This window comes from Megascapheus bottae, chromosome 12 (genome assembly GCF_031878675.1).
Source record: "Megascapheus bottae isolate mThoBot1 chromosome 12, mThoBot2.hap1, whole genome shotgun sequence".
NCBI classification, from domain to species: domain Eukaryota; kingdom Metazoa; phylum Chordata; class Mammalia; order Rodentia; family Geomyidae; genus Megascapheus; species Megascapheus bottae.
In genome coordinates, this window is record NC_143520.1 from 54,868,681 (window position 1) to 54,940,769 (window position 72,089).

General features: G+C 46.0%; 1 protein-coding gene across 2 annotated transcripts; it reads left to right on the forward strand.

Moving 5' to 3' along the window:
- Nucleotides 1-9,009: 9,009 nt before the first annotated feature.
- Amer3 (APC membrane recruitment protein 3) lies at nucleotides 9,010-21,451 on the forward strand. Of its 2 annotated transcripts, XM_090342993.1 has the most exons (3): nucleotides 9,010-9,138; nucleotides 14,614-16,850; nucleotides 20,372-21,451. In XM_090342993.1, exons 2-3 carry the CDS (start codon nucleotides 14,633-14,635, stop codon nucleotides 20,386-20,388), a joined length of 2,235 nt encoding a protein of 744 aa, XP_090199119.1. In that variant the 5' UTR covers nucleotides 9,010-9,138; nucleotides 14,614-14,632; the 3' UTR covers nucleotides 20,389-21,451. The 2 variants fall into 2 exon arrangements, with proteins under 2 accessions (XP_090199119.1, XP_090199118.1); XM_090342992.1 differs by lacking the exon at nucleotides 20,372-21,451 and having other exon boundaries at nucleotides 14,614-17,369.
- Nucleotides 21,452-72,089: the final 50,638 nt, after the last annotated feature.

The following is a 72,089-nucleotide window of genomic DNA, read 5'->3' on the forward strand; positions in this document are numbered from 1 at the left end:
GTCTGTCTGTCTTGTCCTCCCTGAAGCCTTGCTTCTCTATGTCCCCACCACAGGGGCATGCCATCTGAAGGCTGTAGCAGACAAAATTTAGATGTAGTCCTTGAGTGCCTCAGCCCAGACCAGGCTGGCAGGAGGAAGTTGTGGCAAGCAGTCCTGAAGGCCAGGCAAACTGTGTTCATCCTGCCTGACAACCTCTTAGCAAAGGACAGGAGCTCTCACTGGCTTCTGAGCAGGCCTCAGGGCCCAGAGAAAAAATTTCTCCTTGCACAGTACAGAAATGGGAGAAAATATCTTCCTTAGCTTGTTTCGGGGACCTAAGCTCTCAGTGTTCCTTGCTTCTTTTTCTGCCAGCATCCAGGACAGTGCCTGCTGCCAAAGCCTTGCAGGGCAGCAGATGGATGGTGAGCTTAAACAAATATAGGTAAAGAGATAAGAGGGGTATCTGGGATTTTCCTGAGGTGCTACAGCAAAAAGGGGTCAGAAGACACTTGAAAACAGTTATCTGCTTCTGTGAGTTTCTGCTCACTGAAATTGACCAAAGGCATATGTTTTATTTTTTTCCGGGCCTATATAGGGAAAGACAATTATTGAATCTTTACTTGGGGAGTTGTGTTTCTCACTCCTTCACCTTTATGAGCTCCTGTTTAGGGCCTAGAAAGGGAACCTTGGAGCCTGGACAGTCCAGCTAGCATTTCTGAAAACTGGAGTTAGGTTAGGAGGGGCCCACAGCCCAGGTTTCTAGCTACAATTCTCCTCACAGCCTGCTACTTGCTTCTCCCCTCTAGTCTTCGCTCTTTGGGGATAAGGGAGTGCACCCCTAAAACCTGTCCACTTGGGTAGGATTGGCTTATCCACAGGATAACCCCAAATCCTTTTTTTTTCTAGGCTGTAGGAGCCACTGTGTCCTGTCAGCCATTTCAGAGAAAGTCACCTCAGTGGACCCAGCCCTGTACCTCTCCATGTGTTCCAGAATAAGCCATGAGGATTGTACATTCAGGATGAGTGTTAATGAAAGCAGCAGATTGAGCACACTTACCTTGGTGCTCACTCAAAGAGTGGGGGATGGGAGTGAGGAAGAGGAGGAGGAGGAGGAGGAGGAGGAGGAGAAGGAGGAGGAGGAGGAAGAGGAGGAGGAAAGAAGGCAGCAACATAGAGAGACCAACTCTGTGCTGGAAAAGAAGCAGGCAGATAAGGGGTAGGGAGTAATTCAGCAGGTCAGGAGGCTAGGTCCAAGTCCATCACAGAAGATAAAGCTTCTGGAGAAAGACAGAAAAGACCCAGAGGTCTGGAGGTGGAAGAGTTACCTGGGCTGTTGGCAACTGCTTATGTGAGGAGCAGCAAAACTCCTAGAAGGAAAAAAATTAAAAAGAAAAATATCAAAAAGAAAGAGAAAAGGAAAATATTACAAAGATTAAAGAAAGCAAAAGAAAAAATGGACAGATTGCATTACATTAGCTTTGCTACTTTAACCTGTAAAAAAAATATATGGAGAGTTTGTTTACATAGTCATTAAAGAGTCTGAATAGCAACCAATTCATGGAACATTCAACAACGACACAACCAAACAAAAACAAGTTCAAAGAATGAGCAATGATTAACTCTAGGGAAAAAAATTTACAAGGAAGGAAAAAATCATAGTACACTATTGGGTAGTAAGTGAATACTGTTTATATAATCCTATTGTGAAGCATTTTATGAATCATAATGTGCAGTATTAAGCTAATAAATTAAAAGCATTCTTATGGCTCAAGACATTGATTTATAGGTAACTTTGTTGAAGCAAAATATAATGACCAGAATCCTCATTCACTACCTCTTCTTCCCAACTGAACCAGCATAGGGCAGTTCTCTTGCCAGAAGAGGCAGCTCAGTCTGGACCTATGAAAAGAAAAAAAAAAAGAAAAGAATTCCTCTGAAGTCTGCAAATATAGTTATCAATCTGACCAGCCACAAGTTCTACATGGCCAAAAACGGTGTCCAGAAAGCACAGCCAGGCGGTCTACACATTCAGCCCAGTTCTCCAGAAGAGCTTTGGAAACGTATAGAGGTGGGGGTGTAGTGATAGATTTTTAGATTCTGCTCTGCCCAGAGCAAGCTGCCCCATTTCCTTCAGGCAAGCCATTCAACTCTGGACCTTGCTTGTTCACCTCATGGATGAAGATGATGACTGAGTTTATGTGAAGGACACTAAGTATCACTTACTAAGCACTTCCTGCTGGCCAGATTTAGTGACATTTGCTTATTTTTTTCCCTTGAAATGTATGTTTTTCTTATCTTTAAGTACTTGTACAAAGGGGTTTCATTCAACATGTGAGCTTATGAGTACAACGTGCCTTGACTACTACCAGTCCATCGATCATTCTCCCTCATCTGTACCAACTCCACTGACCTCTCGAGGTACCCACCCCATTTTCACACATGTACACTGGATAATATGACTGCATTTTCCACCCTTCCTCTTCATTTGTCTGCCCTAGTGACCTCATTTGGTTCTCTCAATGACTGTATAAATATGATTGTTTTCCCCAATCCCCAACTGAGAAAATGGTAAAAATACCTTTAATCAGTTCTCTATAATACTTCTTTCAAACTTTAGCCAGAAAAAAACCATTTGATAGTACACCGGTCTCAGCAGCTATTCACCTGTGCCTCCAAATCCTTTGCAAATCCTCTAAGTCTTAACTTTCAGCATACTTCTACTTCTATTCTGAGCATCCCAAACCAATCAAGAATAAGAGATTCCACAACAGCTAGTAGATCATTAGAGCACATTGTGAGTGGCAGAGCCAGGGAAGCTTGTTAGGGCCACTGACTCTGGATGAAAGTGATGCTTCCTGAGGTTGATTTTGATGCAGAAGAAGGTAATGGGCTGTGTGTAAAATCAAGAACAGAAGGCATATTTCTTAGGAAAAGACTGCCTTATAGGCCAGAAGGAAGCTTACACTCTGAGAAGCCATTGAGTGCAGATCTAAGGCTGAGAAAAACAAGAAGATAAACTTATTCACATATCAAATGGGGAAATTCAGCCAGTCTATATTAGGCCTTTCTTAAGAAGAACCTCCAACAACTAGTCCTGGGAGAATTTGCTCACAAAAAGGCTATCGAAGGAGTAATGTGAAGATGTTACTACAAAGGGAAGAAAGAAGAGACAAGCACTTACTACAGGAAAATAGCATGTAAAGTGATGTCAATGCTAACGAGTTCACCATTTCCAAATGTCTGTATGGTCTTCTCTTGGTAATCATAGAGAGATAGCTTGCATGACTTCCCCAGGAACACCAATCCATGATAAGCAAATCCTTTATATAATTTGTCTACAACTTATGTACACATTCACATAAACTTCAAGTAGTTTCTAGATGACTTACAATAACACATACAATGTCTTACAGGCATGAGCCACCAGTACCTGGCTTTTACTTCATTGATTTTTTTTTTTTTTTGCCAATCCTGGGCTTGCGCTCAGGGCCTGAGCAATGTCCTTGGACTTTCTCAAGGTCAGAGATCTACCACTTGAGCCCCATTACCACTTCCAGCTTTTTTCTGTGTATGTGGTACCGAGGAATTGAACCCTGGTCTTTGTGCATAGTAGGCAAGCACTCTATCACTAGACTAAATTACCGGCCCCACTGACTTCTTTTTGCTGAACTTTGCTAAACACACCCTTTATGAGACATAGGATTTGGAAATATTTTCCCTGTAGCTTTTCATATTTTGAAAAAGTAGTGCCTCTCAAAGAGTAAAAGTATTTAGTTACAATGTGGCCTCATTTATTTTCTGTTACAAATTGTACATTTGTTGTTTTACCTAAAGGTTTTCCTAAAATCCAATATAATATTCTTATGTTGTCTTCTAGAAGCTTTTATAGGTTTTAGCTTTTACTTTTAGGTCTATTATTCAATTGTAGTCAAATCTTGTATGTTTGGTGAGGTAGGCATCAATGGTTTTGGATTTCAGTTGTTTTGCATTATTGGCATATGGATATCCAATTATACCAAAACATGCTGAAAAGAGTATTCTTTATTTTGTACACAATGTAATTCTACTCATACATTGCATCACTTGTAAAGAAATGAAAGGGTCCAGTGATGTGGACTTTAAGTAGGTCTTTAAAGCTATAAAGATACAATGCCAAATGCATCTCAGCATCTTGGCTGGGAATTTCAGCCTTTGGAGCTGAGAGCACGCAAAGCCACCGACAGCTTTGGCTTTTGGATCTCAAAGGCCCAAGACCCTTCCAGGACACCAAAAATCTTTCTCTTCTAAATTAACAATTTGAAAATCACTTATGCATGGGTTATTCCATTGATCTATTTACGTATTCTGGTGTCAGTACAGACCCGTCTTGATTACTGTGGCTTTATATTGAATCTTGATGCCAGATAATGCCACAATTTCACTTTTCTCCTAGGAAAGCATTGGCATTTTTTTTGCCATTTGTGGAGCTTGAACTAGGGCCTGGGCACTGTCCTTGGACACTTTTTGTTCAAGTCTAGCACCTTCCACTTAAGCCACAGCACCATTTCTAGCTTTTTCTATGTATGTGGTACTGAAGAATCAAACCTAGGACTTTGTGTATACAAGGTGAGCACTCTACCACTAGGCTATGCTCCCGGCCCAGCATTGATTTTAAGTCCTTGTCTTTCCATATGAAATTTGAAGTCAACTTGTGTAGTCCAACACCCACCCCCCAAAATTTTTTTTCTATGCTTCTGATTGAAATTGTGTTGTATCTATATGTGGATTAAGGGAGAATTGTCCTCTTTATAAGCATGTGTAAGGAATATCTTTCCATGTGTTTGTTTAGGCTTTTCAAATTTCCTTCAACATACACAATAGTTTTTTTTGTATATGTTTTGAAACTTGCTATGGCATATTTTTGGCAGTGTGTGTGTGTGTGTGTGTGTGTGTGTGTGTGTGTGCACTCTAGGGATTGAACCTAGGGTTTCAGGTGTTCTGAGTATGTGCTCTACAACTTTGGCACATCTTCAGCCTTCATTATTTCTGATTGCTCACTCCTAACATACAGAAATAATCTTTGTAAGCTGGGCACTGTGGCTCATGTCTGTAATCACAGATACTCAGGTGGCTTAGGTCTGAGGACTGAGATTCAAAATCAGTCCGGGCAGAAAAGTCCATAAGATTCCAATTAACCAGCAGAAAGCTAGAAGTGGATCTGTGGCTTCAGTGGTAGATCACCAGTCTGAGTGATAAAGGCCCTGAGTTCAAGATCCAGTACTCACAGATACATGTGCAATTGCTCTCTCTCTCTCTCTCTCTCTCTCTCTCTCTCTCTCTCTCTCTCTCTCTCTCTCTCTCTCTCTCTCTCTCTCTCACACACACACACACACACACACACACACACACACACAGACCAATAATAGTAATAGTAATAATGAATTTAACATAGTACATGGATATAACAAATTCAAGTTGTGTAGTTCAAGATCAGCTGCAGAAGACTTGGCTACACAGGAGGGGACACCATGCTGCCCTGCTGTTCTAACTCCTACCTTCCCTGAAGACTGGCGCACTATGCTCGGCATACTCTGGTGCCTTGTAGGGGCTGTAGTTCTTTAGAGCCCTGCTAGACCACAGGATGGTTTATTGTATCCTTGTAGCTCAGCTGAGCCCATGCCAAAATGTTCTAATAGCCCTGACTAAAGGCCCGAGGATGCCAACGATGGAATGAGCACATAGCCACCACTGGATGTAATACCAGTGTAGCTCACCTTCACTGAGCCTGATGCTCAGAGGATCTCTAGAGAGCCGATGGTGTGGGAAGGGACTCTGAGGTGAGAGAATTAATTTATCCATTTCTGAGAAATAGGGGAGCCAACAGTTTAAGCCATCTTCCTTTTTAAAACAATTTAAATGGAAAGCTCCAATAGTAAGAAGAAACTTGAAATGACCTCAAGAAGGGGTGCCGTTTCTGGGACCTCTGCTGAGGAAGATAGTCATATACAAGTGGAAGCATGACCCAGAACAGCAAGAACTTGCTAGAGCACCAGGATCTGGAACCAGAGGGAAGCCATATGCCTCCTCTTTCCACAGCAGAGTCCATGAGATGGCATGCACAGATCTGTTGCAGGCCTGGAGAAAGTGCATCATCATTTGCTCACGAAGCACAGTTTGTTGAGGGTCCTCTACTTTCAAGACACAGTTGGAAAGAAAGAAAGCAAAGCTGTAAACAGATGGTCATGATAAAGTCTGCAGTTAGTAGTTTAGGGATTAAAAATACAGTTGAATTAAAATTATTCAGGGAATGGACTCGCTAAAGTTAATGTACTCTTCGAAGACTCTTGCTTTTTCAAGAAGGAGAAAGATGGTGAGTAGCTTTAGGTTTTTCTAAGATTATCAGTAATCCAATCAAGATACACTGTTCTCATAAATTGACATGTTGAATTGAAACTTCTTTGCACCACTAGACATAATAAAAATTAAAATATAAAAATTTATGTCTTTAAAAATGAAGGTCAGTAGTAAAGTACTTGAATCTGGAGGGGAAAACTGGGTTCAGCTTGAGTGCAGCCTAAAAGTTTTGCTGGGTGCCAATGGCTTATGGCTAACTACTCAGGAGGCTGAGATCTAAGAACCGCAGTTCAAAGCCAGCCTGGCCAGGAAAGGCCATGAAACTTATTTCCAGTAAACTACCAAAAGGCCAGAAGTGGAGCTGTGGCTCAAGTTGGTAGAGTGCTAGCTGTGAGAAAAAAATGTTTAGAGATAGCACCTAGGCCTTGAGTTCAAGCCCTAGGAATTGTACATCACACAAAAAAGTTAAACTTTTTTTTTAATTGGTCATTAAGACATTCAAGGAAGGAACTGACTAACACAATATTTCTGGTGGAAACTAGGAATGATTATGGAATCTATCATCCCAGTGGAAAACTTAAACAATTTTATAGAACAAAATCTAAAATAAAATTAAATTTATAAAGTGACTATTTCTGGGGTCGGGAGTTTAGCCTAATGGTAGAATGCTTGCTCAGCATGCACGAAGCCCCAGGTTTGATTCTTCGGTACGATATACACAGAAAAATGCCAGAAATGATGCTGTGGTTCAAGTGGCACAGCTCTAGCCTTGAGAAAGCCCAAGGATAGTGCCCAGGCCCTGAGTTCAAGGCCCAGGACTGGCAAAAAATAAAGTGTCTATTTCTTTAAATGGAGTCCATGAAAGTGAGGTCTTCTAAACTGTAAATTTTGTCAATGTCAATGTAAATCCACATGTGTTAGGAAAGTAGAGCCAATACCAGGAAAGAAAAAGGATACAACCACAGTTCAAAATACAGATGAGGAATCTAAGTCAGTATACTTCAAAAATAAATTTATGTTAGAACAGTGTTTTGGAAAAATCATTTTGTAATACCTGCAGTAGGAAATTGGAAAGGTCATTCCAGACAGGGGTCCTTAGAAAAGATCTGATTTACATGTTTGGGGAAAAAGTAGTTTAAATACATATGTTCTTTCCATTCTTTAAAAAATATAGTTTTGTTACTAAAAAAACAAATGAATGTTTTGAGATTCTATGAAAGGACAACACAGATGGATTAGGATAGTTTTCATTGGTTAATACATGACCATGTGAGCAAAGGAAAAGAATAGTTCTCACTTATTGAAAACAGTGAATCCATAGTTAATTACCATCATTATTATTTTATAAGAAATACATCCAGGGACTGATGTCCCATGCCTGTAATTCTAGCTACCCAGGAGGCTGAGACCTGAGGAATGTGATTCAAAGCCAGACCTGTCAGAAAAGTCCTTGAGATTCTTGTTTCCAATTAATCACCAAAAAGACAGAAGCAGAGCTGTAGCTCAACGGGAAGAATGCTACCTTTGACCAGAAATGTTCAGAGATAGCACCCAGGATTTGGGGAGAGGGAGGAAGGGAGAAGGTGGGGGAGAAGGAGAAGGTGGGGGGCGGGAGGAGAGAGGGAGAGAAGAGAGAGACAGAGAGAGGGGGGGATAAAAGCAGGGACACACACAGACAGATTGATCCATTAGGTAGAAGGAAGATTCAACCATAGGAAATGGCAGAATGTAGCTCATTCAGACCTTGGATGAGTTCGAGTTCCTTTTGACCCTGGTGAATGTATAAAGAAGGTTGGTGGGTTGGGATAAACCGGACCAGTGCAAACCAAAAGGAAGAGAATGTGCTTGGAATTTGTTTTTGGACACAGGAGAGGGAGGGAGCCCTCCAGTCCAGGGAAGGGAGAGGCTTTTTGCCCACCCTGGAGCCCTGCCTTGCTTTGAGCGTCCCTGCAAGACAACCCTGGACTCTGAGCCCCTTCCTGCTGCACCCCAGTCCGCCCTGGGAATCAGCCCCACGCCAACCCACACCGCCACGCCCCCGTCCTGAGCCGTGGGCCGACTGTGAGCCCCGTCCTCAGCCTAAGAGGAGGGTCCTCACCACGTCCTCCCCTTCCCCCAAGACTGCGGCAGGCACAGCCCTGGCAGACCCCAGGCGCGAAGAGCGGCGAGCGCGCGCCTCTGTTTCATCTCTATTAATAGTGTAGGCACGGAAAGAAGGCTCTGGAACAGCCTGCCTCGCCTCGCCCAGCGGGGCACTCCCTTCCTCTGGAGCCAGCCCAGAACCCTGAGGACAAGTGGCAAGGCTGGCATGACTTAGCCCCTGGGGATGGACGGGGTGGGCTGGTTCCAGCGATCTGCACCACAGGAGGAGCACCCACACGTGTGGGGACCACATCTGGGGCGCCCTGCTGGCCCAGGCGACGGGGCGCGTGGGGTGGGACCCCGAGGCCTGCGGGGGGCAGAGACGCAGTCGGGCGGAGGGAGACACAAAGCCAGCCGCGGGTGGGCTGGGCGGTGGCTGAGCTGAGGGGGGGGCAGGAGCATCTCCCCGGGCCTGGCGTCACCGCGCCCACCCGCGTGAGGGTCGCCGGCGCTGGCCTCCGCCTCGGCCTGGCCCCGCCCCTCCCGTCGCGGGGACCCTCAGCCCCCGCCCCCCTCCACCCCCGCCCGGTTCGCCCAGGCGCAGCCGCGCTGCGTTCCTGGCCCGGCCGCCCCGGGCCCAGCGGCGCCTGGAGCTGACCGTGGTGCTGAGCGCGCGGTTTCAGCTCGCGCCCGCGCAGGGCTCTGCCTGGGCCGCGCCCTGCGACACTCCGAGAGGGCCTTGCGGTAAGTCACTCACACCCTGAGAGGACGCACTGGCCTCGATCCACAGATGTGGATGCGGGAGAGGGTGGGGGAGGGGTTATGCATTCTCCAGAGAGCGCGGGGTTGGGGGAGGGCTGAGTGTGCAAATGAGGGGGGTGAGCACCGCTCCACACCGCGGTGCCCGAGGCCCGTGGCCAGAGCCTGAGGTCTGAGGGCGGCGACCCATTAGGGCTGAACTGGGGAATGGGCGGTGTGCGGGTTGGGAAGGAGCTCAGGGGGCTGGGAAGGTCCATCTCCCCACTGAGCAGGTGAGGAATGCCCACCGGTCCCTCAGAAGAGACGTGCCAGCACCCAGCACCTATGCGCCCCAAACGGCTCTTTGTCTTCCGAACGTGGGGGTGGGTGTCTTGGGGATGCTTTCCCTCTACCTCACCCCCACTGCAGACACAGGAGCTTTGCCCCTCCACAATGGGATGCACTCCACCCATCCAATTGATTACGCAGCCTGTTACAGAGACAAACTACTGCCCTGAAGCTCCACCCCACTCCCATCTCCATCGATCCCTAAGTGGGGCTTCTCTTCCACACCTACCCTTTCTTATCCCATACCTCCTACCCTTACACATCACCGCTAAAGCTGTCCTGATATTGTGAGCCAAACAAGGGAAGGCATAGCAGATATTAAACATCTTAGTCAAACACTTATCTCAACACATCTGAGTGCATGCATGTTGCTCTAAGGCTTTTTTATTTTGCTCCATAAAATCATTTTTATGCTTAAAGGAGAAAGAGAGGAAACACTGCTTTTACTTTTTCTCTTTCTTTCTTGTCATTATTGGGACTTGAACTCAGCCCCTGGGCACTGTTGCTTAGCTGTTTTGCTCAAGGCTAGGACTCTACCACTTGAACCATGGCTTCACCTCTGGCTTTTTGGTGATTCATAGGATATAAGAGTCTCAGGACTTTCCTGCCTGAGGTGGCTTTGAACCTTGATCCTCAGTTCTCAGCATTGAATATCTAGGATTACAGGCATGAGCCACCAGGCCTTGGCTGCATTACTGTCTTAAAAGGAAAACGAAATCCTAACCAACTGAATTAAATAAAGTTAGTCTCATGTAGAAAAATGGCCAGCAGAATACATACATGTTCTCAGTTTGTGATAAGTCCATATCTGTATGTGTGTTTGTGTGTGTGTGTGTGTGTGTGTGTGTGTGTGTGCTGTGTCAGTCATAGGCATAGGAGTTTCCACTGTCATCTTTTCCAGCATGATTCCTAACTCACTTACTTACCTATTCTTTTGCCCCAGTTTTCAATTTTCACCTGCAGCTAGAGTCACCTTTGAGAGCCAAATGTAGACCATGACACTTGTTGGCTCTAGAGGACAAGTAGCCAAAGCTCCCCCCGCCCCCCACCAGATCATAAGATCTGATGTTGAGTGGCCAGTCTCTTGTTTTCCTCCAACTTATTTGCTGCTCTTGTCACTATAGCTATCACTTTCACATTATTTATCATCATTCTTTTTGCTCATGGGGCCTTTTTGCAGGGTGATGCTGTGCCTGGAATGTTTCTCATGCTTTTTGCTTGATTGTCTTGTGAGTTATTTTAGGCTTCATGTAAAATGTCATGGCTCTGAAATAGAATTAAATAAATACACCATGTGATTCCTGTTGCCATACAAGTTCATCTTAGAAATTACTTAGCCTAATAGAGATTTGGTGTCATTGAGACACAACAGAAAAGGGAGCATATAAATTCGTTCATAGAAATAAAACCTCAGAGCCAGCATTTATTTAGAAAAAGATGTACATATATGGTCAGGGCATTTCAAACACATAAAATACTGCATTTAAATAAGTATAGCTCACAGTCTTCTATAGTTGAAATTTTGAGACTTAAAAGACTTTTCTGTCGGGCTGGGAGTTTGGCCTAGTGGTTAAAGTGCTTGCCTAGCATGCACGAAGACCCGGGTTCGATTCCTCGGTACCACATATATAGAAAAAAGCCAGAAGTGGTGCTGAGGCTCAAGTGGTAGAGCTCTAGCCTTGAGAAAGTCCAAGGACAGTGCTCAGGCCCTGAGCTCAAGCCCAGGACTGGCAAAAAAAAAAAAAGGCTTTTCTGTCTTGTTTAGAGGTAAGATTAAGCAAGTGACTAAGGAGTGGTAGTTGTGTACTGTCCTCCAGTAGAAAGACATCTGTTTCCTTTTGGGAGAAAGATGTGGCACAGTAGAGTAAACCTGTCATGTTACATGTTGACTTTCCACCAATATGCCTTTAGCCATAGGATTATAAACCACAGTGTGCATTTTTGCAACTGAGACTCTAAACGCATTTGGTCTTTGCTCCCAGGCAATGGCAGGGCCAGCATCTGGCTGTCTACACAAATTCCAATGTGCCCCTGAGAACTGTTGTAGGAAGTGACTGCTCGCCTGCCTCCAGCCAAGTGGCAGGCTGTCTGCCCCCTCAGAGAGTTCTCACACATTGTGCAGAACACACATTTCTAAAGATAGCGTCAGTGAAATGTTTTCATAGCCAGGCTTCAGTGGCCCTCACCTGTAATCCTAGCTACTCAGGAGACTGAGATCTGAGGATCATGGTTCAAAGCCAGCTTGGGCATGAAACTCTGTGAGATTCTTGTCTCCGATTAACTGCCAGAAAACCACAAGTGGCTCTGTGGCTCAAGCAGTAGAGGGCTAGCCTTGAGCTAAAGAGCTCAGGGGCAGCACCCAAGCCCAGAGTTCAAGCCCCAGGACTGACCAAAACATTTTCTTTTCATATGGAATTGCATAGTGAACATAGACGTGAGTGCATGTGCTTGCCTTGGTGTCAGCGTCACTCTCTCACTGTCCTGTGCCTCCGAACTTGTCCTGTCATTGTACAGAATGCTAGAGAAACGCAGAAGCGGGACCATTGATAACACTGGCACAAACTCCAATCATTTACCAATGACAGATATTCTGAAGGACCATTTTGCAAGTTTCAACTATTCTAGTTTTTTAATTGATTTAAGAACCAGGAAACGAGTAGTTTTATTTATGGAGAATACTGGCAAATCATTTAGGTCTGACAGCTGCAAATTCTGCACCAATTGAAATAATTATCATTGTAGCATGGCTAAAGTTATTTCTGAGTATATAGAACCCTAAATATTCTTTTAATACATTAAAATGATAAAGCAAAAAGGTGAACTCATAACAAATATCACTAACATTTAACACCTTCCATCAATTTCATTGTTTTCCAAAATTCTACTCCCCCCTACATTCTTTTAGGTTTCTCACAAAAGAAAGTTTGAATTTAAAATAGGGAAGGAAAGGGGGGGGAACAAGTTGATTGGGAGGGGGTGGGGAAGGAAACAGGAACAAAAACATGAGGAGGGGTATCAGTGTGCAAGAAGTAGTGCGCCCACTACCTGACTGTAAAAAAGGAAATCTGAGATAGACTTGATGGCACACACTGTAATTCCAGAATTCAGGAAGCTGAGGAAAAATTTGTGTGTTCTAGACAAATAAGATGCAGTGTGGGGAGGGGTGTTGGAAGAGAGTGCTGTTGTTTCATAGACTGTGATATTACTTCCCTTATAAAGTTATAGGCCAACTTCTCTGCCTATTGAGTTAGGTGTGACCAAGACTCTGGTTTGACCAGAGCCTAGTTAGTAAATAAGCACTACGCTCTATCCAGCAACATCTCGTCTAGCTGAAACAGAATGTGTCAAGTGGAAACGGGATGGACAGGTATAAGGTGGAGGAGGCTTTGGCAATGCCATCTGCTAAGAGGCAGAAAAGCCAACATGACAGCTGGAGGCACTGCTCTTCGTCCAAAGTGCCACCATTAAGAGCTGAGCTGAAATGAGAGCTGGATTCTGCATCTCTTCTGGGCATGGCACCTGCTTCTTCTCTTAATCTCTAGCCAAAAGTCCCAGGTGCACTGCCCACAGGTGGGAGCAGGTGGAGGCCAATAAGCTTGTCCCAGAACCCCTCCAGTGCCAGATTTGCCAATGGGGCTGTGAGGCCACGCAGATCCACCTAGCTGGTTATTCCTGAAGAAGCATTTCAGGGACTGCCTTTGATTCTGTCCACTTGCTGTCCATTAGCTGGTAGAAGCTGCAAGGCAACCTTGGGGATGGGTCTAAAAGATACTCAAGCTGACAAGGCCACTGTTTTCCTGACTGCTGCAATCTTCCTCCAGGCTGGAAACTGGAGCAAGTGAATACAGGGGCTGCCCTCAGGTAGTCCTCCTGGAAAGCCCGAGGAACTGTCCACAACATCTCTCCCCTTGTCTCTCTCTGGACAGATTGACTGAGGCAGACCTTCAGGCTACTCATTACCTAGGAAAAGGAACAAGGAGAGAGTGCCAAGCAGATACTATTTCTGTTTCAGGCAATAGGGAAAACCAGGAGACTCTTAGATTTTGCTCTTTGATATTTTTTCCCTCTTGCTGGGCTCTTGGAGTCTCCAAAAGAATCCAAGCACAGCACGTTTAAAAGTGGACCTTTGCTTCTCTCCCTGAAGCCAAGTCCTGTGTAGGCTCTTCTGGCTTTGCTGAGCTTCAGACCTTCATTTCTTTAGTTTTACTCACTCTGTTCTTTCCCACTCTCTTGGTATGAATTTAGTCCTTCAACGCCCAAGACTCTTTGCCTGGTTCTCTTTCTTCGTGTAGTTGCCAAATCCTAGTTGCCTCTTTCCTTGATAGACCTTATAAGTTCACCTCTAGAATGGCATCCCCTTTATACTCCATCCTCAGCTCATTTGGACTGCCTCTTCCCAGTTCTCTCTGCTCAGTTTTTCCAGACGTCAGCCTCCATAATATCTTTGCTCATCAGAATGGTCTCCCTGTTTCCATGCCAAGCCTATGCTGCCTCATTCCTCTCTACTCTCGGAGTCTGCATACACTGTGAGATGCCTCTTGCCTGGAAGCCTCTGTGTGGATTGAGTCTTGCCTCTCTCAGCAGATGCTTGGAGTTGAAGCGTAATATATATCTCTGCTCCACTCCCCAGAAATGGCCATCTGCCTCAGGCCTGGGAGGAAGGTAGTATAGAGTTCCCTTTTATCTGGGTCATGGTATGTCCCTCCTGAGAAGGTGATAAGTTTGAATTGAAGTGCTATAGACAATTTACTTAGGCCTGAAAATGAGCCATGTAGTGGCCAGATGAGTTGAGAAAAGACTGAACAAGAGCTCATGGATGCAGACCCAGTCCTCTGTCATGATGGCTTTTATGATGTGTCTTTAGTACATGATTTAACTGTTCTGGACATCCACTGTCCATAAAGACAGCATTGGACTCTGTCAGTATACTGCTCAATGGGAGAGCACTGATTTAGTGTGTGTAAGGCCCTGGGTTCTAGCTCAGTGCTGAAAAAGAAAAAGAAAAAAGGCAGATCAGGGTCTCATGGAGAACACTGGGGCGGAGAAGGAGCCATGTGAGTAGCAGTGGGTAAAAATTTTCTAGGGTAAGCCTTCCAATCTTAGATACTAAGTGTTTCCTACTTTCTCCTACAGTGTTCAGAGCACTAATATCATGGAGCTGAAGAGAGGAAAGACCTTCATTAAATCCAGTTTTTCCACAAATCTGCCCATGCACATTTCCCCTGAGAAACCCTCAGACTTGGTAGCCACTGCTCTAGCCAGAGAGGATGCAGATTCCTGGTCCATCTCGCTGGGAGGACAGCAGAGGCCGCACAGTGAGAAGGGCTCCCAGGCTAGCCCTGGCACCCAAGGGTATAGTAGATGCCCCAACAAGGGGGCACAACCTGACTCTGAGGACAGTTCTATAGCCCTGTGTGGAACCACTTTCAAACTGATGAGAAAGAGCAAGACTCATGACAGTGTTCCTGAGGCTGGGAAGGCAGGACAGCTGGTGTGCAGCGTGAGCTTCTCAGGGCCCCCTAGTGGCCAGCGCATGATTGACTACCGCCACTTTGTGCCCCAGATGCCTTTTGTGCCAGCTGTGGCCAAGAGCATCCCAAGGAAGAGGATATCCTTGAAACGACCTAAGAAGTGCTTCCGGAACCTATTCCACATCCGCAGAAGCAAGACAGAGAACCTGGTCTCACTGACAGCCAAGGAGAAGAACCTGTTCCCTCCCGGGGTCTCGTCAGAGGCTCCAGGGCAGCAAGGCAAAGCCTTCCTCTCCCTGGGGGAAGGGCAGGGACTAGATGGTCTGTGCCAGGACCTGTCTGACAGTGAGCTTCTTCCAGACCCATCCTTCGACCTCTGCAGTGCCCTATGTGAGGATGTGGCCTCACTCAAAAGCTTTGACTCACTCACAGGCTGTGGAGAGATCTTTGCAGATGGAAGTTCGGGGCCATCCCTGGAACTAAGTGAAGGTCCTGCTGAGAGCTCAGCCTGGGCATCCCAGGCCCCAGAGTGCAAGACTCCCCGGGGCCCTTTCCAGGGCAGTGTGGAGCAGCTGGCATCCCCTGCCCAGAATGAGGCATCAGACTTTGCCAAGTTTTGGGACAGTGTAAATCGCTCTGTGAGGCGGCAGCAGCGTGCCCTGCTGGGCTCATGGATGGTAGGTCCTCAGGGGCCAGAGAAGGAGCAGCCTAAGCTGGATGTGTCTGGGTTGGCCGAGCTCCCCCTGTTTCCCTGTAGGGGTCCCCCCAACGACTCCAAAGCCAGCTCCATAGACACAGGCACACCCAAAAGCGAGCAGCCAGAATCTGTGTCCACAAGTGATGAGGGCTACTATGATTCCTTTTCACCTGGCCTTGAGGAAGACAAGAAGGAGACACCAAGCTCAGGCACGCCAGCAGCCACCTTCCCTAGGGACAGCTATAGTGGTGATGCTCTCTACGAACTCTTCTCTGATCCCAGCGATGGCCCTGTGGGTCCCAGCCTAGATGATGAGCTGTGTGTATCTGAGAGCCTGTCTGGGCCAGCTGTGGGCACGCCACTGTCCATGTGCAGCTTCCATGTGGGGGCTGAGGAGAACCTGGCCCCCGCCCCAGGTCCTGACCTGCTCAGCCAGAGCTTCCTGCAGAGCTCCTGGAGGGGCAAGGAGTGCCTGCTGAAGCTCTGTGACACAGAGCTCTCCATCACCATGGGCATTGTCAACTGGCTCCGCCGTACCCCGGCTGCCCCTCCCCTGGGGGAAGCTACAGCCCCACCAGGTGCCCACAGGGCTCCCAAGGGTATGGCAGAGAAGCAAGAGAACAGTAAGGATCAGGCCTCAGATGCAAGCAGGGTCACTGTGTGTTCAGCACCCAACAGACAGGAGCCGTGGGCATACCCTGGCAAGAGCCCTAATGGCTCATTTTCTTCTGAGGGGTCTGCAGCCTCTACAACAAATATTTCCAGTAAAAGCAAACTGCAAAGCCCTCATGCCTGGCCTAGCTCTCAAAAGGAGCCTGGGCCAACTGAGAACCTGAGATGTCCTCAAAACCTTCAATGTCCGGGTCATGGGGGAAGCACTCCAGATATGGGACCCACACTAGATGGCTGTGTGGAGCCTGTGGCCGACCTGCAGATCTCTCTAGATGGCCCACCTTCAAGGCAGGGCATGGGCGACAGGCCCTTCAGGCAGCCTCAGTCCTGTGTCCCTGACATTCTGCAACAGAAACAGGGAGCTAATACCTGCGGCCAACCCTCCCTGGACAGCGGACAGGATCAGAGGTATCCAGACCTTTTCCTGGAGCTGAGTCAGCTGAGATTGGAATCCTCCAGGATGGATGCCCCAGATCTTTACCTCAGGGGAGAACTAGCCACTAGAGCTCAGCCCCAGGGCTATGGAGCAGGTAGGACACAGGGGTCAGCTGGATCCTAAGCCTCTCTCAGCCCCTGCTGCTTAGTGGAGCCTCTAGGCTTTCTCCCCAGAAATTCTGGGCCTCACTTTAGGCAGCCCATGGTAGTGAGGCTTCTCTGTGACTTCCCCAAAATGCCACTATAGCCTCAGCCCAAGAGGGACAGCCAAGAGTGTGAGTCTACAGGCCAGCCATGCCTGATTCCTACCTAAGTGACAGGCTTACACTCACCAGGGCCAAAGCAGGGGAAGCTAGGACTCAAATCCATACCTTTTGTGAAGACTGTGTTAGGGAGAAAGGGGACGAGGAAGGGGCCTTTCCATGTGGAAGCACCCTGGTTTGAGCCTAAGGCCAAGGGCAGCTGAAAGCTGCAAACTCCAAGCTGTCCTTCATGCAACATGTCAGAAGAGTTTGAGCTCAAAACTGATGGGAAGGGAATGGGCCACATTTACACAGAGGTTGAGACAGCCTGTGTCTTCTTGGGATGTGTGGTAAGATCAGGACTGAGGCTGGGCGGGGGTGGGGGGATTGGGGAGGGTGGGGGTGGGGGGGAGGGGAAGACAGATATGGAAGCCCCATCCCAGAAGTTTCTTCTGTGTCTCAGACAGTTAGTCACAACACACTGGCACATGGAAAGCAGAACCAGCACCATCTCAACAACAACCTTGAATGAGCCAGCATCGTGTGTTGGTATCCAACCCTGGTCAGAGCCTGCTGACCTTTGTTGGCAGACAATGCTGGATTCTCTGTCACAGATCAACCTGTACAAATAATGATTTCCCTTGACATGTACCATCTTACACCTTTGAATGGCAAAATGAGCTTCAGGAAGAAACTGTACATCAATTCTTCCCAACTCTACCATTCTGCCTTGGAATAGCAAAGTCCTTGAACCTGTCCCCTCCACACTGTCAGCATCCTCATCTCCTTTTCTAGAAATGTCCCCCTTTGAAAAGGGCTGTCCCCCAGAGGGTGGACATAACATCAGAATATCAGGATCAAGAAAGGAGACAGTGGCTAGTGTCTCCAGGCAGGGCAGGTGTGGTTTCTGGCTCAGGGTCAGGACACCAGGTGTGGGCCTAGAGGACCCACCCCCTTTCCCTAAGATTGCAATCTACCTCACCCCTGACAACACAGTGAGAGTTGAAGAACAGGCAGCTCCGAAGTTCATTTCTAGGGGTGATGGGGTAGAAAGGTGGTTCCATGCTGAGTTTCCAAAGCACTAGCTTTGATAGCTGGACAAGACAGGGGAGGAATTGTAGATAAGAGCTTCAGTCCCCTAAAGTGGTGGAGGCTTGGTGGCTTTTCTAGGGGTCTGATATTTGACTTCAGACTAGAAATGCTCTCATGCTTCCCCCTGGTGCAAAGCTACTTGCTAACATCTACAGGGTGTTGGGTGTATGTTGTAAGTTTCAAAGGGTCCTCACTGGGCCCATCCAGATATAGACACAGAGGAGGTTTAGCGATGCCTCCCGCACAGTTATACCCGACACCACCTCCAGGACCTTGTCTGTGTTTGAAGGCTACACTCGGAGCAGCCTACCCCACTCCTGCCCAAGTCTCAGTTCTAACCCAGACACGAGTTGGAGAGTACTGATGTGAATTGCCATGCCACACCCAGGTAGTGTGAAATTGGCAGGGTTTGAATCCCATTTTTTGGATCCAGAGGCTCTGCTCTGCAGCAGACTCTGGAACTTCTGGTTGAGTTCTCTCTCATAGCAGATGCCCTTCTGAGCATTATCTTTCCCTTCATTCAGGGCACAGGTGCCTGAGCACCTGAGAATGCCAGTTATGCGTCTTTTGTAAAGTAGCTGAGATCCCAGGGGCAAGTCACCCTTCCTTTAGTCACAGCCCTGTGGCTTTGTACCGTTCTTGTCAGAGTGTGTGCTCAGTAAATACTTGTTGAAAGAATGAAATGTGAAAGTGTCAAGCGTGTTTTCTGATTTCTTGTTGACCACAAGCCTTGTGTCTGGAGAAAAACGGAGTTGAAGTTTAAATACAGCCCTACTTGAAAACCACACACCCCTGTGGCAGAGGCCAGGATTTCCTCACCATGACTTGGGATGTAGTGGGATACTGAAGAACCAAGCCAGCCTAGAAGCTGCCAGAACCAGCCAGCTCATGTCCTACTTGAGAGACAGGGATGAGGAAATTATGGTTCTGGACTATCCTACATATAAACATTTGTGAGTCTTACCCTAATGGCTGGAAGCAGTAACACGTGCCCGTTATTCCAGCTATGTGGGGGTGGGGAGGATACAATATCACACAAGGAATATATTTATCCCCAGTGACATGGATGTGGAGGAAGCATAAACATGAAGATCACAACCCAGGCTGGCCTAAATATAAAGAGAGATCATACCCTGAAAAGAACTGATAGATAAAGCGGGGAAAGGTGGGGAGCTGGAGGCATGACACCGCTTAAGTGCAGAGCTTGAGCTTAAGGCCCTGAATTCAATTCCCAGTACAGCCAGATAAAAAATGCAAACCCAGACAGGAGGACATGGCATCAGTAGAAAGGACCAAAGAGCACCCGGAACTTGGAGCTTTAGTCGAATGGTCTTCAGTGACCTAGCAGGGCAACAGAACAAACAACCAGGGCCCTGCTTTCTTGAGCATAATTGTGGACCACTGACTTAGCACCTGGGGTGGGTGGACTTTTAAAATAATCTCAGCACTCCTATTCAGAGTCTGGGTAGAGTCCCAGGATGAATGTTCAGGCCTGGGGTAAGTGGAAAGTGGAAGAGGGTGGTGTGAGTTTCCATAGGGTTTCCCTGTCTGCTACCCAATCCTCAAAGTTCCCTTCCATGACACAGCACCAAGTAGTGCCAAGCTTGTCCGCTTAGTAGGCATCAAGGTGATCCAGTGAGAAGAAACTTCATGGCTAATCTAGGTGCCTGGCCTGGCATGGGGATGGAAGAGGAGACCTAGCTTCATCTGCATTCTAATAGTTCTGCTCATTTCTAACCATTTCCCTCACACATGGCTGTGGTATGTGTGTGTGTGTCCTAAGGCTTGATATGGGCACTATCCCTGCGCTTTTTTTGGTTGTTCAAGATTAGTGCTCTATCACTTGAGTCAAACAACTTGTGTGTAGTTGGTTGGGAATAAGTCTCATGGAATTTCCTGCCCTGAGTGGCTCAAACCAGGATCCTCAGACCTCAGCTTCTTGGGTAGTTAGGATTACAGGGCCTAAGCCAGCAAGCAGCTGTAGAAGTTTACCTCTGTGAAATAAAACCCTAAGACTTCGATTCATCCATTCCACAGAGTTTGAGTGACTCACCCACGGTTTCACAGTGCTGGGGTCAGCCGGGGGGGCTACGTGTGTGATGAGAGGGGCTGCTACGAGTTGAGATGAATAACAGTGGAGGTGGAATGAAGTAGATGATAGAGGGATATAAGAAACCTTGAAAACAAAGATTGAAGGCCAGGACAGGGTGGCAGGAGAAAGAAGAACTCGAACTGTATCAGGGAGTATTTCTCATCATCTCTGATTTTCTGTTTTATTTTAGGAATAAATACTAAATAGGAATTAAATATGTAGAATAAAAAGCCAATGTAGAAGGGGAAAAAAAACCTTCAAGAATCAATTTCCACCCTTGCGCCTTTCTTGTTACAAAATTAGTTGACACTACAACCAACCCAAAATATACCCTCAACAGCACTTCTCTCAGTATGAACACACGTGAACTTCATTCACCCTTTGTCACTGTCCTGCTGGTCCTCTTTGGCCCAGAGCTGTCTTTGAAGAGGCACAGGCAGTTTCAGTAGCTAGCAATTAAATATACCCTTAGTCCTTGGACATTCAGATTATTCCTCATGGATTCTCCTACGTATTCTCTGTAAACATCGTCTTCAAAATTCTAAACAAAAAGTTTCTCTCCGTGCTAAAAAGATGGATTTTTGTTGTTGAAAAGGGCCTCTGGAGTCTGTGACCCTGACTCAGTGCTCAGCAGTGCTCAGCTCTGTGGGGCCTGCTCCCACCTGCAGCCCATGTTGCTTCATCATTGGAAGAGAGCAGTTGTTTTTTGTTCTTACACAGAAAAAAAAAATGCCTTGGAAGATATCATCCTACCTTTCCTGGCCCATTAGAGAACTGACAAGGTCACACAGCCACTTTAAAAGCTAGGGAATGGCATGTGTCCGGAGAAATATGGGCACCAAGATGGAGGAGTTGGAGATAAGAATGGGCAGGAACAGCTGGCTACAGATTATGACAAGTTGTTGTAGACTGAGTGGGAAGCTAGGGTCATAGCACTGGGCAATAAAGAGAAGCCTCAGAGCCACCACCCCAAGAACTGAGGCTGAGGACCACAAGCCCCGTGGAGGTCCTGGGAGGTAGCCATTGTGAAGTCCTATGGCTTCTTCCTTATCAGGAGGTGAGCTACCTAGCAAGCTATTCTGAAATCTTTACACTGAGGGAAGGGACTTCATCTCACTCCAGTCCTGTCTAGACTTCCTTTTTTCACCTAAAGAAAAATAAATAAAACACACCAGAAGTGGAGGACTGGCTGTGGATCCAAAAGTAGGAAGATCAAGTATTTGAGGTAAGCTTGGACTGCATGTTTAGTTCCTGAGTCAATTTGGGCTCCATAGTGAGACACTGTCTCACAACAAAAATCGAACAAACAACAGTAAAATGTACAATGGAATACTATTCAGCTTTTAATTGGGATGACATTCTGGCATAAGCTACAGCATAGATGAACCCTGAAAACAATATTAAGTGAAATGGTCCAAACACACAAGACCCTTATATCTTACGTCCAGAATAGACAAGTGTATGGAGATAAAAAGTAGGCTAGAAGTTATAGGGCTGATAGGTTATTTTTAATAGATTCAGTGTTTCTATTTGAGGTGATGGAAAATTCTTAAGGCTAGGCACTAAGATCTAATACCTGTAAACATAGCTACTCAGAAGGCTAAGATCTGAGGATCAAGTTTTGAAGACAGTCAGTCCCGGTGGACAAATCTAAGAGACGGCTGTGTTCAATTAACCAGCGAAAAGGCAGCAGTGGAGTTGTGGTTCAAGTGGTAGAGAATCAGTCTTGAGTGAAAAATTTTAAAATACAGAAGTTGTTGAGGGTGAACACATTGATGCAGAAATTCAATAATTAGAGTGAACTTCTCATAACAAATGATAACACGTATTAAATAAGTTCTTTAGCCACAAAGGAAGTTCAAGATTAAATCCTTGATTTTGTAAACAAAGACAGAGTGTCTAAAAAGAAGAAAAGCAAAGTAACATGAATTATGTTATTCTTACTGTTCTTAATTGATCTACAAGATAATGATCTGCTTAAAGCACTCATGGTAACAATTCTGTGGTACCTATAGCTGTGAATGGTGGAAAGGGTGAGACAAAATCTAGTAGTATGGTTTGATGTGAAGCATTCCCACAGATTCCTTTGTTAAATACCCAGGAAGCTCTGGGAAGTGGTGTAAGTTCTGGGAGATGGTGTGTGTGTGTGTGTGTGTGTGTGTGTGTGTGTGTGTGTGTGTGTGTGTGTTTAATCAAATAGTAGATTTTATCCCAACTATATCAACAATGATTTCAATGTGAATATCAAGGAAGTGATTTCAGAGGTGGATTAAAAATGTGACAACTCATTTACTTGCTGTCTAGAAGGAAACTTTTAATACAATAACACAGATTGAAAGCAAAATGCAGAGGAAGAAATACAAGAACAGTGAAATCACATATTGATTTCAGACAAAGCTGCTTTTATTCCTAAGGGATAAAAAAAACACCCTTGCATGAGCATAAAAGAGTTGATTCTCCAGCAAAATGCAACAATCCTTACAAGCATCTTTCATACATCTCAAAATATGTCAGGCAAGAACTGATAGATTCTAAAGAGGAATTCTGCATACTTACTACTACAGATAAAGATTGCAGCAGTTCTCTGTAAGCGATGGATGAATTCTATAAGCCAAAAAAAACCCATCATTAAGGAGAGAGATGAGATGAACTTCAAGAGAGTTCTATTGAGCACTATCAACCAAACTGACTTTTATGGCACACTCCAAAAACAGCAGAATGCATGAACACACATGGAACCTTGACCAAAAATAGACACCTGGATGGTGAACACATCTTAACAAATAGAAAGAAGAATAATGTAAGGCATGCCATTATTTTACATGGATAGTGGGACTAAAAGGGTGTTGAAAAATGGATTGTAGGAGGCCAGTTTATCATGGTTACAGACAGAAGTTACAGAGAAGAAGGGAAATTTAAAACAGAACCTCGTGGTGGAGTATTCAAAAAGTGCCCTAAGAATTCATGTTTAGCTTGTTCAGCACACATATTGGTGGACCTACAAATAAGAGTCTATAGAAGTTAGTGTACATATATATATTTCTGGTTCTGTCTATTGGAAACCTTGTAGTAATGAGCACACCCAGCCTTCATATCTATATCTATATCTACTTGCATATATAAATAAATAAATTTATTGCCAGTACTGAGGCTTAGATTTAGTATTTTGACCTCTTGCTTGGCTTTTTCACTAAAGATTGTCACTTTATAACTTGAGCCATGTTCCTACTTGCTTTTAATTTTCTTATACTATTCTCTAATGAAAAGGAACCAGCCTTTTCAGAAAAAAAAATACAGTACAACAACAAAAAATGGCTGCTTGGGAGAGATTGATGGAAGAAGTGACGTTGTTTGCAAAGAAATATAATTTTTTTTTTGCCAATCCTGGGTTTGAACTCAGGGCCTGAGCGCTGTCCTTGGACTTTCTCAAGGCTAGAGCTCTACCACTTGAACCTCAGCACCCGTTCTTGTTTTTTTCTTCTAAGTATATAGTGCCAAAGATTTGAATCCGGGTCTTTGTGCATGCTGGGCAAGCACTCTACCACTAGACCAAACTCCTAGCCCCAAGAAATATAATCTTTATCTGACATATAATTGTCAATTCTCTGTATATCACCTTTATCATAAAATATAATATATGCTATATATAATGTATAAACACTTATGAAGACAATGTAAATAATTGTTTCATTTTTTTGGACAAGAATGCCAAATTAATCTCTTTTTATGACAAGCAATTATAATCTGAGGACACTTCCTATTCATCTCTTTTGCCAGCACTGTCAGCTTCATCTGAATCCTTCCCTTTCAGGAGAATGATTCTCTACTATCGCTGTGGCATCAATTATTCATTGAAGCCCCTGGGCTTGTCAGCCTCATCTCTTTTCTTCTTTGATTAGCTATCACTAGATTCACGGTCAGATAAAAGATGTCCTTTTTGTAGCATTCTTTTATTTACCAGCTTTTTGAGAATTAAGAAATACCTGTACTAATTCTAGGCAATCTAAAATTTTCCTCAGGTGCCCAAGTACTTATTATTGACATCCGTGAATCCCTTCCATTTCAGGAAATATTCCCTCCTCCCATTCACTACATGGAAGTGTAATACTTTTTCCAAAATGAATTTCTCAGGCTTTGCATTTCTGACCTTTATACTCTTTCCTTTCTTTCCCATTTTTTTGCAACATAATTTTGTGGGAGGTCATTTTTATCTATGTTTTTTTATTTTACTCTTGAAAAAATTTTACTGTAGAGGAGATGTACAGAGGGGTTAGAGTTACATTAACTCAGGTAATGAGTTATTTCCTTTGGATTAGTGTTATTCCCTCCCTCATTCTCTCCCAGTTCCCCCTCCTGACTCCCCCCCTCCAAAGTTGTATAGTTCATTTCCAACACAGTATCTACCATGTGGGTTTCACTGGTGAATCAAATCACTCTTTGTCTCCATGTTTCTGTGCTTCCCCTTCCCCTCCCCAAATCAGACAAACTTCTATACAAGACAAAGGTACAGAAATATAAAACAGTAACAGAAGAGTATACACAAAAGAAAAAAATAGCAAACAGTACAATAAAAAAACCCCTTGTTTTCATTTCTTTGAGTTTACTTCAATAAGCATCATTTTATATGGTCACATGCACACAGCTACTGAGCCCTTGTGATCCTCTCCCGAGAATATCCTCTCTGTTCTCACTGCGTGAATGTTGAGAGTGCTGTTTAATTAATCGTGTCCAGGTGTAGTTATTTGTCTCAAACTACCTATTGGGTTTACTTGTAGATTTACAGGCACATCCTAGTTATTACAAATGAGGGAAACCATGCAGCCTATGTTTCTTTGGGTCTGGCTTACTTTGCTAGGTATCATGTTTTCCAAGGGATTCAAAGAACTATTATTCAGTCACAGTCACAATCTCATCTGTTGTGATGTGGTGTAGAATGGGTGACGCTGCCCAAACCAGGCAGCCACTAGTGATGGGGCCCTGGGCCCATGTGGGTGGAAGGGACCTTATTGGCCCTTGGAAGTTTGGGGCCCTTCGGGGATCTGAGTGTTGGTGCCTGCCCTGGGAACTGTGATCCAAGGATTCTTTGTGTTGCAGCATCTGCAGCAAAGCTCAAACAAGACTTTCCCCATTCCCTTTCCCGGGGTTGGGAATTAGAAGATGAGAAGGAAGTGGGAGTTCTCTAGGGGTTTACCTTAAAGCCAGTGTGTTCCCCTCTGCTTGAGGAAGGAATAAAAAAAGGAAAAGCCAGATTTTTAAGGTGGGAGAAAGCCAAACAAATATCTATCTATCTATCTATCTATCTATCTATCTATCTATCTATCTATCTATCTATTAAGATAATGTCTCCTTATATTGCCTACATTGGTCTCAAATTCCTAAGCTCAAAAGTAATCCTACATCAGCTTGGATTACAGGTGTGAGCCACTGCACCCACTTTAAAAATGAGAATGCCTGCTGCAGCTGGCCTCTCCTCACTGTGGGCACATGAACCATGCGGTGCTGACACACTGTGGCAGAAGGGACCACAGAGGGACAAGGTGGTGACTGCTGGTAGGTGAAGGTAGGGTCTCCTACAACGTCCATTTGCCCAACTAGCTTGGTCAACAAAGATCCACCAATTTCCTTAAAGACAGTCAGTTGGAGTGTCATTTGTTAAGGGAGTGTTTTTCTTTTGTGATGACCATATTTGCTTCTGAAAGAAACAGTTCATTTCCAATGGCTTCCATGTACTACTTAGTCAAATTTGGGATGATTGTCTCAGCCTGCTCAGGCTGCCATGAACACAATACCACAGATGGCACTTATTTCTCACAGTTCTAGAGGCTGGGACTCTACTAAGTCCAGAGGTTGATTTCTACTGAAGCATTTTTCTTTACTTGCAGGTGATGCATTTCCTGCTGTGTTCTCATGCATCCCAACCCCAAGCCCCAAATATGTGTGGCCCTATCAATCTTTCTGCTCAAATAGTGTATAGAGACATCTGGGATGAGGAGTGGTCATCAAGCACATTGGTCAGTGCTGCTCAGAGTCCCACAGGGAGTTAGTTACAAGTCACAGTGTCAGAAAAGGCGGGCAGGGGGTCCTTACGATGGATGTCAAGGCACAGTAAGCAGAAGCCAAAGGGGGCTGATCTCTGACAGAAGCAAGGCTTTGCAGAGGGCAAGGAAGCAGGTTTGGGCCAGAATGAAGGCCAGCAGAAGGCCCTTGGTCACCATAGGGTGAGGCTGGAGCCACAGTGGGCATGAGTCAGAAGTTGCAGGAAATGAAGGAAGAGCCAAGCTCTAGTACCCTAGTAGAAAGCAGACAGAGGGGCTGGAGATGTAACAATGGGATACTATTTACTTAACACACCCAGACTGAGGCCTGGGTTTAATCCACAGGATTAGAGAGAAAAAGTAGGGAAGAAAGGAGAGAGAAAAGAAGACATGCATCCATGTATATGAATAATAAAGACTGAGAGGGTGTGTTGGATTTTGTTTTCACTATGAGTAACTACAAAGGCCACTTTATTGTCACTTAAGAGAGAGCACCATGGAGAAAAAAACTTTTCCTTGGCAACAAGAGTACTTAGTCTATATTCGGAAGGAATAAATTATAACAAGTATCTGAGGTAATTATCAATAGGTTAATTATATTAGGTTGGTGAGCAAATTCAATTTCCCAGGACAAACAGAGTTGATAATCTGGAGTGAGTAGATACCATTTTCTATAGCAAACATTCTCCAAACACATTTTCCTATAAGGACTGCGTGTGCATTTTCCATATAACAGTCTCAAAAATGCAAGTTCCAAATCATGGGACATGTGTACAAAAGCAACAATGGTCATTATGGTGGACTCCCTCATTCTTTGTAGCAACACAAGCAATCTTATATTGACAAAATGGAAACATAGTAAAATTGATTTCAGATATATCTTTTACTCATGAACTAATTTGTAAATTTCTCGAATTAGTCCTTGAATTATAACTAAAGAGACTGTTAAATAAGAAAACAAGTACAAGGTTTGGAGGATAACCAGACAGCACCTTGTGCCTTCCTAGGCTAGCTGGTATGAGAGAAAGAATTGTGCCAGAGTTCATAGGTTAAAGTTGTCACTGCTTATATAGTTATATTTGGGAATCAGGGTCTTCAGTGAGGTAACTGAGGTTAGTGAGGTCATAGAATGAGCCAAATAAGATGGTGCATTTGTGGGTTCCACTAGCTATCCTAAGCAGTCTCCCTCAATTCTTGGGATCCTCAGTTTTCTAGATGATGCAATGAGGGTGGCTCAGGATTGTGTAACAGCAAAGATACAGGAGTGATTCATTTCATAAGTACCTATCTCCTGTCTACGCAGATCCTTTCAGCTATTTCATCACAGCAAAACAGGATGAATAAAGGATGGTCAGGTCACCTTTTGTGCTAGATGAAGTCTCAGGGCTGTGAAGATAGGTCGGATGCATTGTGGGCAGCCATTGGCCCTGCCAGAAGCACAAAAGCAAGACCCTTCACAGTTTGTGGGACCCAGCAGCCTCTGAAGCTGTGGAGCAGGGCTAGGGTTCTGATTTTCTCCATCCACGGGATGTGGTCCGAGAGCCGAGAAGACTGACCTTAAGAGAAGATGATGAAAAGAGCAAAAAGTCTACATTTTATGGAAATTCCAGTGTAGGAATAATGGCTACTACCTCTTTGAGTGATGCTACCCTTGTATGTAGGCAAGTGTTTGTCCTGTCTTAACAACACCTCTTTAAGGTGGCTGTCTTGTCTCTATTTCAGGCTCAGAGAGGTTGGAGACCCAGGTCAGAGACATGTGTAACTTCTGGCCTTGCCTCCAGCCCAGGAGCACTCCAGCTGGTTGCCAGACACAAAGAACAAACCAGTTCTGCTTGGCACCACAGGAAACAGAAGAAAGCTTGGCTCCAGTAATGACTGTGCTTAGATCACCAAAGAGAAAAAGGTTCACTTTGCTGGGCTCCAGTAGCTCACACGTGTAATCCTAGCTACTCAAGAGCCTGAAATGTGAGGATCCTGGTTCAAAGTCAGCCCTGGCACAAAAGTCTGAGACTCTTGGGCCGGGAGTTTGGCCTAGTGGTAGAGTGCTTGCCTAGCATGCAGGAGGACCTGGGTTCGATTCCTCGGTACCATATATATAGAAAAAAAGCCAGAAGTGGTGCTGAGGCTCGAGTGGTAGAGCTCTAGCCTTGAGAAAGTCCAAGGACAGTGCTTGGGCCCTGAGCTCAAGCCCAGAACTGGAAAAAAAAAGTCTGAGACTCTTATCTCCAATTAATCACCAGAAAACTGGAAGTGATGCTGTGGTTCGAGTGGTAGAGCACTAGCCTTGAGCAGAAGAGCCCAGGAACAGTACCCAGGCCCAGAGTTCAAACCCCACAATGGACCCAAACTAAAAAAAAAAGAGAAACATAAGCTTGCAGTTGTTCCCTTGTGCCATGGTGCCAATTTTCACATATGAATTCCCTTACATATATAATCTCTGTCTCTGTCTCTCTCATGCCAGAACTGGGGCTTGAACTCAGGCCTTTGTTCTTGGCTTTTTTTTTTTTTCTCTCGAGGCTGCCACTCTACCATTTGAGCCATTCCTCTACTTCTCTACAATCTCTCCTGCATCTTGAATCATCCATTTCCTCTGGGATTCAAATGGGAAAGCAACAGGCTTTGTCTGTGCCCAAAGCCATTGCCAGCGTGCCACACACTTCTCAGAAGGTAGATGATGTTTGTCCTTTCTGGTGAAAAGATCAGCAGAGGACACACAGGCTGAAGCTATGGGAAACTAAGACATGGACATGTATTTGCCAACAACATGTTCTATCCAACAATAAAACTGAGAGTAGCTGTTGGGGAATCCCCAGGCTGGACATGGCGTTGACTACTGACACCTGGACTTCTGAGTGCCACGAGCAGCCATCTGGAGCCTGTTTACTAAACAGGGCTGTAAAGCAAAGCAAACAAGCCCTGCTGGTAAAGGGCTGGCATCCTCACCCTATGGCCACACAGGCCTGATATGCAGGCACCTGCTGACTTCTGTGTACCCAGGGAAGGTGTTGGACTCAGCAAGAGGACTGTGGCACCAGCCTCTGCCCCAGAGACTCCAGGGCTGCTGGAGTTAGTTTTATTCAAAACAACTGCATTGACAGGTTATGTCCCTATCATAAAAATCTTTTTTGTAAAAAAAAATTAATGAGCCACCCACACCAGCCTCCTAGCAGAGATTTACAATAGAGCAAAACCTAGATACATAAGGCCATATAGAATGATGCTAAATGAAAGGACCTCCAGGATATAGAGACAAAAGCCATATAATGAGTAATTATTGTCCTTAATGTACTATGTTATCTCTCATCTCTTTTGCTGTACCTTGGTTATCTTATATTGTTACAGTATTTCACCTTGTTATCTGATGTATTGTATATATGTGTATTTGGTTATTTAAAGGGAAGGGGGGAAAACAAGATGAGGGGCGGGCATAGGGGGAGGGAAATGGGGACCAAAATATGAGAAAGGGTATCAATGTATGTGAAGTAATGCACCTTCTATCTGATGAATATAATGTAACCCTTCTATTAATTACAATAAAAATATATGGAAAAATTGATGAGCCACCTGCACTAGCCTATCTTTAAATTAGTATGTAAAATGAATGTTTCTAGGTTAATTTGTGATTTGTTTTTTTGGTCAGTTGTGGGACTTGAACTCTGGACCTGGGCACTGTCCATGAGCTCTTCAGCTCAAGGATACCACCCTCACCATTGAGTTACAGTACCACTTCCAGTTTTCTGGTGATTAATTGGAGGTAAGAGTCTCACAGACTTTAGTGCCAGGGCTGGCTTTGAACCACAATCCTCAGACCTCAGCCTCCTGAGTAGCTAGGATGACAGGCGTGAGCCACTGGCACCCAGCTGGGTCTCTGACTTTCTGATCTCAGTCCCCATATTGCTTGGGATTTCAGGCACATGCCACTGCACCCAACAACAGATTGTGAAAGCATCTCTCAAACAGCGTGCCTGCCAGTCTCAAGCCTCAATCCCCCCATTCTTAGCTTCCCAACTAGTTAGGATTACAAGCATAAGTCACCAACACCCATCTGTTTCTACTTGGTGACCATTATGAATTATGATGTTATGAATATTTATGTATAAGTTTCTATGTGGATGGATGCTTTCAGTTCTTTCAGGTTTTATACTCAGGTATAGAGTTGCTGTTCCAAACAATAATTCTGTATTGTATATTTCAAGGAACAGCCAAACCACATTCAAAAAATAGTAACACCATTGTGCAATCCTACGAATAGGGCAGGTAGGTAGATTCTACTTCTCCATCAATGATACCCTTTACATTTCTTTTTATTTGGTGATATCTAGTTTATTTTTAGTCTTCTGCTTATGCTTTTGGTGTCATGCGTAACATAGCTCTACCCAAGTGACCCTTATACTTTCTGTTCACCATTTTAAAGCATTACCTATAATCCATTTAAAGCTAAAATCCATTTGAATTTAGTTTTTCATATGGTATGAGACAGGAGATGTGGATACCTATTGTCCTGGAACCATTTGTTGTAATAACTACCCCTTCTTCCATTGAATTATTTTGACAAACATATCAAAAATCAATGTCATAAATGTGTTAGTATTTGACTTGATTCTATTTATCTAAAAATCTTTCCTTATACCAGTAGCAGGGTCTTCATTACTGTAGCTTTGCAATAGGTTTTGGAATAAGGCAGAGTAAGAACTCCAAATTTGGTGTTCTCTTTCGAGGATGATGTTTTCACTATTCTAGATCTTCAATTTTATGTGAACTTTAGGATGAGATGGGTTGCTTCTTTCAAAAAAAAAGCTAGATGAGATTTTGATGTGGATTGTGCTGAGTTTGTGAACAGGTTTGTACAATATTTCCCCACTATCCACAAACATGGAATTTTCTCTTTTCATTTAGGTATTAATTTTTTCAACATTACTTCATAGTTGTCACTACAAAAATTTGACACTATAAAAAATTGACTTTTGTTCAATGTATCCATGAGTGTTAATCTGATATACTGAGCAGCAAGTGTTTTGTTTTGTACCTGTTCCGGGCTTGAACTCTGGGTCTGGGCTGTCCCTGAACTCTTTTTCTCAAGGCTAGTGCTCTACCACTTGAGCCACAGCCCCACTTCCAGCTTTTTTGGTAGTTAATGGGAAATAAGAGTCTCACAGATTTTTCCTGCCTGAGTTTGCCCCAAACTGTGATCCTCAAGATCTTAGCCTTTGGAGTAGCTATTATTACAGTTATGTAGGAGCCACCAGCACCCAGCTGAATGGGTGATTTTTTTTTTTTTTGCCAGTCCTGGGTTTGAGCTCAGGGCCTGAGCACTGTCCTTGGACTTTGTCCAGGCTAGAGCTCTACCACTTGAGCCTCAGTACCATTTCCGGCTTTTTTCTCTGTATGTGGTACCGAGGAATCAAACCTGGGTTTTCGTGCATGCTAGGCAAGCACTCTACTACTAGGCCAAACTCCCGGCCTGAGAGGATGATTTTTAAGAAAAGGAAGCTATGTTGGAAATGAGATATACAACTGAGGAGGGAAGGGGATTCGGGAGAGGAAAAATCTGGGAGAAATTGAGGGAAGAGATGACACTATTCAAAAAGAAATGTACTCATTTCCTGACTTGTGTAACTAACTCCTCTGTGTATCACCTTTACAATGAAATTTAAATTAAAAAATTTAAAACGAAAGGAAAAGAAACTGATGGAAACAAAATGATTCTCCAGAATTTAATACATTAAAGATGGGAAGGGGTTCATTTCTGTTCCCATCATTGGAGGTTTACGGTACAGACCAGCAAAAGGCAGGGTTCTGGAATTCAGATTGTCTGTGCCCCTGGGGCTCTTAGTGCTTTCCATGCCAGGAAACTGGGTCAGTTGCCCCCATCTCCTACCACACAGCTCAGCAGTATGGCTCTCCAGTGAGAAGATGAGTAACTCACTCACTCTATAATGTTAACAGTATGGATAATTGTCTTTTAAGGCAAATTTCAAGTCCGGCCTAGGAGTTCTCTTCCTCCGGATGTGATGTGCAGCAAGGAAGGGAACTCAACAGAGAGATCCTGGAGCCCAAAGGGGTAGATGTTCCCAGGATAGCCCTCAAAATAAGAGCATGGACCTCGAGCTGATAGACACCTAGGATGACAACTTGTGGAAAGGGCATGGAGACTGGTGCATCGAATGCAGACCTAACAAGTCACAAGGAGGTCGCTGAAGAGCATAGCTGGCACTGGAGCCTCCTCTTCTATCCTAACTCAGCAAGGGAACTTCTTTTCTTGGAGGTATGGTGCCCGAAGTTCCCTGAAACTCATCTGGATGAAAGATTGTCTAACTGATTATCTATACCTCAGTGGAAAAAAAGAAAAAAGAACCCTGATGCACAGCACATCTAACTTTCTGAACATCCTGCCTAAGCAACCCAGTGTACTGTCAGGTGTTGGCTTTTATATGGAAAATACTGTACCTGAGGGGCCACAGCCTGAACATGTCTTTGCAAAACAACTTTGGTCTGCACAGCTCTCCTGTCTAGGCAAAGAACAGGATGAGGTGGTGTACCATCAAGGAACTGATCGAATACTCTGTCCAGTACAGAGTCCATTGGCCTGGGCTCACAGATTGGGGGAGTCTTGGGGGGAACCAGGAAGTTCCATTCCTACCAGACTTAGACTGAGTGCCCTCTTTCCCCAAATGAGCATAGTTCTGCCCCAAAACTCCAAAAGGAAGTCTTGGGCCCAATGTTACAACGAAAGACACAAGCTCTAAGGTCAGGATGTGGCCCTTAATGGGGCAGTGACTTAGAAGCCTGCCTCAAAACTCTGATCCTTCTGCTGTAGCCTATTAGCATTGTTTCCAATGTTCAGCCTGAATCTTGTGTGGGCAACAAGAGACAGGCAAAGAGGCCCAAACAGCATCCAGGGCCTGATGACCATGGGTTTTAATGGATTAACACGTCTGTTGGGGTTCCTGGGTCGTTTATGTGATTTGCTATCCCCAAGTCAGACTTGTTTGTGTAGTTGCCCACAGGAAAGCTGAATTTTCTGTACGTTTACAATGTGCGGTGGCCAGTCTCACTCCCTCTCCTGCTCTCCGGAAGCACATGCTTTCCATGGCAAGCTTCTGCTTTCTCCCGACCCCCTGCTTTGGCCTGTAAACCAGCGCGCTGCGGGCCCGCAAGCCCCAGCGCCCCACCCGGGTCAATGCTGGGAGACGTGGAGAGAGGCTCTGCGGTCGCCATCACCTGAAATCCGGAGCTCGGGAGCCGCCCCTGGCGGGGGGTGCTCTGGAGAGACCCTGGAGGACCCTCGAGTGTGGGGTGGGAGGGCAAGTGTGCCCGGAGATGCCAGGCCACTGCCCAGTCCGGCCACAACTCTCGATGCCTTTGTTTCCCCAGCTTATTTACTCAGTCCGGGCACCTGCTGCTTTCCTTGATCCGGATACTAGCGGCTTCCAAGGCTTTGATCCCCTTCATGACCAATCCACGGGGCAGTGTGGATTCCTCCGTTTTCAGGAGGAGATACAGTGCACAGCCATGCGAATGGCTATGGGCACCCGGGTGAACCCGGAGCCGCAGCCGCCTCCGATAGCCGCCGGCGATCCGGCCTCTCCGGGCGCCACTGGAGCTCCCGCCCCGCCGTGCGCCCCGGGCGGGCATCGCAGGCTCTCCGCCTCGTCCCGATGGTTCCCCCAAAGACCCCCCCACCTCCCGCGCTGCGGTCACCCCGGAATCTGCCTGTGTTCATCCGAACGCCACGCGAGGGCGCTGCGGCCCAGCGGAGACCGGGCGACGCGCGCTGGGCTCCTGGGGGCGCGTGGGGCGGCATCCGGAGACGCGGGGGCCCGACGCGGCCCCCCGTGTCACCGTGACCCGCCCTGGGCCGTCCCGGGGGAGTAAGTGACACAGCCTGAAGTGAGGCAGTTCCAGAATCCGGCCCCAAACAAGACCTGGGTGTGGGATGGGCGTGGGAAGGCTCGAGGAAGCAGCCTGCCCCCCCCCCCCCCCCCCCGTCAGTGTCACTTGGGCTGGTATGTCTACACACTCCGATGGGGACAGACAGACAGGACAGGGAGATGGCTGGTCCGATTTTTAAACGAAGTGTTGCCCTACCTCAGTCCATCCCTGTCTCCCTTGGACACGTGTCCCACCGTCAGACAAAATCCGGAAGCCACCCTTTGCTGTGGCCAAGGTCACTGTGATTCTCAACCACCTGGCACTGCACACTCAAAGGCTTCCCAACACTGTCTCCAGAGCCCGAGGCAACGTTGCCACTAGCCCAGAACTCTAGTGTGCCCTGTGCCCTCCTCGGAAACTTTATTTGAAACAAAGACCAAAGCACCACCCGCATCCGGGGCATGGGAGCCTGAGCAGAAGCGGATCTGGGAACCTCGCGGCCACCCGTGACCAGTGACCATCCTGGCTGATTAGGACTGAAAACGCACCATTTTTAAAAGCGTGACAGCCTCCTTTCGAGCCCATCTCCAAATCTGTCAGATCCCTTGGCTCCAGCTGGGAGCGGGACTGGGAGATGAACTGTCTCTGGGAACCGGTTCCCAAGGCAGTAGGGGAAGCTGCTGAGCCTCTAGCGCCCCTGTTCACGAATGGCTTCCCTAAGAGGATGCTCCTCAGCTACTAGAGTAGATGAGACAGCATCTCCCAGGAAGCCAGGAAGGGGGCAGAAAGTGCTGGAAGCTGGACAGTGTACGCTGAGGAGACATGGTGTGTGCTATAGGTGGACAGCAAATGTTGAAAACCATGCTGATTTCCAAGAATCAAGTGTGAGTCATTTTCCAGAAGAGTGTTTGAAAAGATGGCCTGCCAAGAGAGTCTCTGGAGGTGTCAGCCAGAAGTGGGGGCCCAGAAGGCTGGCTGGGGAGAGGGGGATTCCTAAAGAAGACTAACCTAGCCTTTGTGTCAGGGTCACCCCAAGAAGCAACGTGGTTAGCCTCAACACAGAAGGGACTGGACTTTTCAGTGTGTTCACAGTTCCTACCTTACCTTACCTATATGATGAGCCTTGCTGAGGTAAAAGATTTATACATGAACAACTACGAAATGGTGCTTCTTTAGATACTCTAAAGAAATGGAAAGATATTCAGAATCAAGGATTGGAAGACTTCCTACTGTTGAGATGTCACTGCTGTCCAAAGTGATTTTTAGAGTTCACACACTCCTGTTGGAATTTGAAAGTCCTCAAACTCTTATGGAATTTCAAGGGCTCTGAATAAGCAATCTTGGCAAAGAACAAAGAGGATTCACAAAATTCAGTCTCAAAATATACCCTACAGAACTTCCATGATTAAACTCTGTGGTTATACTGGGTGCCATGGCTCACATACGTAATCATAGCTTCTCAGGAGGCTGAGATCTGAGGACTGCAGTTCAAGCCAGCCTGGGCAGGAAAGTCTGTGACACTCTTACCTCCAATTAAGCACCAGAAAACTGGAAGTGGTGCTGTAGCTCAAGTGGTGGAGCAATAGCCTTGAGCTGAAGAGCTTGGGGACAGCACCCAAGCCCTAAGTTCAAGCTCCATGACTAACAGGAACAGCAGCAGCAGCAACAACAACAACAAAAAAACCCAATAACCAGGTGATACCAACAGAAAGTAGCCATACAGGCCAACAGAACAGAACTGAAGAGTCCAGAAATAAACTAGTTTTTGGTTTTTTTTTCCCCAGTCCTGGGCCTGAGCTCAGGGCCTGAGCACTGTCCTTGGATTTTTTTCAAGGCTAGAACTTTACCATTTGAGCCTCAGCACCATTTCTGGCTTTTTCTAAGTATGTGGTACCAAGGAATTGAACCCGGGTCTTTGTGCACGCTAGGCAAGCACTCCACCACTAGGCCAAACTCCCGGTCCATAAACTAGTTTTTAACATGGCAAAATGTTTCTCTACCAAATTGAGACAACTGAATTTCTGAATGCAAATTAATGAAGTTCTCTACTTCACAGCATATAATTCTAAGTAGATGGATGACATAAATAAAGACGCTAAAGTAATAAAAGTCTTTGAAGAAAAAATATTATGTGGCAAAGCTCTGGTTTTGGCCTTGGTTTTAGATTTAAATGACACAAAAAAACATGATAAGCAATGGAGAAAAAACAGAGAAGTTGGACTTAATAGAAATGGAAAACTTCCATGTATTAAATAATGTTAATATTAAGCTAAAAGACAGATACCAGAATGTTTAACCTGTGTTTATCAATACAGGAATGAACAAGAAGATATAGTACATACATACATTGGTATATCACTCAACGCTGGAAAAGAAAATTTTGACACATACTATGAGTGAAACTTGATTTGTTACATATGAAAGAGACCTGACAAGTTTTATATATGTGAAATACCTAAATAAGCATTCAGAAGAGCCTAAATCTTAAATGAAAAGAAAACTGAGGAAAATGGTTTCCTACAAAATGAAACAGGAATATGTGGGGAGACACAGATATAGCTAGGAGCCTTGTGCTCCTAATCACTAGTCAGCAAAGAGTCTTCCCAGACCCCAAATTGCCTCCCAAGCCTCTCCACCTAGTGGTCTTGCTGTTTCCACCTCACCTGGGAACACTAGTAGCTACCTTTGATCAGGCAGCTGCCACATCAGGGTATAGTGAAGGCCCCTTAGGCCCCACCCCGACCCTCCTCTCTGCTTCTAGATCTATAGATCAAGAGTCGTAACTCCAGTCATAACTAGATTCAGGTTCTGACAAGCCTGTAAGGGAGAAGTACAAAGTATGACCCATGAGAAGATGTAACCACATTTACACCTGCAGAGATCCAGAGAACACGTGTGAGAATGGGTGTGAGATGATGGTGTAAGATTATATGTCTAAATGTGAAATAGGTAACACAAAACACCTGAAACAGTTATCTTAATGTTTATGTTACACTTAGATATTTAATATATATGTTACAAATTTTACATGTAAGTATTTTACATGTAGAATTCTTCATAACCAGTAGGTCACAAGGCAAAAAAAAAAAAAAACCACAGGCAACAAAAGATGAGGTGGATAAATTAGGCCTCATCAAACTTTAAAATTCATACATCAAAGTACCCTGTCAATAGAGGGGGAAATCTACAGACTAGTAGAAAAGCCTTATAAATCATGTCTCTGATCTGTAGCAAATATCCAGCATACATATTGAGACAGAAAGAGGAACTGTTAGGTGGGGAGGGATAAAAAAAATGGTGGCCATAACATGTGGCAGTAACATGGGTTACTGCCATAGAGGAGCCATCATGGTTCCTATTTTCCCATAGTGCCTCAGGCTCTGCTCAAATGCTTCTTCCCATAATGCCCTGGGTGCAGACTCAACCAATAAGAAGCTCTAGGGTGTTGCATATACTAGTACTGCAGGACACCAAGGAAAAAGCAAACTGGAAAGATGGCTTGGTACCACTTGCAGGTTCAGGCATCCACGAGGGGTTCTCGGGATCTATCCCTCATTGAAAAGGAGGGACTTCAGGAGATGTGACCCTGGGGGAACCAGTCCTTGGCCCAGTACTAGATTTGGCACAGTACTAGATTTGGCACACTGTCTCAGCTCTGTCATATTCATGAATTGCAAAGTGTGAAGAGAGGAGTGAGCAAAACAGGACCAGGCTGCTTCTTCCGGTCTCCTCCTGAGTTGGCATGGAGGGCAGCTGGCTTCCTCAACTAGGATTAGAGTAGAAGGGTTGGCACTTTCCTCTCTGCCTGGCACTTTCCTCTCCTGTTTTGTCCAAATCTCCTTCAGGCTGCTCTCCAGCAAGCAAAGGGCTTTTGTCACCTGTCCCAGGACCACGTGTGGCAATAAGAAGGAAATGCTTTTTCCTCTTTGTCCTGCAGGGCTAGTACATGCATCACTCTGGAGCTTCTTGTTGGTTGAGTCTTCACCCAAGGCATTATGGGAAGAAGCATTTGCAGCAGCCCTACACTTGACTGTGAGGAGCCATTCCTTCCTTGTTTCTCACAATTAATTAATATTTATCATAGCTTAGTCTTAAGATTATGAGAGGTGAGATTTGTCAGGGACACATATTAGTGAGAAGCAGATATCTGGGGAGAGCAGAGCTTAACCCTCACCTTTCCTGTCTGGATATCTTCACATCCTTCAGGGGTCCACAGATAAGGCTGCTAAAGGTGGAATTGTAGGGGTGAGGAGACAGAAAAAGGTCTTTGAGACAAAATTTCTCCCCACTGGGATTCTGTCTCGTTAGGAGGTTCATGCTGAGTCTTTGGAGTAAAATATCGGCAGGTGACCATCTCTGGAGAGCTGGTCTACTTGGGCAAGGAAGGAAGAGGTCAGAAGTACACGTAGAGTTATGAGGAAGACACACCCACTTCGGCCTGTCCTGGTTCTTGGTCCAAAGAGGCCCTTATGCTCAGGGCAGGTAAATGATGAGAAAGGACCCTCTGAACAACCCTAGGAGCAGACAGTTGTAATTTCTTGGTTGGTATACAGACAACCTCAAACCCCTCAGATATATACTCACACATAAATAAGTCCCTTTATATTCATGCATGTGTGTATGCATTTGTGCACACAGACAGACACACAAATCCCTGATAACAATTATCTCTTACCATGTGTACACACACACACACACACACACACACACACACACACACACAGCAACTATCTCAGGCATCATCAATGGCTGCACATAAAAGTCAACTCAAATCATCACAAGTAAAATTGGGGTTTAATGGGACTTGCATGTGATGGCATTGACTGGCAGTCTCTACTTTGCACAAACCCCTGCCAGGGAGAGCACAGGGCTTTCTGAGCCTCAGAAAGTGGAGAAAAAGACAAAAGCCAGCAGTATGAACTGCCTGCCAGAGGCGTTCCAGAAAGCTCAGGCATCTTTTTGAAGAACCACATGGTTTCCTGGGTCCCTTTCGAGGAGGTCTTTCTCAAGCTGTTTCTTTCTTCCATTCTTAGACTGTTCACTGCTCCACGTAATGAATGCTAAAGATCTATAGGTCTGCCTCTCTACCCAGGGAGGAGGATGTGATGGTTCTATGGGAGCAGAGGGTAGAAAGCAGGGGTGATAGAAAGAACCATAACCCCAATCTCACAGCAGTTTTCTGAAAGTCTCCACAGTTTTGTTTTTCCTGGTGTCTCCCAGCTCCCATTTTGTGTGCCACGGGCCTATACTGGAAGCCCTTTTCTGATATTGAATTTGTTTATAAAGACCACTTCCCTAACATCTGCCTGCTCCTTTTGCAGAGTAATATATAGCCCACCACAAACCCCAGTTAGAATAAATCAGTCATTCCTCAAAATGTTAACTACAGATACCCGGTGGCTAGCTACTCGTGGTGCCTACCCACACATCCATGCAAAGCCAGTGCACAGGTACTCACAGTGGTGCAAGCCTAAAGGCAGAAACCACCGAGTGTCCATCAAACAATGAGTAAACAAAATGTGAGGCATTCAAACAATGGGAAAATCACTGAGCCCTAAAACAAAAGTCAAGTTCAGACACACACTACTACATAGGTAAGCCTTGGAACATTAAGCGAAGGAATCCAGCCACAATAGTTCACCCACATATGGTGCAACTCCATTTCTGTGATTCATCCAGAACTTAGAATTCATAGAGGCAAAATGGGGATGAGACACTGCCAAATGTAGAGAGGAGTATGTGGTGATACGAGCCTGCCTTCCTGCCTCCCTCCCTCCCCCTCCCTCTCCTTCCCTCCCTCCCTTCCTTCCTTCCTTCCTTCCTTCCTTCCTTCCTTCCTTCCTTCCTTCCTTCCTTCCTTCCCTTTTCCCTCTCTCCTCTTTCTCCCTTTCCCCCTTTCTTTCTTTCTCTCTTTCTTTCTTCTCCAGAGCCTTAAACATACTACACAAGCACTGTACCAATGAGCTACAACCCTTCTCCCCCACCCCCCACCACCTCCTGCAGCCCCAACTGGGATTGAAAGTTGTTTGGCTATGAATTATATCTCAATAAAACTCAAGAAACACATTGTTCCCCACACAATTGTTCCTTGAACAGGTCGAGGTCTGTTACACCTCCTCTGTAATCTCCCTGAGCTCATACCTTTCCCTCCTCCACAGCCAGCCTGGACAAGCCCTAGGCAGGCCGGTCCCACAGCAGCACCCCCCACTACAGCGCTCCTCCACTACAGGACCTTTGTGACTCACTCACCTCCCAAGTCAGAACAACAGCCTACCCTTTCTTCACTCCTACAGAAGGGTGCTGTCTAGCTAGTAAAAATACAGAGAGCACACAATATCTTCAGATCACGCTTACTTTCAAAAGTGGAGAAATAGGACTTCATTTAATTAGCTTCTTTGTGTAATGCCTTTGTCTCTTTACCAATTCACTTTTTTTTCAATCTACAAATCTTTATATATCCAAGGAGAATCCCTCCAACTGCATTCAGCACCTTAGCCCATTTTTTGCCAAGAATACATGTGCTTTTCCACTCAATAATGTGTATGGTCAGATATTTGCCATTCTAAGTCCTGATAGCCCCCAAGTGTGTAGAACTGGTTCTGGCATCTGCTGCATTATGACACAGCAAAGGGCATCACATGGTAAGACAGGGCAAGCGTGCACACTTGAATCTCTCTCTCTCTCTCTTTTTTTTTGAATCTCTCTTTTCTCTTCTTTTTGTTTGGTTTTGTTGTGTGCTTGTCCTGAGGCTTGAACCCAAAGCCTGATCACTTTCCTAAGCTTTTGTATCCATTTGGTGGTTAATTGGAGCTAAGAGTTCCCAGGCTTCCTTTTGGGGGTTAGCTTCAAACCACAATCTTCAGATCTTAGCAGCTGGGATTACAGATATGAGCCACTAGCACCTGCCTTTCCTGTTTCTATAGAGACGTTTGAGTCACCATGGGGATCCACTTTTATGACATCATATGGCTTAAGACCACATTCCAATTTATGCTGGATGCAATGGCTCACACCTGTAACCTCAGCTATAGGAAGTAAAGATAAGGAAGACTTGGTTTGATCCCAGCTTGGGCAAAAAGTAGCCATAATTCTTCTCAGTACGTTAGCTGCGGTGCCTTCTGCTGGTGAACCTAGCTGTGTCAGAGGCTATGGGTAGGAGGTCCAGGATTAAGGCTATCTCCACCAAAAATGTGAAGACCCTGCTGAGTGCTGGTGGCTCATACTGTAATCCTAACTACTCAGGAGACTGAGATCTGAGGATCATGTTTAGTAGCTAGCCCAGGCAAAAAAAGACTATGAGAATCATATCTCTAATTAACAGAAGAAGAAGAATGAGGAGGAGGAGGAGGAGGAGGGTCTCAAGTGGTAACCAACTTTAAGTGAAAGAGCCAAGTAACAGAATAAGACCCTTAGTTCAAGTCCCAATATTGGCAAAACCAATTTTTCTTAATTAAAAAGTCAGACCCATATCTAAAACAAACCTTGAAAGTGAAATCTTAAGTTATGGCTCAAATGACAGAGTGCTGAACTAACAAGAACAAGGCTCTCAGTTCAAACCCCAGTACCATTAAAAAAAGAAAAAGTTTCCAGTCAGCCTCAAGTGTGCTATCCTGGCTATTTAAGAGGTGGCAAGTGTGCGATTATAGTTGGAGGCCAGCCCAGGGAAAAGGTTTGTGAGACCCCATTTTAATCAATAAGGAGGTGTCATCATATGCACAGCCGTTCACAAGGAAATGTGATATTGGAAGGATCGTGAATCCAGGGCAAAGAGCTCATAAGACCTCATCTCAACTGAAAAATGCTGGACATAGTGACATAGGCCTGTCATCCCCCCTGCAATGACAAGCATAAACAAGATTACCTTTTTTTATTAAAGAATTTATTAACTTTGATTTTTACATCATATTTTAAATGACAAGTTTAACAAACAAGTGTTCAAGGAGGGAATCTCTATTTACAATCATTGTGACTTAGTATTTAGAACTTAATCAAAATTAGGCTAAGGGTTTGTATGTCATAGAAACATATTAATTTATGAAATAAAACATGTCTATAGAGTCATAGGTTTTTATGTCTATGTAATTACGTTTATATTTCCATTAAAAAGTACCTTTTAAAACAGTTTCCAATGTATGAGCTTCTTGTATATGCATTCATTCCAGAACTAGTCCAGAGTTGTTTAGCATTGTGGAAGTCTCCATGTGGCCAGTTTAGACTGTGGATAGAGCTTCAGACTGGGCTGTCCCCATCACGCACCTGCCCATGGGACTGCCACCTCTAAAGCACCTGCAGCTCCTCTTCCAGCTCAAGTTCATGGTCTGCCTTCCTCATTGAACCCAAATGGCCTTGCTTCTGGAGCAGGTCTTACTTTTGTGTCTCCTTGGTGTTTGATGAATATCTCAGTTTACCTTATGTAGCTGTAGCATGATACCACATGCTGAGAAATTTATGAAGAAAAAGCTGGTTTCACTCATAGTTCTTCAGGCTGGGAAGTCTTAGGACACACTGCCTGTGTATGTGTGGTGCTTGGGGAAGATCTCACACTGCACCCCAGCAGAGGTGGGCTGTCATGCAAGGGAGAGTCTAAGAGAGGTGTGAGACAGGGAGCGAGGAAAATGGGCCTACTTCATGATAACCCACTCTTAATTATCCAGACTTGCAATAACAGCATTAATCCCAGCACAAAGGTGGAGCCTCTTTTACCTAAACAAAACTGCCACATCGGGAATCCAGGATCTAACATAAACTTGTATTTGTATGTATATATAAGGTATAATTTTATTATGACAGTGTTGTGCAGAGGGGTTTCTGTTTCCTAAGTCAGGTAATGAGTACCTTTCCTTTTGGACAACCACCCCTCTCTTTGCTTTCCTCCAGTTTCCCAGTCCCATCTTTGCCTACGAGTTGCATTGTTCATTTTTCACATAGCATCTACTGAGCATCAAAATTGCATGTGTTCACTTTTCCTCCCTCCATTTTTATGCCCTCCCTTGCCAGCCTCAAAAGACAAACTGCAACCACAGCAACGAACAAAGACAAAAGCAAAAACAAAGGACACCTCCTCCACCACCACCACCACCAAAAGCCATGCTTGCATTTTCTGGAATTCTTTTCACTAATGATATTTTAAGGGTTCAGTGGAGTGAAGCCTTTGGGTTCCTCTCCTAAGAGTATCCTCCTCTAGTCTCAGTGATCATGTGTGAAGGAACGGAGGGCGGGGTAGTTGACCATGCTGTTATATTTCAGATCTAGATTCCGCATAGGAGAGAGAATCTGCTCCATTTGTCTTTCTGAGCTTGGTTTGCCTCACTTATCATGATTTATTTTAGGGTCATCCATTTCCTTGCCAATGATACAATCTTTCTGACGGATGAGTAAAATGTCATAGTCATACAAGAACTTTTGAGGATCAGTTCTAACCATGACACTTTGTAATGTGGTATCTGAAAATGGACATCATGTTCGAGCCTGGAAATTTCCTAGCAGGAAGGGAGGATCAGGACCTCAGGGTTGGAATCCCAGACAAGGGTGGGTCTAGAAGGCCAGCCACCATTAGTAGCCCTGACTTCACACCTGGACTTGCCAGGAAGGAGCCTGAACCCCATCCCCCAACTCCTGGGCTCATAGGCAGGCCAGCAGCCAAATGTGCTGGAGATAGGATGGAACAGTTTTAATATGCGGCCTGAAGGCTGGCGTCCTGCCTGCCCAAAGGGGACCTAGGCTGTGTCCCCCAGAACTGCAGAACCTGCTGTCCCCTACTCTTCCTCCGCACAGAACCTGCCTTCAGCCCCATTTTACACCCAGTCCAGTAGCCAGGGACCTCATCCAGACTCCTGGCTAGAGTTCTGTTCTTGCTAGTCTAGTCTCCAGGGAGGTGCAAGGAAGTTCGTCTCAGAGCCAGGCCCTGCGACTCTGACTTTGTTTTCTTTCCTGCTTGTGTGGCACAAAGGCCCTGGAAGAGGCCTTGAGCTCCCTCTACTGCCCACAGCAGAAACCTATTCCTTTCTCTTGCTCTCTCCAGCTGAAGGAGGAGCCAGGACAACCCATCTCCTCCCTCCTTCCCTCCCCTTCACACTCTCCCCCCTCCTCATTCTATACTCCTTTCCACACTCCCTACCCCTGCCTCCCTCCTCCTTACTCCCTCTGTCCCCTCCTCTTTACTCCCTACCCTCCTCCTCACTCCCTACCCCTTCCTCCTCACTCTCATCCCCTTACTTTAGCCCCGTCTCCATCCTCCTCCTCCCTACTCTTCAGTGTTGGGTCGTTTCCTTTCCTAATTCTTATTCCTAGCATCTGACCTGTATTGCCTTTGATTTCCACATGTGCATTTAAAGCAGTTGATGTATTTATTTCAGCATGGCTCCTTTCTCTGTGGTGGGAAAGGATTCAGGTTATACAGTTATGTTTTTCTTTCCTTTTTCCTTTTCTTGCTCTCTCTCTCTTCCTTCTTTCTTTAGGTTTTTTCCATGTTGTTCCAGTCCTAGGCTTGAACCCAAGGCTCGAGTGCTGTCCCAGAGCTTTGTGTTCAAGGCTAGGGCTCTACCATTTGAACCACAGTTTCACTTCCAGCTTTTGGGTGGTTAATTGAAGATAAGAGAGTCTAAAGGGCTTTCCTGCTTAAGCTGGCTTTGAACCACAATCCTCAGGATTACAGGGATGAGTCACTCATGCCTGGCCCAGTGTTTCCTAATGTACTTGTAATATAGGTTTGCGAGAGAATAGTATGGCCTGTTAGACACCAGACAGTGCAGCGATTGGGTGAGTGCACAGCTCCACGACTCAGAGCAAGTGCACAGGTGTGAGAGGGAACAGCTTAGTGACATGGTGTATGCTCACAGTGGCATGACTGAACAATTCTGTGACATTAAGTCCACTGTGGTACTGAGGTTGAGAGAGAATAGGCAGGAAACATTCCAGAATTAGCTGAGACTCAGGGTCAGGATCCAATATCTCCAGGCAAATGTGCACAAATGGGGATTCTCCAGGCCTGCCCCACTGCTCACAGTACAGTGGCCATGGGCCTTCACAGAGAGCTAGCTCAGGCTGGAGGTGAAAGCGGTCTTTAGCAGATAGGTGAATCCAGACTGAATCTTAAGGTGGAGTATTACAGGCACAGGGACATGACAGGAGATATTTTGCAGCATACATGAGGGCATACATATACCTGTGAAGAATTGCTACTATAGATAATCATCCAAAGAGTGACTACAAAGGAATTAAATAGCATAGAATCCAAGGAAAAGCACTCCCAGGGTGAATAATCAGGCATTTGAGGGCAAAGTCCAGAGCTGGAGTATGGAGTCAAGGCAACCCCTATGTGTAGAAGGTGGTGAGGGGTCCAATAAAGAGTCACAAAGGTGCCATGCTCAACGGGCAGTGCCCTATAGGATTGCTGTCTTCCCTGGTCAAGTTCATTAAAAGAATCTCAAAGAAAGCAGTACCAAGATCCCTTGGAGGAGGAGAAAAAAGAGATGGGGAAACAGTTGCCTAGGAGCCATGCATGCTCAAGCACTGGTACCATTTGCAGGCATGGAAGAGAAGTCTGAGACCACTGTTCATGTCTGCCTGGGCTGGGTGCTTTATAAAAACACAGTCAAGGGTGAAAGTCCCAAGGAAACACCAATCAAAAATACAGGTGACAAAAGATTCCTGAACAGAATCCCAGGGGCACAACAGGTTGAAGAGAGACTTGATAAATGGGACTACCTAAAAATAAAGTTTCTGTACATATAAAAACATAGCCACAAAAGTAGAGAGACAGCCAACCAAGTGGGAAAAGATACATCTGACAAATGCTTAATATCCAGTGTCTACAGGGAACTTAAGAAACTAATCCCCCCCAAAACCCAACAAACTATTCACTAAATGGGCAAGGGAACTAAAGAGAGACATCAAAAGAAGAGGTTAAAATGGCAGAAAAGCATGTGAGAAAAATGTTCATTATCCATGGTCACAAAGGAAATGCAAATAAAAACAACCCTGAGATACCACCTTACCCCAACAAGAATGGCCAAAATTTTGAACTCAGACAATGACAGATGCTGGCTGGGTTGTGGAGAAAAAGGAACCCTACTGCACTGCTGGTGGGAATGTAAACTAGTTCAGCCACTCTAGAAAGCAATGTGGGGGTTTCTTAAAGAACTGAAAATTGACCTTCCCTACGATCCCGCCATACCACTTCTGGGCATCTATCCTGAACATCATAACCCAAGATATGATAAGGATACCTGCTCAGCTATGTTTATCTTTGCACAATAGCCAGGCGATAGAAACAATCCAGATGCCCTACTGTAGATGAATGGATACAGAAACTGTGGTATATATATACACAATGGAGTTCCACATAGCCAACAGACAAGATAAAGTAATGGCATTTGCAGGGAAGTGGGTGAATCTAGAGAGAATCATGTTGAGTGAGACAAGTCAAGTCCAAAGGAACAAAAGGCACGTGATATTCTTAATATGTGGCTATTAGTTCCAAACAGTACAAGAGGGAGGACTCAAAAGTTGCAAACAATGCTATGGACATGGTATTGGAATTATAAACACAACTACATAGTCATAAAAACTTATGACTCTATAGACATAATGTTTTATTATATAAATTATTATGAAATGACATACAAACCCTCAGCCTAATTTTGATTATGTTCTAAAATCTAAGTGCCAGTGATTATATATAGAGATTCCCTTCTTGAATACCGGTTTGTTAAACATGACATTTGAAATGTGATGTAAAAATCAATGTTCATAAATTCTTCAATTAAAAAAATACAGGAGAAACTGGGTGCTGGTGGCTCATGCCTCTAATCCTAGCTACTCAGGAGGCTGAGATCTGAGGATCACAGTTCAAAGCCAGCCCAGGCACAAAAGTCTGTGAGACTCATATCTCCAATCAACCACCAGAAAATCAGAAGTGGCACTTTGGCTCAAGTAGTATAGTGATAGCTTTGAGGTGAAGAGCTCAGGGACAGTGCTCAGGCCAGAGTTCAAGCCCCAGGACTGACACCCCATTCTCTGCCTTAAAAAAAAAAACAGAAAGTTGGGGCATGTTTTTGTTTTTCCTGAGACTAGAATTTGAACTCGGTATCTGACACTTTCATTCATTGGCTGGAGCTACACCGCCTGAACCACATTTTCAAGCCCCACAAGTGAAAACAGGTGCTAAAAACTCAAGGATCCAAGGTAACATACTGAAAATTTTGAAGTTTAGGAAACAAGAATGAGAGGCTAGCTGGCCTATCCAGCTCTGTATAGTGCAGGGGATCTGATCACCCATATAAAGGCAAGTGTTAAAAAGAAGTCAAAGGAAATTGAAACTATGTGACCAGAAACACATAAAGAGATATTATGGTTTACCAAACAGCAATAATTTCTTAGCATTAGGTAGCATGGGGAGGGGTTTTAGAAACCTTAACATGACCAATGTTGACTGAAGAATGAAGGAAACACATGGACTAAGAGGTGATGCAGTCATGAATCATCTCAGAAAGTCAGGTTTTAATGGGACACCCACAGAGTGCATTTGGGCAAATAGGTCATCAAGAATCAAGCATCAAGCATTCACTGGAATCAAGGTCCACAGAGATTGCAAGATAGGCAGGGCTGGTTTTCATAGTGCAAGGACTTCAGAGCCCACTGCTAGATACATGAGCAACCTGCCAACTTCTAATAAAGTGAAAACAGAGACAGGAATGGTCTGCTATTTGCAGGCTGTGCACTGGCAGTGGGGAGAATGTCATGTGTTTTCCTATGTAACACAGACAGAAAGAACCTAAACTTTCATGAGTATGAGGGAAGATAAATTAATTACCACAGATCATTACAACATAATGCTATACAATGGCAAAATCAAAACAGCTTTAGAGGTAGTAATTGGAGCTAAGTCTCATGGCCTTCCTGCCTGGGCTGGCTTTAAAGGGTGATCCTCAGATCTCTGCCTCTTGAGTGGCTAAGATTATAGACATGACCCACCAGCTCCTGGCTACATAATTCATTTCTACTGCTGGATTGTTTTCTAAACAAGCCCAGTAGTTGGTAAGTTGTTGTGGTATTATCACACTTTTCTGGATGAGATCACAAACATAGGAGATGACTTCAGATGATGCTAAGTCTTATATTAAAAACAAAGTTCTATGTTGTGATTGCGGACAAAGATACCAGAGAAGAGTCCTGGCCATGGTACCCAGAGATAGGCTAGGGCATTTGACCTGGGCCCTGAACAAGAAATAGACGACCTGCAGCAGAGGAAACTACAAAGATCCTGAGGCTGCTGGATGGTGAAGGAGCAACATGAAGATAGTGTGGTGGAGTAGAAGAGCAGAACAGCAGGGTACAGTGTCAGGGTATTTATCTCTGCCCAGAGTATTCGTCAGTGAACATCAGAGTACCTAGCTGACACCCTACAATAATGTCACCCATGAGATACTCAGAGCCAGGAGCCAGTATCAGGGCCAACACATCCCCTGGAGGCACGCCCCTCCCCACCCCAGTGTGTCTATCTTCTGTCTGGCACAGAAGGGTCCTGTTGGTTCTGGCCTGCCTTAGTTCTGGCCTGAAGATGACAGGTATAGAGGGCTCCTTTGAGGAGTGTTTCTCTCAGGAACAGCTCAGCTGATTTTGCTTCCATAGCAGGCACAGACTAGGGATGGTGTGAGGGGCTGGGGCTGGTCAGCACAGAGCTGCCATCCGGGCTTGCCCTGACACCAGCCTTCCCACAGGGGCAACGCCAACCCCCCCCCCACTGCCCTACACCACCATCGGTCTTCCTCACTCATCAAGCCACCAGACACGTGAAGTCTTCATTCTGACACACGGAGTCTCCAAGCAGCTGAGAGTTGCACCTTCACAAAGAGCCAGGCCTTGTCCATTGCAAAGTGGAGAAAACGACATGGCAGCTAGACTCGGGAAGTCACGTCAGTCCTGCCTTTCTGCTCACCAGCTGGCAGCGCTGACCACGCAGCAAACCACACCAGCCCAGGGAGGGCAGCCTTCTAAAGTGCGGCAGCATGAACAAGCTGTACTGAGAGGGCAAGAAAACACCCCAGATGCCAGCTCTCCTTAAGAAGAAAAGGAATCTGGCCCTAGGCTGCTGCTGGCCAGGACACACTAGCTCTGGGAGCCTGAGCTATATGTAACCCACACAGCTTATCACACAAGGAGTACAGTGATATCCCTGAACAGGTGGCTGCCATTTCCATGGAGGGATAGAAGGAAGGGCCCTCCATCCCCACCTGAGGCTAAGAGCCATCTACATGGCCAGTGTGCCCTGCTGGGGACATTAGAAAAGACAGTTGGAAGTGATGAAAATAATTCAGTATCGTCAGCATTGTTGGAACTAGTACTTCAAAATTTTACTGATATATAATTGACAATTAAATTGTACCTATTTAAGTTGTACCATGGGGTGATTTGATACACATGTGATATGATTACCACAATCAAGATAATGAACAAACCCACCACCTTAGGTAATTACTATTTTTGTGCATGGTAGGAATGCTGAAGACCAGCCCCCTTGGCATATGATAGTGACAGTCACCTCTTGTCCTTACATCTTTACAAGCATTCATTTCATAACTGCATATTTCTATCCTTTGACCAGTGTCTCCCCAGTCCTTGCTCCCAGATTCTGGTAAGCATTGATTTACTGTCTTTTACTACCAGCTCTACTTTTTAGAGTCCCTGTGAACACACTGAACAGCATACGGTTAAGGCCAATATCCATTTGAACCCATATCACAGCCCTATAAGGTAGGAATCACTGTCATCTCTTTTTCCCAGACAAAGAACTGTACCACCGAGAGCCAGGTCAGGTCACATGGTAAAGATGTGTCAGAGATGGAATTCATTGGGCAGCCTGGCTCTAATCCCTCAAGACCATTGAGTAAGACAAATTAAACAAATGGAGAAAAACACAATGCCTGACTCTTGAGAAGCTCACAGCTTCCTCAGGAGGAAATTCTCCTACTTTTAAGAGCTGACAACTCAACAGACATTTCCTGGTCCTACCCAGAATGGGTGATTAAATGCCTTGTGGATCTCAACCTGGACACCAGTATGCTGGGTCTCAAGTCCTGACCTTCAAGGTAAACCCCAGGGGGATGAATAGGTGTTGGCCTTGTGTATACCACGTCCTCTGCAGCAGACAGCTGTCTATAAAACTTTTTGTATTGAAAAATCTTTGTTACAGGTGCATTGGAAATCATAGGAATGTAGAAGACTCCTGAACCTCAGAGCCATCTGTTCTTAACTGGGGCTGTACCCCAAGCTGACTGCCATAGTTAAAACAATAAAGAAGCTAGGTAGGTCTGGTGGGCACCTGCTTACCCCAGACCTGTGCAGCTCCCACTCCCAGGTCCAAAGGGCCACTTTGTGACACGTGGATGTGTGTGGCCTCCAGATTAGAGAGGAGAAACCGAATGCCTACAAAAGCTAGGCCTTTCTGGAGATCATGACAATTTACAGATTGTAGGCATGCACCTGCAGTGGCCTTGTGGTCCTCTGAACTATGCCTGGCTGACTTTTACAGGCTGGGATCCAGGGGGTGGGGGCAGGGCAGGGAACCTGCCGTGGGAACTTCCCTCCAGTCACTTAGCTGCACAGACACACACAGACACAGACACAGACACAGACACAGACACAGACACAGACACAGACAGACAGACAGACAGACAGACAGACAGACACACACACACACACACACACACACACACACACACACACACCCCAAGGTCTGGCCTCATTGCTCTTACCTACCTATCACAAGCCTAGCAGGTTCAGAAAATACAGCTCAAGTCTTGGACTACATCACTCACAGAGGAGAGGAAGTGATGTGTGAGATTCTCTTTTCTCACGGACTGAAAGCTTTGCTCTGGACCTGGCTTGCAGCAGCATCATACAATTGTCAGGAGGCTCTGGGGCTGGCTGGTGCCATGTGAATTGCACCTTAGTGGCCTTTGCAGCCAGGACCTCAGGGCCCACATACTTTCCTGGGGATAAGCTGTCCACAGAATGGCTGCTTGGATGGGAAAATGGAGGTGCTTGCCCATGCCCACACATCTGCTAGACTGCTTCTTGTTCTGAACGCTCTGAAACCACCCGTATGGTTTTCTGTGTGAGAAAACTGGTTCACAGACACAAACTCATACAGTCCAACACTCTCAATCTTTTGCAAGATTCCTGTTGCCTACAGGTGCCTCTGGAATCTCCTTCACTGGATCTCTGTGTTCTATGTGAACACAATGGCTTATATGTAAGCATATACATACAGGCACTCATTTATACTCATTTATAGTATTTATAAACCCACAAACACAAATGCATTCCTCAGTGGGCATGGCATCCCAGCTGCATTCCCCTTAAAGGAGTATATCAAGCTTTCCATTTGTCTAGGGATTCTCATTCTCCTCAGCTTTCCCACCTGGAATTATGGGTATTGACATGTCACCACAGGCTAGGTATAGCGGTGACAGGCTCCAAAACCAGATCTGCACTCAAAATATGCGACAGAGAACACAGCCTGGCAGGCCCCCTGCAGGCATGTGGCTGTACCTCCAGTGACAGTTCTGGCTCCAACTATACCTGGTGTTCTTTTGGCCTCTGGGAAAGCAGAGAACGATGGTGGGTGTGGAAGAGCCTTCTCCATGGAGGCTGGGCGGGGGGGGGGGCTTCTCAAAAGGCCCAGAGCCCCCCGAGCTGTGCTCCGATTCCAATCATGTATCCTCTTGACATGGCCCTGGAATTAAAGCTATGTGTTGCCTAGTGAGAGGATGAGGTGGGCAACTTCATCATGGTTTATAGCCCCTTACTTTCCCACCCACATCTCTTCCCCTCCACTGTTTCCTCTGGGACTACCCTCCCCCCATCTGCTTCACACAAAAGCCCATTCTGGCTTCTCTCTTTGAGATCAGCGTCTCCCTGGAGACGGGCGCCTCTGGCCTGAGCCCTCCTCTCCCGTCCTCTCCATGGCCCCAGTGCAGTCTCCAGGCTCCCAGGCTGTCCAGCTGCCCTGCTCCTTGCTCTGAGCACCTGCTCTAGTTCTCCTGTGCACTGAAGTCAACATACTCTTTGCCTCTTCCAGGGACTCCACTAAGCACTGGCTTGGCTCTACTGCATCTGCCACCCTGGTCCCTCCTTCCTGGCAGCCACTGTCTTGCCCCTAACCACTGCCCTAGGCTGACTCCCTCTCCAGCTCTCCAAGCTCTCCAGAGCCAGCTCTGGCCCTTCCCACACAGCCCCCAGCCTCTGTTCCAAACCAAGAACTGTTTGCTTCTTGGCTCACAACCTGCACCCGTGGCAGGAGTAAAGCAGCAGAAGGGCAGGCTTCTCCCTCTCCACCCCCCCCACCCCCACCTCCTCTCTCTGTGAATATCACACTGCTCACTGGCAGGAGCTGATCTGGCAGTGACTGACCCAGGCCGAGAGTTGGATAAGCCATGGTAACTCCCTGCTTCACACACTGGACAAAGCAGCAAGCTCCCCAAATCGGTGTCTTTCAATCCCAGTCCCGCTGACAACATGAGGCATCCCAGGTCCTGGAGAAGTGCTCAGCTCAGCAGAACTTGGCACCTGCTGTGGTCCTGGAGAGCCTGTGGTATGCAATGATCCCCCTATTTTACAGGTCAGAATGCAGGGGCATGAGGTAGACAACTCATCTCCAGCCTTGCAGATGGTCAGTGCTGTTCAGTCTTTACAGCACTGGCCCCAGACTGCCTGTGACCCAACATGCCTCATGGCCAGCTTGTCCCCACCCCTGAACAGCCCTACCCAGGACCTGCTTTAGAATTATTTTTTTCATTTGCGGGGCTGTCCTAGAACTTCTCTGTGCTCAAAGCTAGCACGCTACCACTTGAGCCACAGTGTCACCTCTGGATTTTGAGTGGTTAATTTGGAGACAGGAGTCTATGGGGACTTCCCTGCCTGGGCTAGCTTTGAACTGTGATCCTCAGATCTCAGCCTCCTGAGTAGCAAGCATTACAAGCCAGCACCTGGCCTGCCTTAGAATATTGAAGCCAAGTTTCTGGGCTCCCAGGCTAGTGCTTGGAGTGGGAGAGGTATATTCCCAACACCACACACCGGACCCTCAGATGCAGTCCTCCCTCCTTGCTCAAAGTCAGCTGGGTGCCCAGCTCTCACATCAATGTCCCACAGACGTGCCTGCTCCAGGAGCTTGTGAGAGTGGGGATGGTGGAGGAGAGGAGTCAGTCACTCCAGCCTGCCTGCTACAGGGATGGGTGGGTGTGGAGGCAGAGGTGAGGGAGTAAAGTGAGGGCCCTGGACTCTCAGGCCCTAGCAGACCCCATCTCTCCACCTCTGCCTTTTCTTGGGGTATATCCAGTGAGCAGCACCTGGAAAGGCACATCATCCCAATTTGGGATCCCCCAAGAAGCTTTTATTCATCCTGGCTCACCCCCAGGGCTCCACCCAGCCAGGGCCTGGTTCAGTTCTTTCTAGCTCTTCCTCCTTGGTCCTGACCCCAGTGTGTCTGTGGGGTGTGGGAGGCAGAACAGGACAGGTAGCGATGAGGACATCCCTTCACTGCTCCCAGCTGGTGTGTGTGTGTGTGGGGGGGAATCTGCAGTAGCAAACACAGAAAAGAAGGGCTCCATTGTTCCCCAATAAAGACTCACTGGCTCCTTCTTTTTCATTCCTTTTTCTTCTCTTTCCCCTTTGTGGTAAGCGACTCATGATGTCAGCCGGAGACCCTGGAATGCCCTTCTCTGCTCTACACCAAACATACTCTGTGAGGTTTTACCTCAAAGAGCCGCACAGAGGCTCCTTTGAGACTTTCTTGAGCTTGAGAAGAAAAGGCTAGTGGAGGGGGAGGGACAGGGAGAGGGCTGCATATTGATGCACTGAGCCTGTGACCACATGGTTGCTGGATCTTCTACTTCTCAGGGCTTTTCATATCCCAACTTTGGACAGATCGCAGCAGCCCAGCCCTCAGAGGCAGAGTTGTGACCTCCACCCCTGGCATTTCTTCCCAGCCCTAGAAGAAGTGTGGCTCCATCCCTGTGTGGACCAGCCCAGCCTTCCATGGGGCCAGGGTGACCTGTGTAGGAGGTAATGCGTTTCTCTTACCTGAAGGCCTGAGCTTACAACTCCATCCTTGCGCTGAGCCCCTGGGATGAGGCAAGGATTCAGCACTCTGAAATACAAGAAGAACCCAAGTACCTTGCAAAAGCAAGTTTGACATTTCACCTGCTCTGACATGGAGACTGCTTGTAGGTGGGAGACTAGAAGGTCCTCAGAGTAAGGCCTTTGGCTGCCATCTACCCATGATGTTAAAAGAACCATTCAGACCAGGCCATGATGAATACACACAGTGCTGAAACCAGAAATGTACAGGCTAAGGGCAGGCATCTTGCATGTGGGTGCAGTCTGCTTATGTCTGTGTGCAGGTCACCTCCTCCAGGAAGGCTTGCTAAATCGAAGAGCACAGCAGATGTGATTCCAGGGTTCACATATGTGAATATCGAGTTGGAGAACCACCTGCACTATGCCATGGAGCTGCCCAGGCTTGGAAACACAGCTGGTAACCTTAGGTGATCCCACAAGTTCCCTGCCCAGTAGGTAGCAATGCATGAGGTAGAGAAATGTGAGGGGCTGCTGGCTCATGAGGCTGCACAGGGCCGTGATTGGGCTGCAGCACTCCGGGTCCCTACCTACCAGGTGTCTGCTTACAAGACACTCCTAAAAATAAATGCAAGCATTGTTTCTTCCTCTCCTGGCAGCAGTCTTCTGCAAGCTGACAGGGGGCCCTGCTTTATCTAGGCAAGATTTCTGAGGACCCAAGACTGTGTGAGGCAGCAAGGTCCATTTTGAACCTCATGAAAGACAGGGTTGTGAACTCCAGGAGTGAGATGCTGCAAACATCGATGTGCACTGCCTTCAAGGCTCCTCCACCTCCATCTGCTCCTGGCTGCCAGGCACAGGGCTGTTTGCAGGCTTCTGGGGGAGTGCTTCTGCCACCAACCATCCTGTGCTCGGGAAGGCCCAGTCCTTTGAGAGGAACTGAGGCAGTGCTGGTGCACAGTAAAGCAGAGGGAAGTCCTCTGGGGGTAGGCAGGCAGCATCTGAGAGGATGGCTGGAGGGGGCTGTGGGATATGGAGACTCTCCAGGAGTGGGGTGGTCTTGAGTCCAGCTCACAGACATTACATCCATTCGGTGGGGGGACTGGGGCCATTTGCACGTGCCTTGTCTGCCAGGAAAGGACCTGAAGGGTGCTGACTGAGGCACCATCTTCTCTTCCTCTGGACTGAGCCATGCTCACAGTCACCCTCCGCTCAGGTGTCTGGTCACCTCCCAAGCTGCTGCAGGCTCCCTTGCTCTGCATGGTCCTGCCCCACAATGCTTGATGATGCCCAGTCCTCTACTGTCAGCACCTCCAAGTTCTGACACTGGACCCAGAGGAAGCACCCCAAACTTCACATGCTCCTCAAATTTCTGCCCCTCAAACTTTCCTAGGGTTTCTCCATCTAACTGTGCTTTCTTTCCATCTTTCTAATAGATCAGGCACAAATGAGATGTTTCAATTCCTCACACAGCCCACCCACCTACCAACACTTCTTCCTGCATGCACGCCCAACATGTACCTCAGCTCACCCTTCCTAGCCAGCCTCTCCCTGAAGACTTCCTTGTGTATCCCAAAGGTTTGCTTCCTTGCAGCCCAACTCACTGGCTTCCTACAGCTCTAAGGAGAGTTTGAGCCTCTCCTCCTTGTCCCCAGAGTTCTCTTTCTTCCCCGTCCCTTGTGTCCCACGTTGACTTCTCCACCATCCTCACCCAATTGTGTTCCTGGAGGGGCAGCCACTAAGGCTTTTGACATATTAGCTATACAGGAAATAGGTCTTGAATTGGTGTAGCCATTAGATTAGTAATAACTGAAAACTCTCCGTGAGACACAGTGTCTCCAGACCCTTGACCCGTTAGGCTGCCCAACAAGTACACAAAAGTACCCGCATCACTCAGAGGCAGAACTTCTTCCAGAGACCTGGCCTCCCTGCCTCCCTTCTGAATAACACACTCACATCTCTGCCATCTGCTACCCCACAAGTGCCCAAAGATAGCTGCTCCTCTCAATGAGGTCAGGCTGAGGAAACTGCATCACCTCTCTGAGCACCTTGTCAGAGCCTTGACACTGCTCATTTCACAGCTCAGTACACTAAGACTCAGGGATGGGCAGGACCAGGCTCCAGGGAATCCCGTGTTGCTTCTGCCTCATGGTCCCTTCACAGGGCTTTCTCCGCCCTGTCCACATGCCACAGTAGAAACAGTCACAGGAGGGCAGAGGCCCTGACTACAGCATGGAGCCTGGGAGTAGGGGTCTTATCACCTCTTCTCCCCGCATGCACAGATTTAAGTACAGTGGTGTCCAGCCAGCTCCTCCGCTGGGGGGCTTTGAACTGCAATCCTCAGATGTCAGTAGCTAGGGTAAAAGGTGTGAGTCTCCAGCACCTGGATAAAGATCTGCCTTTCCTTTAGAGACAAAAGGCAGTGCATACAACAACACTGCCATGCCTTCTTAAACTCTTGTTCTTCTGAAGGAAAAGCCAAAAAGCTACATATGACGGGCGTCTTCTTGAGCATTTGATAATGATTTCCCATCACTGCTCAAGTCATGGTGAGAATGTGCTGGGACTCTTGACAAATAGAACCATTCACCTGGCGAACTGCCTCCTAGGTCTGCTCCTCAGCACTGTGCCCTTGGCTCTGGCTTAATCTCTGGACCAGCACTTCTTGGACTATCAGCATCGGGATCACCAGAAACTTATTATTGTGTAAAATGTCAGGCTCTACCCCAGGATCACTGTCCAAAAATGCTGTGGTGGCTGATCAGTCTGAATCCTCCAGGTGATTCTAATACCACAGGAATATCAAAGCCCGTGGCCCCTGGCCTGTCCATTGGTCAGATAATGATGACCAGTGGACAAGAGGTTATTTGTTTTCTCTGAGTCCCACTCCTTTCTGGGGGATCTCAGCAATGTTAACTGTTAAAGAAGAGGGGATTCACGTTTGCTGAGCACCTATGAGGCTTAGGTGTTTTTTTGCTCTTTTCCTTTCCTAGCAAAGCAACTATCCAATATTAAAGATGCAGGTTTTGAAATGTACTTTTTACTTAACCTGTAACTCTAACCCCTCTTCACATCACCTTATAACAAAAAGTAAGACGCAAGTTGCAGTTTGTAACTAAGATTGCACAAGTGGTATGCACCGTAGTCAAGAATCCAGGGTTCTTTTCTATTCATCTTTCTATTAGATCAGGCCCCAATTAGATGCTCTTTTGTGGTAGCAAAATGTCCTGGGCTCTGACATTCCCCAAAGCTCTCAGCATTGACTTCCCTGGCTTTCCACCCTGGCCTGGCTGACTGTTCTGAGGAGGGGCAGGTAGGAGTTGGAGGTTGGGGGTGGGGGCATACATGGCTTACTAGGCCCCCCTGAGTTGCTTACCAGGAGCAGCTGTCAGTGACAGGACTTGGGTCAGGGGTTCAGGGCTTAGGCAGAGGGGGGGCAAAGCTAGCGGAACAAGCACTCAGCCCCCATATCACACCTGATCCCACATGGCACAGTATCACATATCTTGGTGCTTTGTCTACTGGCATAAAACTGAAATGTTTAAAATTATCTTTTACATTGACCAAGATGCGTTGTGTTCATAAACTGGCATGCTGAATTGAAACCCCATTCTATGACTACATAAAGATAACATTTTTTAAGTAAACTTATATTTGAACACTGCATTCATATAAAGATGAACATAATACAGACTAACTTTATCACTATTACACTTAAGTTTATTTTTTTGTTTTCAACTTGTGATGTTTAATTAAAATTAAAGATTTGGTTGGCCCATCAAAACAATGGTCTTGGGAGTGATGCTGTGGCTCAAAGTGGTAGAACACTAGCCTTGAGTGAAAAAGCTCAGGGACAGTGCCCAGGCCTTGAGTTCAAGCCCCACGACCTCCAAAACAAACAAGCAGCTGTCTTAGGGAGAAGTCAAAACGAGTGTACTGGGAAGGCCTTGCAGCCTTCAGCCACACAAAGGGATCTCTAGGACCCCCATTTGCCTGTTTGCAGAAAGCTGCTCTCCAGTGTCTAGGCGGCCTTTTCCCCCTCCCCTCCGGTCTGAAACAACATACCTGAGCAGGGAGGGCTGGGAGCAAGAGTTAAGCTGCCCAGACGCATTATCTCCTCACCAGCTGTGAGCGTAGCTACTGAGACCCCCAAAGGCCTGCTTCAACAGCCAGATCAGACCTGCAGACTTGAGCACTTAACCTTCTTGAAGTTTGAAAGCCAAGTTCTCACGTAGAAAGGGCCATCTCTCCCACTGGGGGCACTAGGAGTGCGTCTTGGGACTCCAGGGTGGAGATGCCAGTCTGCCTGTGGGTTCTGAGCCGACTCACAACCCCTTGTCACTCAGAGAACTTGCAGGGGTGTCCATGGGTCAGAAGCTCAGGGCCATGTCCTTGACATGGGATGTGTGTGTGTGTGTGTGTGTGTGCCTGGAGTGGGGCAGGTGGGACGTCCCTGGAGCCTCGCACGTGCTGGGATCTGGAGGCGGGGCCTCGGGGCCAAGGAGGCCGTCCCCAGTCCCGCGGCCAGGCGGGCCATGGGGCGGGGCGCGGGGCGCGGGGTGGAGCACCCCAGCCCGGCTCGGGGCTGGGCCGGCTCTCGGGCGCCCTGGCAGCACCATGCTCAGTGTCGTGCACTTCCTCCGGAGTTTCTTCAAGGTGAGAGCCACCGCCGGGGACCCCTACACATGTAGCTTGCGATGTCCCACCCCCGACCCTCGGCTCCCGCCGCGGCGCTCCGGGCGTCCGCAGGGACCGGGACGGACGGGACATTCTGGGAAGTTTGTGAGGGCAGGAGAGGCGCAGCGCGGCATCGGAGGCGGGCTGGACGGCGCCCTGGCGAGCTTCCTCGCCGGCTCCGGGAGCGGCGAGCGGCTGTCGGACCGCGGGGGCCTGGGCCGGGCGCGGGCGCACCGACGTGAGCTGCGGACCCGGAGCTGCGGGAGGGGTGCGGGCGCCTGGTCCAGAGCTACCCAGGAAGTGGTGTCATTGTTATCACCTGGGCTGACGGTGCCCGGGGGGAGAGGCTGGGTGGTGGCCCGTTTGGAGGAATGCGTGTCCAGGCCAGGGGGCTGGCACCCCGGCAGTGGGACCTCCCCAGGCCTTGGGTACCTGCTCCGGTGGGATGCCACTACTTCACCTGCCTGCACGGGGCACTCAAGCTGGGCAGGGCTGCAGAGGGGTAGTGGCCTGCAGGTGCCAAGCCCCTGCCCTAGTGAGCAGGGCTCTCAAAGATCAGGCTCTCCAAGGGGTCACAAAGCAACCCCAGCAGCACAGGCCCAGACCGGGCCCAGTAGCACTGGTCCTGAAGGGAGCGGCTGCTCTACCAGTCTGTAAAATTAAAGATGTATTCGGCTCATAAAACCAGCGGCCTTAGGAAGCAGCCAGCAGGCGTGTACTGGGAAGCCCTCCCATTCCTTCAGTCCCAGAAAGAGTCCCATCACCCTCCTCGGCCCATGAGGTGCCCAGGAGAGTGGGACAAAGAGTATCTGCTTTGAGAGCTCAGGGAGAAAACTAGAAGAAGCTTATACCTGTGGGGTCCTTCCTTCCCCACCACCATCCAATGGGTACCTAAGGGGACCCAGGTCCAGGAGAGGGAAGGGGAAAGGGCAGAGGAGAGCTCAGACCATTCCAGATTGGGAGCCTAGCTTTGACTCTGAAATGGTATTGGGGGCAGTCACTTACCTGGTTCGTTTTTATTTTCTTAAAAATGTGGTGACCAGGGTCGGGAGTTTGGCCTAGTGGTAGAGTGTTTGCCTAGTATGAATGAAGACCTGGGTTGCATTCACATATATAGAAAAAGCCAGAAGTGGTGTTGAGGCTCAAGTGGTAGAGCTCTAGCCTTGAGAAAGCCCAAGAATAGTGCTCAGACCCTGAGTTCAAGTCCCAGGACTGGCAAAACAAATTGTGGATGACCATTCCACACCTTTCAGGCAATGATCTTATTACACAACTTGTGTATGTTTATAAGACTGAGCCCCAGGATCTTGATGGTGGCTGCAGGTCACAGGGTGAACAGACAGCTAGGAAGAAACTCAGATGGCCTTGCAGGTGTCTGGAGCTCTTGGGGTAGATGTAATGTGGCCTGCATTGTTGTTATTTGGTGTCCCTGGGCTACTCTCTTGCCCACTCATGGACTGGAAAATTTCTGGGAACTGAACCTTTGGGAAGGTACTTCTGAAAACAAACTATCCTCATATTCCCCACCTTTTCTGATCAGATTTCTCACACTCTTGGTCCCAACACCTGGGTCTGCCTTCGGGCCTCCCTATGACAGCAAGGGGTTGACCAGATGTCTCTCCCTTGGGAAAAGCTGAAAACACAGTAATCTATTTCTAGCCATACAGGTCTGTCTTGTAGAGCCACTTGCAAGTGCAGGTCAGGCTAGTGCTTCTTTAGACATAGGTTGTGTGGGAGGTGAAGGAAGTTACCACTAGCCATCACCTCCTGAGTTTTCCTGGTTCTCTAAGGTTCATCTGAGGATGGCAACTGACTGGGTCCAAGAATGCATATGGCACCCAGGGGATCTCAGAAGTCCCAGCCCCAGCAAATTTCAGGAGGAATGAAGTCTCTACCACCAGAGCCCTAGGTGTGATTTCTGTTAAGGTGTTCTGCACAGTGCCCATATCTACTGTGGCACAGTTGGCACAATGGCATCCTCAGAACATGACAGTTGTTGCAGAACCAAGTGAGCCAGTGACGGATTGAGCCAGTGAGGATACCACACAGGTGAACCACACAGACACCTGCACGTAATGTGGACCACACAGAGTATACCATCTTTGAAATAGCCTAGAAGATGAGCTGGAGAAGCATACTGAGGAAATATGCTTCCTTAGAACTCCAGTGCTTCACCAGGCATTATATGGCAACTATGGTCCTGCATGCTGTTTTAAAGGAGACATCCCAAGATGTTTCAGACTGCTGGACATCCCTATTGATGATCTGGAGCCTCCACTGAAGAGGGCGGTCCCTCTTCTTTCATTGTATTTTTCTGTGCCTAAGTATTTAGGGTACCATGGCTACTTGCTTCCCTCCAAATACTACCAGTATGATACAGATCCACACAAGGTGATTCAGAATAGAAAGTTCAGGTCTCTGCTACCTAAATAATGGCACAGAATTGATGAACTGACACAAGGCACAGAAAGTTTACTGTGGTGGGGAGAATGATGTGCTTCCACCGATCCCTGAATGCACACATGCACACATACAGAAGCACTCTCATTTGTATACATGCAATGCACAGATAACTCTCATGTGGACACATACACACACAAATATATTTGTAATGTTTATATACACACACACACACACACACACACACACACACACACACACACACACACACACAGTACATTTTTTGCCAGTCCTAGGCTTGAGCTCAGGGCCTGAGCACTTTCCTTAGACTTTCTCAAGGCCAGAGCTCTACCACTTGAGCCTCAGCACCACTTCCAGCTTTTTTCTATGAATGTGGTACCAAGGAATTGAACCTGTGTCTTTGTGCATGCTGGGCAAGCACTCTACCACAAGGCCAAACTCCCTGGCCCCACACAGGACTCTTAAACACAGACATGTCTATACAGAAAGTCTCATGCCGCCCACACAATCAAGGACTTTTGGGTACATAGACACAGACAGGCACACAAAAGGCACTGTCATGTACACACACAGATTCATGCAACAGGCACCCAAGGCAATCGACACCCAAGCAATGTCTTCATATCAGAGCCAAGGATTATAGCACCATTTATTACAGGAAGGAGGTCACTTTGTGATGAGAAAAGCCAACCACTGAACCTAGGTGAGTCCACTGGCTCTCTCAAGACCCAGGGAATTCCACATACACCCAACTCCTAAGCTAAATAGGGATGTCAGAGGTCTCTCTGCTAGGCTGATGGTGATTTCTTAGTCATCGGGGATGAAGTATTCCTAATGAATCACTATTTTGGATTAAAGAGAGTGTTCCAGAGACTTCCAGTTTTCCCTCTCTTACCACAGAAGTGTTCCCATTATGGATCAGCAAAGGAGGAGTAGTTCTGCCTGTTTCTGAGCATGTCTCTGTTATCTGGACACTCAGAAATGGGGGAAATCAATTTGTAAGGTAATGGAAAGACTTAGAAAAAAGTCACATTAAGTGAAGTAAGCCAGACTCAAAGGAACATAGGCTCAATGGTTTCCCTCATTTGTCATAATCAGTAGAAACCTTGGGCTCTCCTAGCAGAGATTTACAATAGAACAAAACCTAGATACATAAGGCCAAATAGGATGACGCTAAATGGACCTCCAGGTTATAGAAACAAAAGCCATATAATGAGTGATTGTTGTCCTTAATGTAATATGTTATTTCGCATCTCTTTTGCTATCCATTGGTTATCTCATATTGTTACAGTATTTTGCCTTGTTATCTGATATATTGTATATATGTGGGGTGTTTTTGTTATTTGAAATAGGATAGGGAAGTGGGGAAAACAAGATGAGAGACGGGAGTAAGGGGAGGGAAATGGGGACCAAAATATGAGAAAGGGTATCAATGTTTGTGAAGTACTACACTTTCTATCTGGTGAATATAATGTAATCCTTCTATTAATTACAATAAAATATATGAATAAAAAAGAAAAGAAATGTGGGAAATTGGCACAGGATACATTCAGAATTTTAGTGGGCTATTATGAGGTATATACAGAGCCTGATTTATCATCTGACGTGCCTCCACCTCCAATCAGCTCTCCTTCCTGGTGGTGAATTTTGGTGACCACCTTAGACCCCAGGAACTGATGTTAGCTCAAGACTTCAGTACTTTCTGAAAGGACTTGATACTTTTATATAGAAGTTTGGAAAGAGTCATAACTTATGACTAATACTATTGAAGATGACCCGCTGTATTAGTCAGCTTTCTGTAACAATATGCCAGAAATAGTTAATATAAGAAGAGGATGTATATTTTGACTGATGCTTTAGGAGGTTCCAATGTGTGATGATTTGTGTCTATTACTTTTGAGCCTGGGGAGACCCAGGAGTCATGGCAGGAGTGCATGGTAGATCAAGGCTGTTCTCTTCATGGCAGCCTTGAGAAAGCATTCAGGGCTTGTACCCAATGACCTAAAACCATCTCTTGATGGATCTGCATCACAACACCAATCTAGGAATCTGGAGCTGATGTCTTTGACACATGGGCTTTGCAGGGACACTCCAGACCCAACCTCCTCTGCATTCAAGAATTCTGGGTCTAGTCATCAGGCATTGTTCTAGTCATGAGGATGATCTACAAGACCTAGTTTAATGTTTGCTTTTTAAGATTTTTTTCAATATTGCATGTATGAATTAGGAACACCATAGTGTTGTTACCAGTTCAGTCCAAAAGCCCCACAGATGATTTGCCAGTACCAAATACTGTCACTGTCTGAACATTCTGATGCTGCTCTGGCCCCTGGCACTCTGTTATCACCCCTTGTCACAGTTCCACATTCCCCTTCTAGTCTTCCCATCTATGAGTAAGTCTCTTATACACTTACTGGTAGAGGTGGTAGAGAATAGCTCTTGTGGCAGCTTTCCAAGATGCTGGTGTTCTCCTTGCCCAACTATTTCTTATTGCCTTGACATTGGCCATGTCTCTCTAGGTCTCCAAGGGACACAGAGTTAGGGGATGCTTGTTCTTTGTCAGTCCAAACTCACACAGTATCACTTCAGATATTTAGACTCCTTCAAGAAATCCTTGGCATTTTCATTGTATTTAATGGATCATTCTCTAGCCAAGAGTTCAGAGAATTAACACATTCCCTCCTGGGTCATATTCTGGCAGTGGTAGGCAGCACTCTGACCCCCGGAGTATACAACATGCGTACCCTGGCCATCTGGCTGTCTGTGTTTTCACTAGCTCATTGGGCACAGACCTGATGTCTTAAGGAGCCACTTCCTCCATGGTTTTTCTTGTGGTTGATCCCACCCCATGCTGAGGTGAGAAAGGGGCAGGTGCACAGCATGAAGAAGATTGTCTAACTTGACAGGTAACCCATGTCGAGATTCTGAATGGCTCAGAGAAAGCAGCAGCATGGCTTTGTGACTCCATTCATCCAGCCTCCCCACCCCCAATAGATTTCCCCTCCCTCATGCTCGAACTTCCATTCAGGAGCAAGAAAACAGCTATCCTTTGACTTTAGACCCACCTGTCCCCACACTGGTAGACTCAAAGGCTTTCTGTTCTGGGTTGCAGAGAAACTTTCTGTACTGTCATCGACCCCACTGCCCATGAGTGGGCAAGTTCGGGGGCTGAGTTTTTTCTTTCCTCTCTTTAAGCTGGCAGGGTAATTAGAAACACAAAGCTTGTACCATAGTCCTTGAATTCCTCATGGTTTTCATTCAGGGTTTTGTAGTTGGAGCCAATTTTTCCAAGGAGATACTTGGCCATGATTGATGATTTGATCAGAGGCTGGCCATGCCACACAGGAAATACTCAAGTTCCATTTCTTAAAATAATATATTGCCACTGTCTTCAGCTTCAACCAAGTAAAATAATCAGCCCCAGCCTGGTGCCAACCTTTCCTGCCAATCTCTCCAGTGAAGGATCTTGGTTTTAAAAAAAAAAGAAAGCAAACAAGAAAAATCTGAAAAGGCCTCCAGGTTCCAGTCAGGTGACAAAAGTGACACATGGCAGGGTGCAGGGAAGCTCCCAGGTCCCAACTTAAAGATAAGAGGTGGAAGCAGAATCAGTTCCTGTTGTGGAGTGTACCCCTAGCTCGTCCTGCAATTAGCCCACACTTCTTTCTGACAGTACCCATCAGCTTCTCTTCATACCAGGAAGTCTATTTTCAGAGGCTACAGCTTTTGATGGGGAAAAGCAGAGGGAGAGACAATGGGACAAATTCTTCTTCTCTTCCTTCCTTTCTTCCAAGATGAGTATTCCCCAGCTGCTCAAGTATTTTGGTGTTCCCTCTTCCCTCATTCAGGACAGTTGCTTGGTCTGCAAAGCAACAAATGCCTAGGCACAATTGGCAGAGAAGGAAAAGTCTTACCAGGATCCACTTAATCTCTTATCCTTGTTAGTGGAGATAGGCTCCAGCCCCTAGGTCCTGGATCATTTGCTGGGAAAAGTGAGGTCACCCTCAAGTTTGAACTCTCCTGGGCAAAGGTTGTTCTAGGAATCTGAGATCACAAAGGTCCTGAACCATGAAGAGGCTCTGTTCTAGAATCCTAGAGAGGTTGATGTTCCTGATTGTCAGATAGACAGAGCCAGAGCACAGGGCCAGCTCCTGTAAAAGGCCCTGCGAATGTCCTGGTTGTGTCTTCACCCACTCTGGCCTTGGTGATTCTTGGCTCTTTTGATGTTCAGAGGCACTGGGGTTTCATCTGCTCTGCTCTGCACAGCCTCAGCTACAGCAGGGGCCAAAGGCCTGGGACATGGCCCCCATCTGGGCATTAGTGGCAGGCCCTCCCTTTGCTCCCTCACCTCAGCCAATTCAGGGTCCACCCTGACTGACCACTTCATCCATCAATCAGTGAAATTTTCTCAGGTGTCTTCTGTAAGCTGGAGTGGCTGTACTTCTGCAGGTCACTTCCTGTAGGCTTTGTGATCTGTCAGGCCAAGGTCCTGAAGATGCCCTAATACCCTGTGCCTGACCTGGCCACTCAATTTTGGTGGCTCTAGAGATGTTCCTTCCTGAAATTTTCTCTGTGAACATGATTCTCAACAAAGATGCCAAAAATGGTGCTGGAAAAATTTACTATCCACATGTTTAAGACTGAACCTATAATTCATCCTGTAAGTGTGAACCCAGACCTTAATACAGGACACGAAACTTTGAAGCTATGAAGGAATTTGTAAGAGAAAACCTTTCAGATACCACCATGATATTTGGAATAGAATTGCAATATCAAAAAATAATGGGAATCTCTGGCCATAAAAGAAATGCAAAACATAGGCTCAATGGTTTCCCTCATTTGTCATAGTAGAAACCTTGGGCTCTCCTAGCAGAGAATTACCATAGAACAAAACCTAGATACATAAGGCCATATAGTATGACACTAAATGAAAGGATCTCCAGGATATAGAAACAAAAGCCATATAATGAGTGATTGTTGTCCTTGATTTCTATGTTATCTCTCATGTCTTTTACTGTCCCTTGGTTATGTCATATTGTTACAGTATTTCACCTTATTATCTGATATATTTATATATGCATATTTGGTTATTTGAAATAGGATAGGGAAGGGGAAAAAACAAGATGGGGGAGGGGTGGAGGGAAGGAAATGGGGACCAAGACATGAGAAAGGGTATCAATGTTTGTGAAGTAATGCACCTTTTATCTGGTGAATATAATGTAACCATTCTATTAATTACAATAAAAAATATAAAAAATAATGGGAAGAACTTACAGAAGGGATTGCATCAAATTAAAATACTTCTGCACAGCAAAAGGAATAATTATCAGAGTGAAGAGATGCCACAGAATGGGAAAGAATGTTTGCCAGATGGTTATCTGAAAAGGGATTAAAATACACATATATAAAGAACTCAAAAAATTAACACCAGGGCTGGGAGTTTTGCCTAGTGGTAAGAGTGCTTGCCTAGCATGCACCAAGACCCCGGTTCCATTCTTCAGTACCACATACATAGAAAAAGCCAGAAGTGGTTCTGTGTCTCAAGTGGTAGAGCTCTAACCTTGACAAAGACCAAGGACAGTGCTCAGGCCCTCAGTTCAAACCCTGGGACTAGCAAAAAAAAAAAAAATTAACACCAGAACTAATCTAATTAACAAAAGGGACCATGAAATAAACACATAGTTCTCAAAAAAAGTATAAATGGTCTATAAGTAATGAAGAAATGGTCAACATGCTTAGGCATGAAGGAAATTAAATCAAAACTATACTGAGATTCCATGTCTGGTCAAAACGTCATAAACACACACACACACACACACACACACACACACACACACACACACACAATGCTGGTGAGGATGTGAGGAGAGAGTAAAGAATGCTGTTGGTATAAATATAAATTAGTCCACCAATGATGGAAATCAATCTGGTAGTTACTAAAATAAAACAAAACACCCTAAAAAATAAAACTACCTTATGATCTAACTATATTGTTTCAGGATATTTATGCCAAAAAATCAGAACTTACCACAGAGATACCTATATATCCATGTTTATCACAGCACCATTCACAATAATCTCTGGAATTAGATTCATTCCTATCAACAGATGAATGAGTAAAAAAAGGTAGCATATGTACACACATTGAAGTAATAAATATCATTTCCAGGAAAATAAATGGAGTTGAAGATTATCATGTTAAACAAAATAAGGAATACCCCACAAGATAAATGTTCTTTTTTTTTGCCAGTCCTGGGCTTGAGCTCAGGGCCTGAGCACTGTCCTTGGACTTTCTCAAGGCTAGAGCTCTACCACTTGAGTCTCAGCACCGCTTCTGACTTTTTTCTATGTATGTGGTACCGAGGAATCGAACCCGGGTCTTTGTGCATGCTAGGCAAGCACTAGGCCAAACTCCTGGCCCAATAAATGTCCTTTTATATGTAAAATCTAGATCTTAAAATGTACATGAACATAAAAGGGGACTATTTTTCAGGGGAAGGATTAAGGAGGAGGGGAAAAAGAGCAGGTGATGGAGGTGGATGAGTATGATTCAAGTATATTGTATACAAGTAGGAAAATGTCAAAACTTTTTAAAAGGATGGGAAAGAAGAGAAAAATAATAATTGGGGAGGGGATGCATATGCTCAAACTGTATTATACACATGAATGGAAATATTACAAGGAAACTCCTTTTGTAACTAAATACAAAATGTTTAACACAGAAAAAATAATGATTGTTATCAATTCAAAATTTAGCCAGCCTTAATACTGAGATGTAAATTCATGGACATTTCATTTGATCATTATTTCAGAGCCTGTTTACTATATGTAAACGTATTTTTGCTTTTGTGTATCAGTAACCATAAAACCAGCCAGCTGGCATAAATAGCAAGTGGAACAAAAGGATTTAGAGAAATCCTTCCTTGTTCTTCTACACTTGACCTCTGAGGTCGTACTAACCTAGGGATCACAGATGAGCAGTGAAGCTGTTGTTGATTCTGTGTGGTATGGCTCCCTGATCTGAGGAGCATCTTGCAAAGAGGCAGGTATCTGATTTGCCTGAACGTCTGGAATGTGGATAGCCAGTGGCCAGTGTTTCTGCTTAAATACTAGATGACCCTCAGCGTGTAGCACTGTTGTCAAGGGTATGGATTGCTCCCTAGAAGCCTGGACAGTACGGCCAGGGCCCTGCCCCACTGGTCTTGGCTGCTGCTCTTCCTGGACTCAGATGTACATCACAATGGTGCAGGCAGTCAAGGCTGCACCAGTGTCTCTGTCCGCAGCTGCCCATCAGATCAAGGCCTCTCTCTTCTGGGGCCTTTGTGAATGAAGGAGAAGCTGAGCTCAGCCCTGATGGCCCTGTTGTAATGAAGGCATGGAGGGGCACTTCCTTCTCTGCCCCATTGCATAACTAGATGCAAATACCAATGAGTCCTGGCAGTAAACCCATGTAAACCCCTTCTCATTTGAGTCAGTTCCAAATCCCTCAGGCACCAGCCATATTTGTACCAAATAGGTTGACTTGTCTCTGGAAGCTCTAGTTGCTTTTGATGTAAAGTTTGCAGTGCTGGGAAAGCAGTAATCTGGGAATAATGCATAGGGCTGGAAGCTGCACTCCCCATGTGCTTTATATTAGTGATGCCCCCAAGATCCTGTGCTCTTCCAGGAGTGGTGCAGTCTGCTAAGCCTTTACGTAATCCCTTCACCCTCAGAGGAGTGTGGAAGCTAAATAATACAGTGAAGGAAGGGCATGCTCATTCCATGTACAGAGGAGCACTCTTCCATCCCAGCTCATTCTTTTTCCTCACACATGTGGCCTTTGGTGGAAACCTGCCTGTAACACTTGGTTAAGGAGACACTGCTCATACTGGTATAGCTCCAGGGTGAGATTTCAGTGGAGGCGTGAGCAGGTGGGCCCAGTTAATGATCAGGAGCCTGCAGGGTGGGGTTTTCCTCCTGTGAAGACGGAGGCTCTGAACTCTGAGGCCAGAAACGACTCTGACAACAGCCTGTCCATACTGTGGGCTGCTGCCTGGTAGCAGGAAGGAATGTGGAGCCTAGACAGAGCTCCAAGTAGTCAGTCCTTGAGACAGCAGACATAATGGACCACTAGATTGATTGTCAAACATTATAATCCATCCAGGGATCAGATAAGGTACCAAGAGGGTAGATGGTAGAGCTAGAGATTCCTCTTTTGAGGGTTTTGTGGTGATGGTTTCTTGGTGTGTACACATATCAGACTATCAGATTGTGCCTTCCAGTATTCAACTTATTGCCTGTTACTGATGCCTTGACATGTCAGGCCTGTCTTTAGCCACCAGCAGACTTAGCCTGAGATCCATGGGCCAGAGCTTTTTCAGAGAGCCCCTACTTCCCAATAGCATCCTGCCTTCTTCCCAGGACCAGGACATTCTGGAACAGCAGAATAAAAGCCCCATCTTGACTGGAGACAAATTATCCTAGCTTCCTCAACTGAGTGCTTGTCTTAAGATGTCCTTAGACCAAGCATGTTCATGTGTCAGCCAGGGACAAGGACTATGAGGGCAACAGGGCCTGTGCCCTGCCTCAGTGATCAATCAGTGTCACATGGGGCCAAGGCTTCAGAGAGCCAGAGCAGGGCTTCTGGACATCTGGGCCCTCAGCCTTCCCATCTGTACAATGGAGGAGATAGTGGTTCCTCTATACAAGGCAGCAATGAGAGTTACATGTGCCAGCATTTGTAGAAGGTCATTTCTTACCTGAAAAGCTTTCATGCTTTGTAGCTCAGCACCAGCTTTTCCACTGCCATGTGTGGCTAGCTCAAAGGCGACAAGCCAAAGGCAGGCGCACATGGGGTGTTCTGTTTTCCCTACCCCATTTTGTGAGTGAATCCTGGTGTCTGCAATATGTCTGGTGTGGAGACACAGATGGAAGACTGCCTCTAGCAGGAGCACAGGAGTCACTCATGAGGATGGCTGAGAAGGCCACTCATTGTAAGGCTGTGGGGTCTTGGTCCTCTTCTTCCTCAGGACAAGAGATTGTGGCTGTGCCTTCCCCCAACAGCCATGCTAAGAGACTGGGACTAGGCGAGGATTCAAGAAGGAGTAGATAGGAACCAAACTTCTGGGCTGGGGCTTCCAGGCTGTGGGTAGAGGGATGTGAGCACAGCTGTCAGGCTGAATGGAGACTATGGTGCAAGGAAGCCTTGATGAGTTGAGGGGAGTTTTCCATCAGGAAGGGAAGGGAAAAGTCCACCTGAGGATGTGGGGACACAGGGAAGGTGGGGGTGGGGGAAGAGCTGGAGGCTTTTGTCATTGCAGAGAGGGCGGCACAGTTGACCCAGGGTTCAGGACTCACCACTCCCACACCTCCATAGAGACCAGCTCTAGGGAGCTCCAGTCTTTTAGGTAAGGTGGCATAATCTCTGCATAGAACCTGACACATCCTCCATCCTCTGTAGTTGATTTACAGTATCTACCACCATGTAAACATCATAGAAATCATTGGTTTGGTGTTTGTTTAGAGGATAAGGACAAGAAAATATGTTTACATGTTCAGTTTATTATTTTTTATTTTTCTATTATTTAGAGAATACTTTATTAGTTTCTGTAAAAAATAAATTCCTTATGGTAAGGCTTTACAGATTTTTTAAATATTTTTTATTGTAATTAATAAAAGGGTTACATGATATTTGCCAGATAGAAGGTGCATTAATTCACATACATTGATACCCTTTCACATGTCTTGGTACCCATTACCCTACCCCCTACCCCCACCCCTCATCTTGTTTTCCCCCCTTCCCTATCCAATTTCAAATAACCAAATACAAATATATCCAATATATCAGATAACAAAGTGAGATACTGTAACAATATGAGATAATCAAGGGACAGCAAAAGAGATGAGGGATAACATAGTACATTAAGGACAACAATCATTCATTATATGGCTTTTGTTTCAATATCCTGGAGGTCCTTTCAATTAGCTTCATACTATATGGCCTTATGTATCAAAGTTTTGCTCTATTGCAAATCTCTGCTAGTAGAGCCCAAGGTTTCTACAGATTATGACAAATGAGGGAAACCATTGAGCCTAAGTTCCTTTGAATCTGGCTTACTTCACTTAATATGATTTTTTTCTAAGTCTTTCCATTTCCTAACAAATGGGGCAATGTCATTCTTTCTGACAGCAGCATAGAATTCCATTGTGTACAAATACCACATCTTGTTGATCCACTCATCAACTGAGGGACACCTAGGTTGGTTCCATATCTTTGCTATGGTGAATAATGCTGCAATGAATATTGTTGTGCTAGTGGATTTAGTATGCCCTAGTTTCTGGATGGTTGGGTAAATGCCAAGTAGTGGAATTGCTGGGTCATAGCGGAGTTCTATGTTTAGCCTTTTGAGGCACTGCCACACTGCTTTCCATAGTGGTTGAACGAGTTTGCACTCCCACCAACAGTGTAGTAGTGATCCCTCCTGGCCACATCCCCTCCAGCATCTGTTGTTATTAGTTTTCCTGATCCTGGCCATTCTATCTGGAGTGAGGTGGAATCTTAGAGTTGTTTTGATTTGCATTTCTTTTATGACCAGAGATGTCGAGCATTTCTTCATGTGTCTATAGGCCATTTTTGTTTCTTCTTCAGAGAAGACTCTTTGGCCCATTTTTTAATGGGATGGTTGTTACTTTGGAGATTAGTTTTGGAGTGATTCAATTTTTTGAGCTGTTGATATATTTTAGGTATGAGGCCTTTGTCTGTTGTATGGTTGGTGAAGATCTTCTCCCATGGAACATTCCTCAATATAACAAAGGCTGTGTATGACAAACCCACAGCTAGTATTATACTTA

Excerpts from the sequence above, each read along its gene's own strand:
- Amer3 (XM_090342992.1), top strand. The coding sequence starts at position 14,633 with ATGGAGCTGAAGAGAGGAAAGACCTTCATTAAATCCAGTTTTTCCACA.